General features: G+C 37.0%; 3 protein-coding genes across 3 annotated transcripts; all 3 read left to right on the top strand.

Annotated features, from left to right (window-relative positions):
* The first annotated feature begins 215 nt into the window (after positions 1-215).
* STYK1 (serine/threonine/tyrosine kinase 1) lies at positions 216-14681 on the top strand. Its single transcript, XM_032159616.2, has 9 exons — positions 216-282; positions 728-862; positions 3476-3739; positions 5034-5215; positions 6950-7033; positions 9832-10040; positions 11872-11912; positions 12578-12674; positions 14193-14681. Exons 1-9 carry the CDS (start codon positions 231-233, stop codon positions 14395-14397), a joined length of 1269 nt encoding a protein of 422 aa, XP_032015507.1. The 5' UTR covers positions 216-230; the 3' UTR covers positions 14398-14681.
* Positions 14682-21234: 6553 nt separating this feature from the next.
* Positions 21235-29008, top strand: MAGOHB (mago homolog B, exon junction complex subunit). The gene is made up of 5 exons (XM_032159615.2): positions 21235-21405; positions 24111-24169; positions 24845-24955; positions 26840-26922; positions 28646-29008. Exons 1-5 carry the CDS (start codon positions 21312-21314, stop codon positions 28743-28745), a joined length of 447 nt encoding a protein of 148 aa, XP_032015506.1. The 5' UTR covers positions 21235-21311; the 3' UTR covers positions 28746-29008.
* Positions 29009-33213: 4205 nt separating this feature from the next.
* LOC116472673 (killer cell lectin-like receptor 2) lies at positions 33214-48110 on the top strand. Its single transcript, XM_032159613.2, has 7 exons — positions 33214-35470; positions 36783-36949; positions 38013-38102; positions 39056-39310; positions 41001-41143; positions 43579-43685; positions 46636-48110. The coding sequence occupies exons 2-7, from the start codon at positions 36835-36837 to the stop codon at positions 46796-46798; spliced, it is 873 nt and encodes a 290-aa protein (XP_032015504.1). The 5' UTR covers positions 33214-35470; positions 36783-36834; the 3' UTR covers positions 46799-48110.
* The last annotated feature ends 12838 nt before the right edge of the window (positions 48111-60948 follow it).

Here is a 60948-nt window from a genome sequence, read left to right as displayed (position 1 = left end):
ACCTGAATATGAGCTAGGTAGATAGAGATAAACGGATGACTCAAAGAGGTAGCCATTTACTTAACTAGTGATCTGTAGAGGCAGTTTAAAATTCTCTGTGTACTTCATTTATTTTTTTCATTCATTTTATTTTATTTTTTTCAAAAACCACTCAATCCTTAGGAATTACTCACAGCTGTGCTGTGTGCATTCTCTGTGGGCCTAGCAAGGAAGGGGACAGCCCTGTGGCAATGGGCATGACACGGATGCTCCTGGAATGCAGTCTCAGTGACAAGTTGTGTGGTAAGTACAGATTCCACAGATGTCTATCCCCTGATTTTAGAATTATGAAGGCTAAGGTCCGGATAGATTCTAGAAGGAGGATGATTTGATTTCCAGTAGAAATGAAGACAGTGGTGATAAAAGGATGGGGGCTAGAGGCCACTGTCTTTTTGAGGAGAGGGTAAGTGCTAATCAGTGATCCAGATGCTGCATCTTCAATCTTGGTGAGAAACTTCCAGAAGCAACATCATGCACATTTGATGGGCTAAGAAACAGAGTCACTGGGGTTTCTGATTGGAGAGTTGCTCCTAGCAGTGTTTCTGTTGAATGGAAGTAGAGGAGATGGTAGAAGAGATGACCTTTTCATGTATGATGACTTGAGAGCTGGCGGGTAGGGGAAATTGCATGAACACCAGGTTAGGCTTCTTCTTCATTCTCTTCTCTTCCTGTGTGATCGCCTACCCAGTCATCCAGGAGAAGCAGTATGAAGTGATTATCGTCCCAACTTTGTTGGTTACTATCTTCCTCATCCTTCTTGGGGTCATCCTGTGGCTTTTTATCAGAGAACAAAGAACTCAACAGCAGCGTCCTGGACCTCGAGGTAAAGCTCAAACTTTGGGGCTGGGCAGGGGCTTAAAGAAGATGGAGATTAGGAAAAAGTATGGTCTAAGTTTCAATGAGCCCATGTCTAGAAGTCTAGGTACCTGCAATGAGAGAGGCATGGGTTCCCTCCCATGGAGTTGAGAGGGGGATGATCTCTTTTCTAGGAAGTCCCGAGTTGGAATTCAACACGTGCTTACTGACTGAAAAAAGAGTGTGCAAGAAAAACCTCATATAACCTGTTTCTATTCCCACTGGACTATCAAAACTTTGACTGTATGAGTGCCTAAGGACCTAGGAGAAAGACCTAAGGGGGCAAACTCCAAGGCTTTATTAACATCCTAGGAGGATGACATATCACCCTGTGATACATTCCATTCCTAATCTTTGCCTCCAGGATATATGATGGAAAGGAGGGGCCTTCATATTATAATAGTCTTTGAAGTGCTAAGTGGATGATAACAGTCTGTTCTGGAGTTCCACTGAGCATATAATAAAAGGGAATCAGTTCATAGATGAAACTCAGGTTAAAAAAAAGAAAAAAGAAAACTCTCATAATGATATGAAACTCTATAGTGGCTAATCCTTAGTTTTTCTTTACATTCTATACCAATTGTCTTATACTTCACTTTTATAGAAAACTTCTCAAACAAGTTGTTTAAACTCACTCCTACTACTTCTACTCATCACATTCTTTTTTGAACCCACTAAAATAAGGTTTTTATCTCTACCACTTCGCCAAAACAAGTCTTTCCAAGGTCATCAATGACAGCTGCGTTGACAAGTCCAATGATCAATTCTTAGTCTTCGTCTTACTTGATCTGTCAAAAGCATTTGAAACAATTTTGAACTTTCTCTTTCTTGAAATACTTAAAACAACTAAAGCCACTTCCCAAATGCTATAATTTTTAGTCTTATGGATTCAAATATGTTTTCTATTCCAATGATAGTCCCTTGAACTCGATTCTCATATTAAACCACCTACTGCACAGTTTCAATAGAATACAAATCTCGTATGTAATATGACCAAAACAAAGGTCCTGAAATTCTCTCACAAACGTCCTCCCCAAATAGTTTTGCCTGTCTTAGTAAATGGCAAGTCCTGTCTTCTGTTTTCAGTCTCAAACCTTGAAGATATCCTTAACTCCCTTCTTTCTCTCACAGTCCATATCTAATCCATAAGTAAACACTTTAACCCTATTTTCAAAATAAACCCAAGTTACTCTCACATCTCACAGATCACTGCAACACACCCTTAACATTCCCTGCTTCTGCCCCTACTCCTTTATAGAAAGGCCAGAATGAGTCTTTTAATACAATCAGTCCTGTTAGTTATCTGCTTGAAATCTCTCTTCCACACACACACATGCAGTAGGCTCCCACCTTGCTCAGAATGAAAAATGACAAAATTCTTTCCATGGCCTTACATGATCTGGGCCTCCCTGGCCTTATCTCCTACTACCCTCCAATGATCCCACTTGGTTCCAGCTACACTGGCTTCCTTGCTATTTCTCAACTATTCCAGGTATGCTCCCTGCTTAATGCTTTTGCAATTTTTGCTTCCTTTGCCTACAATACTCTCCCTAACACACCAGCATGGTTTGCTCCCTAGTTGTTTCCAGGCCTTTCTCAAAGGTTATCTCATCAGAAAGGCCTTTCTTGACCTTCATATATAACACCGGTGACTGATTCACTGATGATTCTTCTCCCTACCGCCTTTTTTTTTTTTTTTTAAAGAGATGGAGTCTCGCTATGTTGCTCGGGCTGAATGCTAATTCCTGGGCTCAGGAGATCCTCCTGCCTTGGCCTCCCCAATAGCTGGGATTACAGGCTCATGGCACCACACTCAGCTTTTTCTCCATCTTTTGTTTTCCTCCACAACATTAATTGCTTGATATATTATTACCTGCTTCCTCTCCCCTACCAGTAGAAAGTAATCTTCATGTGAATCTGGACTTTCCCTGTTCCCAACACTTAGAACAGTACCTGGCATGTCATAGGTGATGTTTGTTGAATAAATGAATAAATGTAGATGTAATAAGAAGGATAAACCTCTCTTTTTTGCTGGCCAAGGGAGGGAGAGGGTACCAGAAGACTTTTTTGACCAAGACTCAAGGAAATATGAAATAACTTGACTTTTGGGGTAACTCGAAGGAGGAAGAATAACCATAGCTTAAAGCTGATTAATTATCCATACCTTTCCTCCAACTTCGAAAGCCATTTGTCTGATTTAAATGACAGTTCTCACTGGCAGTTACCTCCACCTTTAGGCATCTGTGGTTTGGATACCGATTCAGGAACTTCCCTAATTGTCTCCATACCACACTCATGGGAAGTACCTAATTGTAACCCAAAGGAAGGAAGGCAGAAAGGAAGTGTCATGACCGCTTTCCTGGGGTCCTTCTTGAGTTGTCCTAAGAGGTAATGGGGATTATTATAAAGGTTCTGCAAACTTGGCATTGATACTGATTTATAGAGAAGCATCAGAAGACAACTCAACATTGGCCAAAGAGAAAACTGCTAAAGGAACCTCCTTGCCAATTTGTTTCAGGGTCTGCTTCCCGGGAATCCCCAGGGCAGGGAAAAACTGGTTGACGTCATCTCTCTGTTCTAGACATTGCCCCTGTCCCTCCACCTAGGGACCTAAGCTGGGAAGCAGGACATGGAGGAAATGTGGCTTTGCCACTTAAGGAGACATCTGTGGAAAACTTTCTGGGAGTTACCACACCTGCCCTGGCTAAGCTGCAGGTGCCACGGGAGCAACTCTCTGAAGTTCTGGAGCAGATTTGCAATGGTAGCTGTGGGCCCATCTTTCGAGCCAATATGAACACTGGGGACCCTTCTAAGCCCAAGAGTGTTATTCTCAAGGCTTTAAAAGGTAAAACAAGAAATGTTTGACTCCCCTTCCCCTAATAGTAAATATTAACAGGATTTGCAAACATTGAGATGTTAACTAACAGATAGTTGTGATCACAACTGTGTACAGAAGAAGGAAATAGAGTGGAAACTTGAGACAGAAATGTTTTTCTTGGTGTCTTTTAATTACACAAATTGTTTATTTGTGAATCCTTACCCAATCTCCAAATAATAACTAAAATGACTACCACAAATAAGTATAACGTTATGATGAGTAAGATGTTAGCTGTGGGTTTTCACACAGCCTTTATTGTGTTGAGGTACATTCCTTCCATACTTAGTTTGTGTAGTGTTTTTATCATGAAACGATATTGGATTTTATCAAATGCCTTTTCTGCATTGATTGAAATGATCATATGATGTTTATCCTTTATTCTGTTAATGGGGTATGTCACTGAATTGATTTGCATATGTTAAAACATCTTTGCATGCTAGGTTCCCTAGCTCTTCTTTGCCTATTGAGGCTGTTAAAACAGATTTTTTCACAATGGATGTTACTTGGACTAGGATTCTGAGGTTGTTTCCTCATTTTACTTTATTCTTTGATACCCTTTCCTGATATTATATTTCTTTTTTTTTTTTGAGACAGAGTGTTGCTGTTGTCACCAGGCTGGAGTGCAATGGTGCCATCTGGGCTCCCTGCAACCTCCGCCTCCAAAGTTTAAGTGATTCTCCTGCCTCAGCCTCCCAAGTAGCTGGGATTACAGCCGTGTGCCACAATGGCCAGCTAATTTTTGTATTATTAGTAGAAACGGGGTTTCACCATATTGGCCAGGCCAGTCTCGAACTCCTGACCTCAGGTGATCTACCAGCCTCAACCTCCCAAAGTGCTGGGATTACAGGTGTGAGCCATCACGCCCAGCTTACATTATATTTCTTTCCCTCACTCTCTCTCTCTCTCTCCTCTTCATGATATGGGCCAGTAATCGTGGATACATAGAACAAGGATAAGACAAGCAAGGATATTAATCCAAAGGACTAGACAGTGATAACTTCTTAATGCAAACAGACTATCTCTCTATTTAGGCAGATGAAAGCCTATCCAGTTCTAATAATTATGATTCTGTGTTACCTTTGATAAAAGATCAGTGACATTAAGCATCATCTTCTTCTAATCGGTCCCCTTTGTGCTTATTTTTGCCTGCATTCACTCCCATGTGGGGAGAATTACCATCTTAAGTTGCCTCCTGCTCCCTGCCTCCCACTCATCAAGGATGCACTGACTGCTCACTGCCTGGCTCTTTCGTCCTCTACAGAACCAGCTGGGCTCCATGAGGTACAAGATTTCTTAGGGCGAATCCAATTCCATCAATACCTGGGGAAACACAAGAACCTGGTGCAGCTGGAAGGCTGCTGCACTGAAGAGCTGCCACTCTATATGGTGTTGGAGGATGTGGCCCACGGGGACCTGCTCAGCTTTCTCTGGACCTGTCGGCGGGTGAGCTGTAGGGCAGAGGTATTAGGAGGTTAAGGCTCGACCTTGTTGCTTAGCTTTTCACATGTCAGTTAGTGTGACAAATGACAAAATGCAGAAACATTATACTAGCATGACAGAATAATGGAGTATGACCATATAACAGAACTTTTTATAATTATAGAAATGTTCTATAACTGCTCCATCCAATATGATAAGCCACTAATCACAGATGGCTTCTAGACACTTGAAGTGTGGCTGATGTGATGGAGAAACTAAATTTTAAATTTTATTTAATTTTAAGTAATATAAGTTTAAATAGCCACATGTGGCTAGTGAGCACAGAGTGGACAGTACACGTTTAGAGCATGGACTTTAGGCTTCACCTCCTACTAGTTATGTGACTTTGAACAAGTCACCTTTCTGATCCTGAGTTTTCTGAATCTGTAAAACAGGAGTAATAATTATTATAAAAAATACAAGAAATTATGTATGTGAAAACATACCAGTGGTTGGTACAGAGTAAGCACTCAAAATGGTAGCTGTTATAAGGATAATTATATAACAACAAGAGTATTTTTGGTAATGATTATAATTTTGTTGTGGTTATTAAGTGTGTTTTCCATTCTGTAACACCACCGTAATATGGTGGGCAAAGTCAGGGAGAAATTTAGCTTGTAAAGCTTTTGTAGCTCAAATTCATGTTTTTTAAAATTAAAACGTTCAGAAATTTTTAGCCTCAAATGGATGTCCTTTTCCTTAAAATTTCCCTTGTTCTATATTCCTCTTTCAGAAGTGCTACCTGTCTCCCTAGTTTCTCACTTGCTGGTGAGCAAGTTTAATATTGTTTGAACCTCCTTCATATGCTGATTATTGTACAACTGAATGTGTATGAGAAAGGGACCCTGTTATTGTCTTCCATCCTGTATTGTCAATAGGACAATTGCAAGTATTTAGGCATTTTAAACTTTTTAAAGAGGTCACTCATCTAAAACTTGTTTTGTCCTCCAACTGCACTAGCTTCTTTCCATTTTTACAAAATACCACGCGTCTCTATTTCAGATTATCTTTGTATGTTTTTCTTGTTCCACCAAACTTCTCTCTTCTCTTCTTTTCATAGTTAATGTCCACTCATCCTTCAGATCTCATCAATTTCCCTGTCCCTGCAACTCAATCAACTCTCTTCTGCCCACCATCACATGCTCTCTTAGCACTTTGTACATTTCCTTTATGGCATTTGCAGATATGTAACCATTTATTTATGTATGATTATCTGATTCTGATTCACATGTGCCTGTCACACAATAAGCTCCAGAAGGCAGCAGCCATGCTATTTTACTCATGCTTGTATTCCAAGTTCCTAACATGGAATAAGGGACATTTCAGGCATTCAATAAAGATGCATTCAGTTCATGTGCTAAATTAATCATGAACACATGTGTGCTCACATGTGCATACACACACAAGCACACACACAGAGCCCTAGAAAAATTGCTGCTTTATTCAGTGGATAGTCTTATTTATACTTGTCTTACCTGCTATTCATCTATGTCTGTCATTGTTTTTCCAGTCCAATGGATCATTTTATTTCTCTGCCTATCTGAAAATCTCCCACATCAGCCTCACTTTGAACACTAGTCCTTATATTTTTCTTAGCTTTGATAACTGCATTTCAGAGTATCTCTGCCCAACTTTATTTCTTTTCCAAATCTGTGAGTGCTATTTTGATGTGATGGCTTTTTTTCCCTGTCTCTTTAGGATGTGATGACCATGGATGGTCTTCTCTATGATCTCACAGAAAAACAAGTATATCACATTGGAAAGCAGGTCCTTTTGGCGCTGGTAAGACGAGGCAAAATGACAACTGATGGTGTGACATTTCCTTGTTAGCCTTGTTTTTGATGCCATATTTCTCATATTAATATTCTCAAGTGGTGTATATGTTTTAAAGAAAATTAGATAGAAGTTGGGGACAGAAACTTAAGCATGGATAAATTGTTTTTAGTCCCTTCTTTAGGGATTTATCTAGATAACTTACTACACTATTGATAATTTCAGGAAGAAAGTAGTCAACTTAGGGTTTATACAAGGAACAGGAAGGATTTTAAAGATTTTTCAGTCTTAAAAGTCAATAGCCAGGGCCAAGAGGTATACGCCTATTTACTTGATACTTTTGCATCCCTGTATGCACTAATAATAGAATTAAAAGAGACAGATAGGGAAGCATGTAGGGAGAAGATACAGAAAGAGAAACTGAATGGGTGAAAGGTGACAGAACCAGAAGGAAGTATGCAATTTTATACCTGAAAAACAAGAAAACTAGTTCAGAACATGTTTGGCTGGAGACTTGCTTTGATACTGAATGTGACAGGGAGTACATATAATTATAAAATGATTAAGGAACAAGTGGAAAAGGATGAAGGAGAAGAGCAACAGTTGGATAATTCCTTTATTTTAAAACAACTTAAATATTTGCTTATTTATTTATTCATTTTTTGAGACGGAATCTTGCTCAGTTGCCCAGGCTGGAGTGCGGTGGCGCTATCTCGGCTCACTGGAAGCTCCACCTCCTGGGTTCACGCCATTCTCCTGCCTCAGCCTCCCGAGTAGATGGGACCACAGGCGTGTGCCAACACGCCCGGCTAATTTTTTTGTATTTTTAGTAGAGAGGGAGTTTCACTGTGTTAGCCAGGATGGTCTCAATCTCCTGACCTCGTGATCTGCCCACCTCGGCCTCCCAAAGTGCTGGGATTACAGGCTTGAGCCACCGTGCCCGGCCTAAAACAACTTAAATAACGAGATAAGAGAAAGAACTCAGGGTTTAAGATAAAAAATTTACCTTTACCAGAATTACCCAGGAAGTTTATATGTCTATTTCTATGAAGTTATTTAAATAGTTGCGTTTAAAATTAACATTTGCTATGGAAAACCGGGGCTCTGTGAAGCTACTGTTTTAAGTATTTGATATATCTTGCTACTTTGAGGTGTGAAATATAGGGATCTAAGTGGAGTCAGGAAAAGGTTAGAAAAAAAGGATTTAGGTGGGTAAAGAGTAATAGTTATGGTTGAAGCTCCCATGGGACAAGGGAGAGTACACATCATATATGTGAATATTGTCTACGGTGTTTGGATGGCCTCGTTGATATGTTCCCTTGATAAAGGGTGTCAGGATACAGCCTACCCTGTATTCAGAACCACAATTGCAGAGGTGCCGTACAGGGATGAATTGGTCAAATTGGTGCATTCATCAGGACCCTATGCTACCTGTTACAAGACAATATCATACTATTTTTTTCTTACTTTTAACAAGCTCAAAGTCAGTTACATTCTTTAATTCTTATCATGGCAGTATAATTTCTTATTTTAAAGCTTCACTGGGCACAGAAAACTGCTAGTTTTCTTTGTCATCAGTGACTGGAAATTATCACCTTTGCCTTTTAATTTTCTATACCATCCTTGTTTAGTAATCACAGCCCTCAATCTCTAGGTCTTCAGTCATGTATAGTTTTGCAACTTTCTTCTTACGCCTTGAATAGTTTGATGCCATTGGAAATGACTCCAAAAATCAATTATCATAGGGTGCCATGACTTTCCGATGCTCTGTTGGCTGTACTAGAATTTGATACTTCTTAACAATGTAGGTTAACAGGTCTTTCTTCCTATATTTTGGTTTAGTAAATCTGGGGTGAAAATCTTATGTTTAAAAAGCTCTCAGTCAACTCTTCCAATATGCAGACTGACTTGAAAATTTTTAGTAGAGTTTATACAGTACATCCTATGAATTATAATACCTGGTTCTGGTCACTACCACTTAATAACTCTGTGGCCTTTTGTAATCATTTGGATTTATCTAAAAGAAAATTTCTGAATTCAACTCATGCAGTTATTTTAGGGGAAAAAGTGAGATATGTATATAAATTTTTCATTATGATACTCAGTTTTGGTATGTATTACATTGTTTTGAGGACCACTGCTAGAAACTTGGAATTAGGCCGGGTGCGGTGGCTCACGCCTGTAATCCCAGCACTTTGGGAGGCCGAAGAGGGTGGATCACGAGGTCAGGAGATCGAGACCATCCTGGCTAACACGGTGAAACGTGTCTCTACTAAAAATACAAAAAATTAGCCAGGCGTGGTGGTGGGTGCCTGTAGTCCCAGCTACTCGGGAGGCTGAGGCAGGAGAATGGCATGAACCCAGGAGGCAGAGCTTGCAGTGAGCTGAGATCCCGCCACTGCACTCCAGCCCGGGCGACAGAGCGAGACTCTGTCTCAAACAAGAAAAAAAAAAAAAAAAAAAGAAAGAAACTTGGAATCTACTCCCTTTTCCAGTGTCTAGCTGGGTCCTTTCTCACTGACCCCCCTTTCTCAAGCAGGGGTCAGTGTTTGACACAGAGGTGATTATGTTTTCAAAATCCAGTATTAATGTCATTTGAATTATTTGCTCAATTTGGTAATCTTAAACACAATGCAGAAATGTGCAATTCATTAGCATGCTTCGGAAGTGACATATCATCATTAGTGAGACTTGTTCAGAGTAGAAAATGTCCTTGTGTTTTTGAAGATTCCTAGGACTGCCTCTCCTTGTCTGTGACCCAAGCTGTCATCTCAGACAGCTGATCATATTTGATTTTATCTTGACAGGAATTCCTACAGGATAAGCATTTGTTCCATGGGGATGTGGCAGCCAGGAATATCCTGATCCAAAGTGATCTCACTGCTAAGCTCTGTGGATTGGGCCTGGCTTATGAAGTTTACACCCAAGGGGCCATCTCCTCTACTCAAACCATACCTCTCAAGTGGCTTGCCCCAGAACGGCTTCTCCTGAGACCTGCTAGCATCAGATCAGATGTGTACGGTTTATTCCTGGAGTTTGGTTTCTTCATGACTTGGGTGTTGTCCCTGAATATGATTTGATCTGTTGCCAATTCTGTCTGCAAATACAATCTCTACTTAGAAATCAGCCATACTCTCAAGCAGAAATGTTATGTGACAGAGTTCATGTTTGTCATCTGTCTGCGATCCTTTTTGGTACTTTTGCAACTTTTTCTTTTCTAAGACAGGATCTCACTGTGTTGCCCAGGCTGAAGTGAAGTGGCATGATCACAGCTCACTGCAGCCTCCACCTCCCAGGCTCCAGCGATCCTCCCACCTCAACCTCCCTAGAAGCTAGGACCACAGGCATGCAGCACCCTGCTTGGCTAATTTTTTTTTTCTTTTTTTTTTTTAGAGACAAGGTTCACCATATTGCCTAGGCTGGTCTAGAACTTCTGGGCTCAAGTGATCCTCTCACCTTGGCCTCCCAAAGTGCTGGGATTACAGGCATGAGCAACCATGCCCAGCCTCAAGTATTTCTTCTGTATTAGATTAGCAGCCTTAATTAGAAAAAAAAAAAAAGTGAAAAGATTATTCACATCAGTAGCTGAGGACTTAATCTAGTAAAGTTTCTTTTATCTGAAGAAGGTAGGTCCACATAACCAAAAGGCCAGTTAACCCATACATTGTTAAAATAAAAAGAAATATACATACCTTCAATAACTTATTTTAACATAAAACTTATAAATGTACATTATCTGTTTTTTTCAAAGAGGGGCAAGGCTTCTTTTTATAAGGATGAGTTTCCCAAATGAAGTTATATGTTGTTCTTTTAGTGTAAATAGTATCTTTTAGTGTAAATAAAAATGATTTCTTTTTGAGTTCCAGTTCAGAATGATTTTAGGTAGCATGAGAAACCTGAAAATAATTGTGAAATTGTTTGACTGTAGACTTTTGATGTTACTTTTCCCAGTTTTCTACAGTTGTCTCCCTCACACAATTTGACAACATTTTCTTTTTCAGCAGTTTATTTTTATAAATAATTTTCAAAACATTCAACTCAGTTTGAAGGAAGATAACACTTTTTTGCATTTAATCAGTATATAAAATATCTAATTGATTATATAACTACATATAATTGCAATTACATGTAAAATTGGCATTAACAGGATCATAAAGAATCACAATTGACTTTTGGTAGCCATATAACTCAATTGCTTGGAGAAGTGCATAGATGTAATGTAGAATATCCTGCTAGCCGTGAATGCCATGAGCAGCAGAGGAACTTAACTGTAAAATATTAATCATTCAATAATGATATTACACAATAGTGAACTATACACCTCTCAAGTCCTATTGCTTAGGCAAATACCTATTTCAACTATGTATAAAGCTTGCTCTGCTACTATTTTTCCTAGGTTTGGGCAATTAAATCTACTGAGAAAATAGAGACTAAATGATAAAACTTGGTTGGATTTGCGCTAAGAATAAAGGGTAGAATTTCAGCAGAGAGGGATGGAAAGGAAGAAGGAGACACAGGGAATATTTTTAGGTAAATGTGCTTTTGTGATTGAGGTAAATGTGTTTGTGTGATTACATGCACACACATTTGCAAATAATAGACATCTATTAATTTAAAATACAGGAGAGTAAATAGAGATATAGCTTCAATCCTAAAAGAGATTCAAACCTATGGAAATTGAGCAGAAATGCTTTCTAATGGCCGTTATTTTGTTTTTCAGACACTCATCCTTGATTCTCCTTCATTGCCTTTTTTATGGGGCTCTTACTAAAGGCTTCTGACACTTAAATGAGCTCTTTAGAGAAACAGAAATAGAAATAAAGTAGATGGCTTTGTTTCTTTTACAGCTGGTCTTTTGGGATCCTGCTCTATGAGATGGTGACTCTAGGTAAGGATGAGCCCCAAAATAGCGTGTGCCTGTATGCAAATATGCAAGCATGTTTATTTAAGGGGTGGATGACGTATGCTTTCTGAAAGGGTTTCAGTACCGTGCGGAAGCTTGAAATGGACTGACATGTTATCTAAGCCTGATTCCCGTGATAGTCATATAAAGTGATTATTTTCTCCTTGCCCCAGTCCCTTCTTCCCTGTCCTTTTTTACTTTTCTTTTGCTCTCTTCCTCTTCGTTTTCCCCAAAATATTACCAAATCCAAGGGATGTTTTCAAATCCCAAGGATAATTCCCAGAGTGGTCTTGCATAAACATAAAAATGTTTACTCCAGATTTATTAATTCATTTGATTGAGAAACTGCACGCTTTCCCATGTATGGAGAGTAGAGGACAGGTCTTATGTCTTACCTTGTCTTATTTGATCACTTTCTTAGAGATTCAAGATTCTCCTAACTTATCGGGTTTTTTTTTCCAAAACACCTTTCCCCCCAGTTCACTAAATTATATCCATATTTGATCACCAGGGAGCAACTGAATTGTATGTAGTATTTTTCCTATGGCTATGTCTTTTGCAAGCAACCAACCTAAGTGGATGAAGAATAGTGTTAGTTACAGTTCATATTTTAGAGGACCCTAAAGTTCTCATTATTTTCATAATGACAGGGGCACCACCGTATCCTGAAGTCCCTCCTACCAGCATCCTAGAGCATCTCCAAAGAAGGAAAATCATGAAGAGACCCAGTAGCTGCACACATACCATGTAAGTGGTTTTTAAAGGCCTGCTCTTCTCTCATTCCAAATGTTGTTTAGCCCTCTATCAATCATGTCCTTTTCAAAGTGCTCAGATGATCCTCACCTGTGTGTATGTACCAAAGTACAGCTTTTAACCAAAGCCATGCAGTAAAATATACCTATCTCATATATTACATATGCATATATATTATATATTCATATACATACACACACACTCACACACATACACACACATACCCCACCACACACTGAGAACTATATTAGGAACCTAATTTTGTTATAGTTTAGTTCCATGGGGAGCTTCTAAAATAGGTAACAAGTAAACTAAACCCAATGCAAGTATAGTTGTGTTTAGTCTAAATGTCAGTCTTCTGCCAGCCACAGTTCAGACAGCTGTCGTAAAACCCATTGCACTGGAGTTACTCAATCAGAGTATACCAGTTCTTATTTAGTATTTAACTTTTAAATGATTGTCTCCCTGTTTTTCCAACTCTCAGTGTGATAGAAGCCAACCAGAGGAAGGGGAGATAAGAAGAAATTAGAAAGGCAGAAGGAGGATCCAGTGTTGTCAGCAGATAGGGACAGTTAGTGAACCAACCTAGAGGCAGGAAATGGAAAAATAAAAAATTACACAGACTGTTATTATCAATGAAGTTGAAAAAGGAACTGCTATAGAATGTAAGAAAAGGTTAAATTGTGTATAAGTAGGCAGCAGAGAATATATTAATGTTTTTATTAGAATTGTTGGTATTTTGTAAGTTTTTCATCATTGAATGGGTAAATTTACAGCACTTGGTTTTCCTTATGATAAATAATTACTGCATCAAGCAGATTAAATTTAAGTATCTTAATTATATATGAGTATACACACACACACACACGCACAGAATACAGTGATGGAGCTAGGTACAATAGAAAGAAATTGATGACAAACATTTCTATGTGTTAAAGGCTGGTCTTAATACTGGGAGAGACACCTAACTGACAAAATACCTGACCTGGTACCACAACCTCTGGTACTTGTAACACAGCCTTGTCATCTGCAATTCCAGCAGCAGCTTCTAGGCACAAGTATTAAAGAACATAACATTTTGATGAGGAGATATCTGAAACATGAAAATCAACCTAAAGTATGCAGCAGTATATATGATTAAAAGCTCTGTCTCATATCAGAGTAAAACTGACATGTGTTCAGTTCTACTCAGCCCTGTTACTTTACTGCACATTGCTTACAATGTTACAGCGAACAATGTCTAGTGATAAAACTGTCCTGTCATACCCTAGTTTGGAAAATATTAAGTCATTCCTATTATACAAGAGCACTTGTTGAGAAAGTGCTATTAAGAGACTCGATATAAAAAGGTTGAGAAGGAATATCACTCTCTGGGAAGAAAATGAGTAACAGGGCAAACAGAAGACAATTAAAGAATTGCAGAGTTGTTTGTTAAAGTTTGTGAGGAGAGGAGACATGCTCCCCATACATTTGCCTTGTCAAGAAAGTCAGTTTCTCTTATTTCCCTCTCAGGTACAGTATTATGAAGTCCTGCTGGCGCTGGCGTGAGGCTGGCCGCCCCTCACCTAGAGAGCTGCGCTTGCGCCTAGAAGCTGCCATTAAAACTGCAGATGACAAGGCTGTGTTACAAGTACCAGAGTTGGTGGTACCTGAACTGTATGCAGCTGTGGCCGGCATCAGAGTGGAGAGCCTCTTCTACAACTATAGCATGCTTTGAAGAGTCCCGGGCAAGAAACATTCATGCATGATTATATGTTCTTGGAATCAATTCCTCTAAGAACAGAGAATGGTCTTTCCAAGGGACACAAAGGAAGAAATGGGACATGGATTCTTGATCTTCCTTTACACATTTCTCGGGAAATCTGAAATGATGCTGGATGAGACTCTACACATCCTGAGCTAAGACATACTGTCAGTCTCACTTCTGCTGTCCCAGTCCTAGAAATCCTGGGTAGAAGTGGTGGACGTGTGCAAAGGAGGTTTTAGAACTCTGCAGTATTTGTTGGGGCATGGCACAAATAAGCTCATCCCTCCTTCCTAGGCTAGTTTCCTCTGGAACCACATTTTTATCTAGATGAAAATTTGGAATGAAATGAAGGAATAGAAATCCAATAAAAGAGTTGAAGGGAAAGAAAATTTAAGGTTCTTCTTGCTCAGGATTACAGATGTGGACCAACACCTCCTTCAAGAAAAGGTGGTAGGACACAAAGTTCTTCAGTCCTGAGCCCTACAGGTAGGGTTGGAGGAGAACTATAACGGAAAAACCTCTGAGTTTCACCTTAGGTATAGATAAAAGAAAGATGGTCCCTTTTTATCTGATTCTGAGACAGGTAAATTCTGTCTGTTACTATGTTTAATTAGAAGGTGGAGGAGTCATTTCATGATTAAGAACATTCAACATGTATTGTTCATTAAGCTAGCTTCCTAGTTCCGATTAGACTAAGGAGACTGAGCCTAGAGAGTCAGTGTTAGAACAGTGATAAGAATGCTGTGTGTGTGTGTGTGTGTACAATAAACAGGAAATGTAGAAACCAAGCAAGCAGGCTTAGTAGCTCAGTCTTTAACAAGGGCTAGAAAAGAATGTAATCTGATATGGAAGGATAGCAGCTTCTAATTTTCAATCATCTGTTGATATACTGTGAAACTTATTTTATTAAATTAATATTTATTAAATGGAAATATGCTTTTCTGGTTTATAACTGCTAAAAATATCATAGGGAGGATAAAAGTAAATAAATGAAAGTTAATGTCAATAGAAAAATTCAAGAGATAATGTACAATGTCAGAAAAGGGATTCTTTATGTGTAAATGGGGATAATACCTATTTCACAAGGTTGTTCTGAGGATTGATACATTTTGAGTACGTATTTGTACACTATCTGGCACGTATGTGCTCAATAAATGTGTTTCTCCTTTTCTTTTGCCCTTCCTAACCCAGGACCTTTCATATATTTTTCATTTAAAATCTACTGTGGCCAAGAAGAGAACCTCAGTCTGTAACACTGAGGCAGGACATGCCTAAAGATGATGATATGGCACAAGTAATGATATTATATATGTGCAATGACGAAGTCATCATTTTTGTACGCTTTTGAATGATGATAGTGAACTCATACTATTTCAAAATATTGAAAACATCATCATGAGGGCAATTCTGTTGAACATGGTGGTCTGCAATTTTAAAAAACACTTTGGGTACCCTGGAAGGGACATCTAAGGCTGCCATAAGAAAGATGACTGGCAGCTAAAAATGTTGTAGAAGTTGGAATCCTGGTGGAATCATAATGAGTCAGCTAAAGGAATAATGATTCTTGCCGCTGTGAGAATACCACAGTGACTAGTCAGGATTTAAATGGGTAGCAAGTTGCAGTAGGGAGAAGGGCGGAAAAGTGGCTTCACACAAAATTACAAAGTCCTATGGAATCCCATTGTTGCCTCTCAGCTGTTCATTTAAGTCAATATTACAAATATTTACTTATTTATCTGATCACTTAAAAATATTGAGTGTTAAGGCTTGCTGTGCCAGACACTTGGCTAGATGTAGGATAAAAGAAATAGGGAGCTTTTGATTACATTCTAGAAGGTGAAACACATTATACATTTATTTGTGTGGGTATCTGGTAAGTGCAAAGTGTTAAGCGCTATGAAGAAAAAGCATAGGGTAGTAGAAGGGAGTTTGAAAGGAACACTTCCCTGAACAGAAATGGGCTATAAACTGAGACCTTAGGGATGGGTAAGTAACCCAGGCCGAATAAGAAGAGTCTCCCAAGGAGGACATGTGTGTGTGAAAATTCTGAGGCAAGGAACTGCAAGAAAGCATATGGGTTGCAGCACGGTGAGCTAAGGGAAAGTGGAACACAGTGAAATGGAAGGTTGCTTTGTTGTACTGTCATATTTGTTTTAGTAGGAGGGAAAGAAGCAGACAATTGATATTTAAATTTTTTAACCCCCAATTTTATTTGTTTCTCCGGCCCGGAAAACTGGATACAGTAATTTTTACTCTAAGAAAACTGGGTCTTTCTCTCACTCGGCCAGGCTTCTTCCAGAAGGAGGATGATATTTCTGGCATCATTGACCTTTCAGCCAAACTAGGTGTTTCCAAGCTAATGAATGAAAAAAAGAATCAAAATAGTTATCATTTAATCGGGTTGACTCTAGATAGATTTTGTTGTATTGTTTTGATTGCCTTCTCTTCCAGTCTTGCTTTTCCAATCTATGCTTTATTGTTTTTTTTTTTTTTTTTTTTTTGAGACAGAGTCTCGCTCTTTCACCCAGGCTGGAGTGCAGTGGCGCGATCTCGGCTCACTGCAGGCTCCGCCCCCCGGGGTTCACGCCATTCTCCTGCCTCAGCCTCCCGCGTAGGTGGGACTACAGGCGCCTGCCACCTCGCCCGGCTAATTTTTTGTATTTTTAGTAGAGACGGGGTTTCACCGTGTTAGCCAGGATGGTCTCGATCTCCTGACCTCGTGATCCGCCCGCCTCGGCCTCCCAAAGTGCTGGGATTACAGGCGTGAGCCACCGCGCCCGGCCTGCTTTATTGTTAAAAAAAATTCCAACACTTAGGAACAAAGCAAACACCCACCTAGATACAGTGTCTAAGGGAAACGTGGCAATGTCATTTAAAATAGAATAGTCTGAACCAGTAGTTCTTAAATTATGCTCATGGAGCACACTATGTTTTTTATGCCAGATTTAGGTATTCTGTTATTAAAATCAAATAATAGTAGTGGGGTTTTTTTTAGCATTTTAAAACAAAAAAGTAAGTTAATTAAGATTTCTTAATCTTAACTTTGTTGCAATAATTTTTTTTAATTTTGCTTTAACACTCTCATTGAAATAAATAAACAAGTAGCAAATACGGTGGAAGACTGGAAGATATCCTATTACCCTTAATTTGGCATACTGTGTTTACCCGTTTTGGGCAAAAGAATTAGAGATTATGCTATGTGTTTGAAGCTATAATATTGTCATATGCTGGAAAAAATTTTAGATTGACCAATCAAATCAAATATATCATGTCATGATAATCTTGAAGTAGCTCCAAGTGCTCGCCATATATGAACATATGTGATAACGAATGGTGTGGAAAGTTTGGTGTTTCTGCGTGATCGTGATTCTCTTATTTAAAAAGTTAATACCACTAAGTGGTAAAAAGACACGTAAGGCTAAAGTCCACAGGGAAGTCTATTATGGAAAAGAGAAGAGCAAGGTGGGTGGATGAATTAAAAATTAAAATACTACCTCATTCTGAGTATTTTTTAAAATTTAAACCACATTATGCACTTACTCTTGACTTACTACTCTGATCCATTTATTAATAACTGAATGAGATAGCCCTGACATCTTTTGTTCTGTAAATACAAAATCAAATGAATCAGACGTTATTCATAAATTAAAAACATGAGACTATAATATCTAGTGCTTATCACAATAAACATGGAACATGTCTCTGAAAATTGGAAGTCAGAATGGAAATAAAACCTTTATTTCTTACCTACTTCACTTTGTGCTTTGAAATTTACCGCTGTGTTAGCAAAGGTGGAAACAGTATTTTGGCTTCACTTAAGCAGCTCAAACATTTATTTTCATAAGTAAACTGTGTTGATATCAGTAAGTATGTCCTAATTTGGAGCCTACAACAAGCGATTTGAAAATGTTCACAATTTTTTTTTTTTTTTTTTTTTTTTTTTGCTATTTCTAGCCCAGCTAAACGTGTATGAAAAGATTCTAACTGTGCTGACCAACACAGTAGCTTCTAGCCACACGTGTTTATTTAAATGTTAATCTAAATTAATCACAATTAAGAATTCAGTTTGAAGTCACACTAGTCACATTTCAAGTGCTCAGCAGCCATACAGAAGAACATTTCCACATCACTGTTGTGTACCATCCAAGAATACAACACAACGCAAATGCTTTATCACTTTGTAATTCTTGCTTCAATACAAAAGGTTCAAATTTTGGCTTAAAATATAAAGAGTTAAGTAAATATAGTTTCATATTTTATCTTACAAACAGGTAGGATTATAGTCTTGAACCCCTATGTAATTTTTGGAGATCAAGACAGTAACTGGCCCACTTAACAAAGATGTTAATACTTTGTGCATTCTGCAACCTCTATTTGCATAGTTACACATTCTGGTATCCATAGTTCTACTTAGGTAAACATGAAGATGAACATTGGCACATGTGCCAAAAACCTGAAGGAGAGACATTAGGGAATCTAAGATATTGAATGAGGCTTTCCATATAATTCAACAAAATGGATTACAGCTGATATTTCCAGAGATACTACGGAATAGAGTGCTCAAATTTCTGTGAATCATTCTCGTGGTAAGTGTGGTGACCAACCCATCTCAGTTTGCCTGGGTGTTTCCAGGTATGGAAAGTCCCATTTCCCAGTAAACTCCACAGTCCGGGTCAAACTGGAATGGCTAGTCACCCTAGGGATAAAACATGGTGCTTCCTGTTTCTTACGTACTTTCCAAAATGGTGGCCTATTGTGGGGACTGATTTATTTTTCTATATTAATAGTTATATAACTACTAATATGGACTCAAGGAAACGTCGCCCAATTTGCCTTTTTAGTCATTCTACTTGAACCTTATGCTCTAGCTATACCAAATTTCTTAGTGTTCCCCAAACATGCATTTTCACACCACTGTCTTTGCTCGGGTCGTTTTCTGCCTGGAATGCTTTTTCATCCCACTGAACATACATAGAACTTACTTCTCAAGGTCCAATTGAAATACTTCCGTTGACAGGCCTTTTCCAATACTCTTTTTTCAAATTTCCCTACTCTGCAATAGAACGCTCTTGCTTCCTCTGCTGTACTACCAGCATGTTCTGCACACTATTTCTTTTTTTGGCGAAGTTTCACTCTTGTCACCCAGGCTGGAGTGCAACGGCGCGATCTCCGCCTCCCGGGTTCAAGCGATTCTCCTGCCTCAGCCTCCTGAGTAGCTAGGATTACAGGCATGTGCCACCAAACCTGGCGATTTTTTGTATTTTTAGTAAAGACAGGGTTTTGCCATGTTGGCCAGGCTGGTCTTGAACTCCTGACCTCGGGTGATTTGCCCCCTTTGGCCTCCCGCAAAGTGCTGGGATTACAGGCAGGGGCCACCGCGCCTGGCCACATATATTCTTTTTTTTTTTTTTTGAGACAGAGTTTCGCTCTTGTTGCCCAGGCTGGAGTGCAGTGGCACGATCTCAGCTCACCGCACTCTCTGCCTCCCGGGTTCAAGCGATTCTCCCGCCTCAGCCGCCAGCGTATCTGGTACTACAGGCACGCACCACCACGCCCAGCTAATTTTTTTGTATTTTTAGTAGAGACGGGGTTTCACCATGTTGGCCAGGATGGCACATATATTCTTAATTATAGCAATTGCTCCTCTGTGCTGATATTTGCCTTACATGTTTGCTTTCTTTTCTAGACTACCAGTGCAAACGGCTTTTTATTTCTAGTTTCAAACTGTCACATAGGAAATGTTTGTTAAAACTAATGTTTTATAAAATTTAAAACTTATTTTACATATTATCTCATTTGATCTCTCAAGAATTCTGTGAGCTTGGCAACGTAGATTGCTGTATATGCATTAGGCTGATGAACAAACAGGCTTAGAGATAGTCACCTGCCCAAGGTTAGGTAGCTGTTAAGTGTTGGGAATGAATCCCAGGTCTTCTTACCACCACTTTCTACTAGACATCACTGAAGGTTGTCAACCGATAGACAGGACTACTCTGTGTGTTAATAACAAAAGAGTGATCAATAATATTTAAAAAGCAGACTTTGTGTAAAAGTCTTTCCCTTACCTTAAAAACTACGCCACACTGGAGCATTCTTACATTCCCCCAATTTAATTCTATCTGGAGAGAAAGAATAACGGGCTAAACCATTATTGTATCTTAAGTCAAATTGCCAAAACTTCACAGGCTACTAAAAGTTAACCCTTATTGAATGAATTAAGAACCTTAGAAGTTCTGCTGTTAAAAAAGAGCACGGTGACTGTCAGGATTTTTCAGGTGTGGGGGTGTGTGTGTGTGTGTGTTTTAAGACTTCAGTTCTTTCCTGTGATGGATTCCTTTGACTTTGTCTCTATTATTATAGGCTTATAGGTCCCGGGTAACTACCAATCGTTATCCAAAAGGGAAAGCACCCTGTTAGAAATTAAGTAAGAAAAATGGTTTATATTCCCGGTCTGCCATTTCGATTCTAAGCTTTATCTTTATGTAGCTCACAGTTAAAGGGGGCACAGAGCCACACCCACCTCACAAACGCCGTGAGGATTGGGAGACCAGAAAAGTAAAAGCGACTTGCAAACCTTTAGCTCTAAGTCCATAAAAAAGACTATCATAGGCTCACATTTCTAATCTTTGCTAATATAATGTAATCTTTATTTTGAAAATAATGTGCCTCCATTCCTAGTGAAGCGAAAGTCACGGCGCTGCGACCCTCCCGTCAGCGCCTCCGGGACTCTCACGCGATACTCAGCTTTCACGCTTTAGTCTAGCGCTGCACGGCAGGCGGAAGAGAAGCGCCTGTGGTGACGCACTTATTCCGCGCGATGACGTCACTGCAAGGCGCCGGGGGACACGTTGGCTGCGTTTTCGGCGGGCTTCTCGGGGACAAAAATGGCTATGGCTAGCGATTTCTACCTGCGCTACTACGTAGGGCACAAGGGCAAGTTTGGGCACGAGTTTCTGGAGTTCGAATTTCGGCCGGACGGTGAGAAGAGGTCCACGGCACGCGGTGCTGGGAAAGGGGAGCGAGACCGAGAGGCCGGGTGGTGTGGAGGGTACAGGGGGCGGAGGCCACTGCTTCCCTCGAAGGAAATAGGAGCTTAAGAATAGAGGAGGCATAAGTTGGTTTTATAAATGAAAGAGAATTAATTGCAATAAATTAAAGCTAATCCTGTAACAAACTGAAAAGTTGAACCTACAGTAATCAGAATTCTGTAACAGTGCACCAGAAGGGACTCTGTAGATTGTCGCCCTGATTAAAAATGCTAGCACTTCTTTGAAAACACCCCCACCAGCGGGTGGTCCAATGGATGAATAAAATCTTGTGGTGACCAGTACCTTTTCTTCATTCAGCCTGTGTGTTTTCTTTGACGGGGAGGAGCCCGACGTGTTAACAAATGAGAATAATAATATGTTTTAGGTGTTTACGTGTAATTGTTCACGATAGGACGCACGAAGAGTACCAAAAAAGAGGGGAGAGGTAAAGTTCCACAGGAAGGAGTCAGGAAAATCTTCCTAGAGAACGACACTCTTGAGATGAGTCTGGAAATGGGAGACTTGGCCTTTGAGAGAAAAAAACAGACTTCCAGAGCAGTATGAGCAGATGAGGTGAAACTGCTACCCAAGTAGTGTGCAACAATTCGTTTTCTGACAGCGCTATCCTTACAGAATGTTACATTGATCTTGCCTACCTGCAACAAGAAAGTTCATTTGGATATATATTTTTTGGGTTTTTTTGAATGCACGTTTTGTGCTGGACAACAAGCAAATACAAAATTTGAAGGTACACTAATGAGTAAGACAAATTTAACTGAAGGAGATTTGTCTTGGTGGGAGACACATTTAACTGTAAAGCAGTATGCATATTAAGTCCTATAAGCAGGCTTTGGACAATGTTCTGTGAGAGCAAGAATAAAAAATTAGAGAAGGAACGTATATTAGGAAAGAAGAGTATCAAGCATTTCAGGCAGAACTCACGTTAACTACAGTACTGCAATTATTATTATTATTATTTTGAAACAAGGTCTCACTCTGTCACCCAGATCTGAGTGCAGTGGCACGATCTCAGCTCACTGCAACCTCCGCCTCCCTAGTGCAAGTGATCCCTCACCTCAGCCTCCTGAGGTGCTGGGAATACAGGCCCGTGCCACCTCGTCCTGCTAATTTTTAAATTTAATTTAATTTAATTTTATGTTATTTTTTGTAGAGATGGGTTTCCCCATGTTGCCCAGGCTGGCCTCAAACCCCTGAGGTCAAGGGATCCACCCGCGTCAGCCGCCCACACTCCTGGGATTACAAGCCTGAGCCACCGGGCCAGCCCTGCAATTGTTTAGAAACTTTAATCACTGTATTTAACCTTACTCTCCCCATAAATTCACTAAATTTACCTGAATCCATCTATTCTTTATGTAGTAGCATTTTCAGTTCCTCTGCCTGTGAACACTATCAAGCTTGTCCCTATCGCTTTTAGCAGGTCACATGAATTAAGTACCTGAATATTATCAGGGAAGTTTTATGCTAGAACAGTGGTTCTAATCAGTGTATCTGCCACTACACTGTTCCACATACTTCCATGGGTAATATTGAGCCTCCCGAGGACTGGCATTTCTTTTCCTTCTTTTTTCTTTTTTGAGACGGAGTCTTGCTCTGTCGTCCAGGCCGCAGTGCAGTGGTGCGATCTCGGCTCACTGCAGCCTCTGCCTCCTGGATTGAAGCGATTCTCCTGCTTCAGCCTCCCGAGTAGCTTGGATTGCAGGCATGTGCCACCACGCCCGGCTAATTTTTCGTATTTTTAGTTGAGACGGGATTTCTCCATGTTGGCCAGCTGGTCTCAAACTGCTGACCTCAGGTGATCCACCCATCTCAGTCTCCGAAATTGCTGGGATTACAGGCGTGAGCCACTGCGCCTGGCGCCAAGCCATCGAAGACTGGTATTTCTATCATTTTAGAGTACCTGCTGCACATTATAGCTGTGCCTGGGCAAATGACTAGCCATAAGGGGAAGCATACATCAGAATACAAAAATCATGATGGATTAAAATTAAATATAAACTAACAAACTCATCAACTTTGATCCAGAAGCATCCTTTGTATGCTACTTAGTCACAATTCTAAAATATCTGCATTATAATTGTATGCATACATTTGAAGGAAAAAAATTTTTTAAAGAACATTTTGGTGTAGTGGGGAAAGCCTGAGTATTGAAATAAAGTAGATCTAGGTCTGAATCTTGTGTGACCCTGGTTAAATTACTTAACTTTGTTTTCTCTCCTATAAATAGGTGAGAGAATAAAACCCGATTTTTAGGGTTGTTTTACAGATTAGATTAAATGCTCTGGGTGAGGCACTTAGCACCAATACGGACATATAGCAAACTTGAAAGGAATGTTAGTGCCTTTTGCAGATTCTCTTTCTAGTTCATGATGTAACTTAAAAAAATAGGCCTTAAAAATGACCCAATATATATTGTAGGCATGGGCTATTTAAATATTTGGCTAACTTCAACTTCAGCAAACGTGACCAGCAAACATTTATTGTCTACATGTCTAGCAATGATTTTACACAAGGAGGGAGGAAATATTAATAAAAGTAGTAGTATAAAATGGTCTTTACCTTCAAAATTGTATATGATGTTGTTAATTTTTTTAGCAGCTTTTGCTATTATAAATTGATTTTTTCCACTTCCCACAGGAAAGCTTAGATATGCCAACAACAGCAATTACAAAAATGATGTCATGATCAGAAAAGAGGTAAGTGCTATTTGAATGTCTTTTTTTTTTTTTTTTTTTTTTGCATTTAGCCTGTTTTCTTCAAGTCTGTGTTGAATTTAAAACACTTCATCTAAGGCTATATTGTAAAGAAGAAGGCAATTTATAGATTGAAAAGAGTTTCCGTTTAAATTAGATACAATGGTTGCATCCATAGGAATGAGAAAGTTCAGAGAACTAACCTTGATGTGAACTACACTTGCATTTATTGATTTATTGATTTAGAGACAGAGTCTCGCTCTGTTACCCAAGCTGGAGTGCAGTGGCTTGATCTCAGCTCACTGCAACCTCTGCCTCCCAGGCTCAAGCAATGCTCCTGCTTCAGTGTACTTTTATTTATTATAGTTCACCTTATAGATCTTGTGATGACACAAGTTAACCACTTGTGGGTATTTGGATCTCAGTGTTGCAAAGGCAGAATACAGTGTTTCAAAGATGGGTAATGACGAGAAGAGGGAAAAAGTGTATGTGAAAGGAAAGGGCAAGAGATGAAGAAAAGTAATATAACAAGGATGATTCTGTCTCCTCTACTTTTGGAATCAATTAAATTTTTCTATATTCCTCTATTTGAATATTCAGGGTTTGTAACTCATTTCTTTCTGAGTTGAGGGGTAACATAGGTAGGCATTATCACATTTTATTGTGATTAATTTTTAGGCTTATGTGCACAAGAGTGTAATGGAAGAACTGAAGAGAATTATTGATGACAGTGAAATTACAAAAGAAGATGATGCTTTGTGGCCTCCCCCTGATAGGGTTGGCCGACAGGTTTGTATTTAGTGATTCTTTAAGTGCATAAATATTAAAAATTGATAATACTATTATGTTTCCCCTTATTTATTTGGAATGAGTCTAAGTTGATTCTTTGGCTTTCTATTTAATAGGCACCTGGTAAATTCTCTTTAATTTTATCTCTTAGTTCCGTTTTTCTAAGCTACCTCCTAGTAGTGAAGGAGTCAGTGCATAGCTCTAAATTTAGACATCTTTCTCTGTAGTCACCCCAGCCAGCGTTAGGATGTTTTCACAGTGCGGTGTTATGAATAATTTCTGTTGTGTGTTAATCACTTTTATTAAGAATATGACTATGTAAAATTTACTTTCGCCAAATCATAACTTTTAAAATTCTTATTTGCATCTCTATACCCTAGAGAGAGACTTGATTGGTGGTTTCTTTGTTAAAACTGATGATTGCATTTGCTTCTCATATTCCTTTAGAATAATTGATGTTTCTCAAAAGGCTTCTGAAGAACTCTGAAGGCCTAATTTCACTCTGTAAAAAGAAAGTTTGGTTTCTGAATTGGGTCTTTTCAACTCTTGGAGAAATGAGATACAACCCCTGGAAGAAGAAACATTTAATTTCACTTTTGTATATCCCTGAGGATTGTACTTTATATCACCTTCTTTGAATAGAAGAAAATGTGGAGAAATCTAACACATGCTGACACTCTGTAGGAGTAGCTTAACTCTTCTGTTTAAAGAAACATTTAGAAAAGCAAAGGTAATAGTTAACAGTATTTATTTTAAGCATCGTATCACTTTTAAAAAGTAAATTTAGGCCTCAGTTTGTTTTATGCAGATATACATATGTACTAAAAAGCAAACCACAGCAGCTAACCTTTTATATCATTTAGACTCAGGGAGAGCCTGGTATTTTATCTACTCGCTTAAGGATGCGTTCATGGGTTTTGGTTAGTGGGGAAGAGTAGGCATGCTTCAGAAATTGCCTTTTGTATCAAGTCAAAGGTTTTATGGCTGTTAGAGCATCTTAGCTAATTCTCCATTTCGTGTGTGTCATAAACTGCATAATTAGGCTTCTGGTTAAATAAATAGCTAGGATTGTCTTCAATAGTGTCTGTTAACTTGAAAATTCGTTACAGATATATAGCTTTTTAATTATTGGTTTTAGGCCTGCAGATAAACAATATAGGGAAAATCTATACAGTAATTACAGCACACTAGGAACATCTACATTATGTTGTATTTTTTTTTTACTAGTTCTTAATTTTGGTTATTTTGTGGAGTATTAGTTTTGAAGTCTTACAGTCTTGAGATCAGATATAAGTACCATCATTGTTAGTGGTTATAAATATCAACAAGTGTTTTCCTCTGCTTTATGAGTTTTGGATTACACATTTGTTAAATAAGTTAATAAGGTTATTTTCAAGATTACAGAGAGTATAAAGTCCCTAGCACTAGGGCCTGACATATAGTAGGTGCTAAATTGGTGGTGGTTATTAATATTATTCATTTTATTTGTAGAATCTCCCAGAAAGAAAAAATGTGTATTTATCATATTAAAAATGGCCTTATACTCCTATCATTTTTACAACATGTGCTTCAAAGTGTTGTCTTTAGTTTTTATTGACATTGTAAGAAATATTTCTTTGTCACTTTGTTTCATAGTGTCTTCTTTATGTCTCTGGAAAGCAATTGTTTATTGGTCCTAAACTTGGGGGTAGTGCTTGTGAGCAGTTTTTATTTTAAGGATATAGTTTATATCTAATAAACCACGTTTCTTCCCCCCACGCCCCCACTCCCTCTGTTGGCTGCTAGAAAACTTGCAATTAAAATTGGGATCTGTTTGTAGCAAGAATACAGATACCTCTGGGATAGATTTTTATATTAACTACATTTTTCTGCTATATTTTTTAGGAGCTTGAAATTGTAATTGGAGATGAGCACATATCTTTTACCACATCAAAAATAGGTTCTCTTATTGATGTAAATCAGTCAAAGTAAGTATGTTAAAGCATTTTGGCTAAGTTGTCATTATTACAGAGGCTCATTTTAGAACTATAGTCAGTTTGTTAGCCAAGATAATTTCAGTGGCATCCTATCAGTTTATTATGCAGATGTAATTCTGATTTTTATGTCATTAAAGGCTTATTATCTTGTCTCTCAGTAGAAATTAGCAGAGTATTTCATTGATTGTCCAAAAAATTTTAATCCAACAGATGTATATAATAATGCCCAAGTTGTATTAGCTATTTTGTATAAAAATGTGGATATAGTATCAGATAATTCAGACAAAAGAAATCCTTATTGGATTATATCAGCCTCATTAGGCCTGTATCATCTCACTTTCCTCCTTGGGCTCAGTACTTGGGAAAAAGATAGAAAAAATCCAGTATGGCCTAAGTATCCTTTAGCTACCGATGTCTTCCCAAGATCTGTCTCTCCTCTGCCGCAGGGTTTTGTAGCACATCCCATTTTCTTGGTCTGATCCTAGCCACTTATTTTTGTTTGTGCCCATTCCCCTCAAAGTGTCCCCATAGTGCTCTTACTTTTTTCTGTCACCCTAAATTGTAATAACCTATTTGTCTGCTTTACTGGTTTGAATGTAAGCTCCATGAGAACCTTGCTGTATCCAAAAAGTTAGCATAGTGCCCTGCACATAATAGACGCTTTCAATAATTATTTGTTAGAGGAAAAGAGAAAGGAATGAATGCATAATAACTATTGGACACAAAAATCTGTGTTCACAAAGACCATCCAAATGCTTTTAAACTATCAAATTTCTTTTCCTACATTTGGTAAGGATGTGGCATTGATACCCTGTTGGGATTATAAATTGGTAGTGGTTTTTGGAAAGCAATTTGGTAATATGCATCAAAAACTGTTGACATTTTTCATTCACCTTTGGCCTAGTTTCATTTCTGAGCATCTCTTCTATGGAACTATTCCTAAATATTGGAAAAGCTTTATTATGCATGAAGATGCTTATTGAAGTATTATTTATAATAGGAAATTAACCCCAGTGTCTAACAAGGAGATAATTATTAAATTAATTAAAAATTACTAGGGAATTTTTTTTTTTTTTTTTTTTGAGACGGAGTTTTGCTCTGTCGCCCAGGCTGGAGTGCAGTGGCGCGATCTCGGCTCACTGGAAGCTCTGCCTCCTGGGTTCACGCCATCATCCTGCCTCAGCCTCCCAAGTAGCTGGGACTACAGGTGCCCGCCACCACACCTGGCTAATTTTTGTATTTTTAGTAGAGATGGGGTTTCACCGTGTTAGCCAGGATGGTCTCGATCTCCTGACCTCATGATCCGCCCGCCTCGGCCTCCCAAAGTGCTGGGATTACAGGCTTGAGCCACTGTGCCTGGCCCCTTTAGTTATTAAAAAATAGAGAAACATCAAAATGTTTATAGTTATTCTGTGAAATGGTGGCATTACAGTATTATTTTTTCTGCCTTATTAGACATTTTTATGATGCAGTATTACATTCATAAGGAGATGAACTCTTTAAATACTAAAATGAATACTGATGAAGAAACTATTTTTTTCTTATAGAAAAGATATTCATTGTATGTTCATTTTAGTTGTCAGCAAAATCTTTCCTTTCTCCTAAATTTTGTTAACTTAATTGTTACAAGATTTTGATTTTGTTTTGTTTTAGGAATTTAAAGAATTGTTGTATCCTAGGAAGAAAAAGTAACTTTTACCTTTTTAAATTTTAGGGATCCTGAAGGCCTTCGAGTATTTTACTATTTGGTACAAGACTTGAAATGTTTAGTTTTCAGTCTTATTGGATTACACTTCAAGATTAAACCAATTTAAATTGGATGCATTCAAGCTGTTTGTATATTTAATTAAGGGATGGGAGGGGTTATTTGTCATTTACAATATTGGGGTTTTTATGAATGTGAAGCAAACAAAAAAAAATTTGTATGTAAACTGAAAATAAGAAAATACATTAGCAAGCTTAATGGTTATCCTTACTTGAGTCCTCATGGGTTGGACAGTACCCACACACATTAAATTCTGTAAATAAAAGCCACCTTTTGTTAAAAATTTGCTCTAATAAAACATACCAAATCCTGGTTGCAGAGTAGTTTTTTGTTTTTCCCAGGAGGCTGTGTCTCTAATTCACTTTAGAGATAATAAGAAATTGTTCTGGTAGATATATCCTGTGACAGAAGATACTTTAGGTGGAAATATGTAGCCACTTCCCACCCATGAAAGGCAAGTGTAGATCTTCCCTTATTTCCTTCATACATGATTGGATTTAATTTTGGGGGCTTACACAAGTTCTAGTTTTTTTTACAGTTATCAAACCCCTCAGGGATTATTCACATTTAAATATTTTCGATTATAAGCGGTGAGGTCCTAAAGTGTTACAGGAGTAAAGTCTACGCCATGTTAGGCATATCTTTGATTATGTCCTTGTTCCTTATTTCACAATGTATTTGGTGTGTAGGGGAGGGGGGAGAACTAAATGAGTTTTCAGCTTTATAAATTATTAAACATTTAGACAAACGCACGTATGAATGTACATAAATATGTTTAACTCCTGTTGACCATGGGTGTCACTTAAGTTTCCCAGTTCCTTTCAACCTCTTTCTGAATAGATTTCCTCTTTCATTACTTTTAGTAACCATGTCCCTTGTTTCCTTTTATTCTCCCATCTGAACCCCCACTCTTAAGAAGTTGTGTTATTCCAGTAGTTACAATCCATTTGCCCTAGGAACAAGTTAGCACTGAATTTTGGGTGGAATAATTAGTTTCTGAAGGCTTGCCAGGACTTCTGAGCAGCTGGGCTCTAGAGTTGGGCTGTCCAATAACTTTTTTGCAATAACGGAAATGTTCTATGTTCAGTCCAATAGGGTAGCCACTGGCCAAATGAGGCCTAGTGATTACTTGAGGTGTGCCTCGTATAACTGAATTTATGGTGCTATTTAAACAATTTTTTTCTAATGTGAAAAGGATAAAACATACAAAACTCTTGAGAACTATAAAGTGAACACCTATATGCCAACCTAGATTCTATACTTAACATCTTTTTTACTGTAATATCTCTATTATAATAAATCTTGGTTTTTCACTTAAATGGTGTAATTGGTGCCAGTAAACTATGTTTTTTTTGTAGTGCTATTTAATTTTGATTAAATTTAGATAGCCAGATGTGTCTAGTGGCTACCCTTTGGACAGTATAGCTCTAGAGCATGGCTTGGTAACCTGTTTGCCATGGAGCACTAGATGGTCCTTTTCACTGTTCAAAATACATGCCCATTGTCTTCAGGTTTGCCATGGAAAGTCAGATGATTTCCACTTCATTATGCAAGTACACTATCATCTTCAGGTCTTTTGTATGTAAAATGTTTCTGTTCCAGTTGTAGACCTTGATGATTGTGCAGTACGAAATCGTATTATAATTTTCTTGCATTTAGATGTCACCCTCAAGCAGAAACAGGAACAATTGCCATTTGAACTTCCAGTGGGCCCACAGTTTTTGGTTGTTCCTCAAAATAACCATTCTGTGGCTCCTGTTGAAGAAGATGATCCGTTAAAAACTGAACAAGGTTGAGGAGAAATAGTGCTTACGTTGAAAAATCTTTTAAGTCTGTCCCCATTCTCTAACTTCCTTATGTTTTGGTTATTTAGCTCTGTCCCCACTATCTACTAGAATTTCTCGTATTTAAACCAAGATGGGAGACTAGGTCTTTAAGAAAATATTATCGTCTACCATTTTCTTGTACTTTGATCTGTCTTTTATTTGATTGTAAGCTGCTGATGGACAGTGATCATTAGAAACTGAATTTTGTATAGTACTAGTTTTATATGAAACTAGACTTGTATTGCACTCAGGTTATGTTCCTTTTACCTCCTTCCTTAATAAAGAGACCACTTGAAATAATCAAACATTTTCCAAGTACTGTTTCTGCACCTCATCCCACCTCTTCCCCATTCATGAGATAGTGCAGAACCCTAGCACAGTCTTTTCCATACAGCAGGTGTTTTTTAAGTTTGTTGAATTGGTTGCTGTCTTGCTCTGTCCTTAGATTATTTGCCTTTAGATTATTTATCTTTGGTATTTCATTGGTATCAGGCTGAGTCTATTTGTATGGATATTTTTAATGTAAATATAAATGTAACTCAGATGATTTATATATTCTATTGTTAGACTGTTTTGATTTGAAATGTGTGAACCTGTGAGCATGAACTGTGCTGTAAGTTTAACCACTGACCCCTTTAATTAATAACTGGATTCCTAGCATGAATGGATAATGAAGTAGAATAGAAAATTTTAAAATTTTAATAAAGATAAACAACAAAGATAAATGAAGGATTTGAGGGTGAGTTCAGAATCTGCCTTGGCTGACTTCCATGTGATGAATTGTAAAGGTGGATAACTACCACTCAAAATCTCTGGCATCTACCTTGTCCTAATTGGAACTGTGTGATGTGGTGGAGAGAATACTAATTTAAGAATCAGAAGTCTTAATTACAGATCAGCTTAACTATTTTCCCTTAAATCGCCATCGGGAATCCTTTTTTTGCCATTATGTCATCATAGTTAACTTAGTTCCTGAGGTGGCCCTCTTGTTTGGTTTCTCAGAAAAAAGAGGAAGGATAGTTACTGTTTGATCGATTACTAGAGGTTCAGTTGGGACAATGTATTTTAAACTCAGAGCATTTGAATATATTTTACTGTAAAGACAAGAAGGACAAAAAGGGTGATTAGGGAAACAGAAAATCTCAAGCTAGAGATTTTTTTTTTTTTATTTGAGATGGAGTCTCGCTCTGTCACCCAGGCTGGAGTGCAGTGGCGCGACCTCGGCTCACTGCAAGCTCTGCCTCCGGGGTTCACGCTATTTCCTTGCCTCAGCCTCCCGAGTAGCTGGGACTACAGGCGCCCGGCTAATTTTTTGTATTTTTTTGGTAGAGACAGGGTTTCACTGTGTTAACCAGGATGGTCTCTATCTCCTGACCTCGTGATCCGCCTGCTTTGGCCTCTTTTTATCTTTTTCTTTACTGTAAGAGCCAGGAAATTCAGTGTCATGCAGTGGGATAAAAGTTAGGCATTAGAACAAATAAAAAAGGAGATGGGAACTTGTCTGGGTGAAGTTAGTCCTCCCAATGAAGTGATTCAGACCACCTTCCCTGCATGCTAGGGGTTTTGCCAGACATCCTTCATTTTGGTCTGGGGCAGGAAGAACAGTGTGCTGCTGTGAAATGTTAAACCATTGAGGTTTGACAGTGTGACCCGAAGGTTTGAAGGTGTGACTAGAAGCTGTGTGCTAAGTTTCTAGCTAACAGTATGGTCAGAAAGGAGTGAGTAAAATGTGTGGTTTCCCAAATAAAAAAGGCTTTTGCAGGAAGGGAGCCAGAAAATAAGCAAATTAATACTTCATATATTCATATTTGTGTGTTATGTGCATGTTTTGCACAAAAGTGAATTTGGAAGACAAAGTACCAGAGCATTCAAAACTCTTTGTATTTCTCTTCTGTCTGTTTTATTAACTGGTTGTGATAAAGTTTAATACTTCCAACTTTGTGCCTCTTTAATCAAAAGGCCAAGGAGGAAGTTTCAATCTCATTTGAAGTTACTGTTATCTTCTGGTGCTGGTTGTGTTATCCTTTAAAGGAGAAATTTGCCTTTTCCAGCAATTCAGAGCTTGGTAATAAAGAGAAAACAGAAGGAGCAGCTAGAAAATTTGGCTTTCCCATCGTCAGTTTCATTCTGCCTCTTTTCAAAACTATGAACAAATCTAGATTTTATAGTCAGTTCCTTTTAACTTGATCCACTTTGTTCATCAAGCGCACTTGGAGGCATCATGCCTCTTACGTGTGCTGCAGTTTCAATAATGAATAAGACAGACTTGTGGACTTTATATTATGATAGAGGAGACAATATGTAAAAGGTATAAAAAATTGTGCTCTGCACTTGTCTAGTCTCCATCCTGAGAACTATTCACCTTCTCCCCAGCTATGTGGATGTAAATCAAAACAGAAAAATGCCTCAATGTAACCAGTATCTATCTGAATGGGGCAGTAAGATATGCAGCCACGGAATGGTTTCTCTAGAGTGATGGTGGCACTGGCACTCCAAGCCTCATGGCAGGATAGAGAACCTGGCTCAGTATGATGTCAGGATTTCTGCACTGCAGTCCTGGTGTTTCCCCATTAGAACCTTAGGGGAAGAAAAACAAACAAGAAAACAGTTACTTATTTTGAAGTGTAAGAAATCCTGTCTGTAGTGCTAACATTTAATTAGTCCTAGCCTATGAAGCGTGTGATACTTTTATTGAACCTATGAGAAAAGTGAGGCTTGAGGATTTGGTTGACTTGTTCAAATTTTTGTAGATAAGAACGATTTGAATCTTGGACTTCAAGTAACAATTTTTAACATTTTATGAGAGCCCACCATATATATGCCAGGTTGTAGTTAGGCACTTTGAGATGGATCTTATCTCATTTAACCCTCATAGCAACCTTGGATGGCAAAAAATATCACTATTTTACCGTGGTGTATACAAGACTTAGAGAATTAACTTGCCTGAAGTCACACATGGGAGCTAGGGGCTAGCATTTCAAGCCAGATTTGCCTGGTTCCAGGATTCATGCTTTGTGGCAAGAGCCTTGTTGGAAGCCTGGGTCCTTCTGAATTCACGGTTCATTGGGCTCTGTCTTCAGTCAGGCCTGATTTTAAACAGGAATGAAGAATTAGCAATAATGTTTCCTTATGCAAGTCAATGAACTTCTTCACTATAGTTTCCTCATTTGTAAAATGGGGACAATAATAAATACTTGTCAATGTTGGGAGGTTTTAATATGTTTATATGCACAAGAGGTACTCCAATACGTGACAGTATCTCTGTCACCTTTTCAACATCTGCTATTACTACACCCCAGCTCCTGCCCCCGTCACCCACTTCCTATCTTCTCTTACAGAACTAACTAACTTTATTATTTTGACATTGAGATAAAGGGACCATCTTTACTCTGATTTGGTATTGACAAAGCCAATCCAGGATGGAGGGAAAGAAGAAAATGCCCAGCAGCAAGTATTCCTGAAGTGTCCAGGCTCCACGCATGAAACTTTGCCTACATTATTGAGTAAAATTAGCCTCTGGGAGATGTTTCATCTGACAGCCTGCGCATGATGATGTGGCCGACCTCACAGACTACATGTCCCTGTATCAGCAATTTCCCCTGCTGTTCTTTGCCTCTATCCCACACTCCTTATTAACCACTATCACCTAATTTGAAGAACAATTTAAATTGGTTTCCTAGAACTGTAATCAGAAGATTGAAAAAGACTGAATCCAATAAAAGTGAAAGTCAATGAGAGATCTGAGTACATTCTGGCAGGGTCTGCCTCATGGTAGAGTGATAAAAATGAATTTTTTTGTCTTCAATATAGGTGAAAATGTGAGGCCTTGCTGGAAGGTTTTAGGGGCAGATTTATGAAGTGAGAGTTCGTGGACAAAACTCAAGTAGAGAGATAATTTGCCAGCATCTTTTTCTTAAAAAATCAAATGTGAACATTTTCACACAACTGATGGAACATCAATGGGGACATCTTTTCTGGAGGGCATTTGGTGATATAGATTAGAGTTCTTTAAATACATATACCCTTTGACATATAATTTTATGCTTAAAAAGTTTCCCTAACAAAATATTCAAAAGTACAGACCAAATACATTTTACAGTGGCAAAAAATTGAAAACAATTTAAGTATCCAACAGTAGGGGATTGCCTAAATAAATGGTGGCTTATCCCCATGAGTAATATTTTTAAAATAACATTTCAGATGAATTTCTTTAAAATAATGGAATACATATTATTTATTAGAAAATAATAAATCAAAAATACTGTGTAAGGAATGATACCAACCTTGATAGTAAACACAACATTCAGAGAAAAAAAACTGGAAGAATATATGCCACAATTTTATAGTGGAATTACAGATGTTTTAAAGTAATTAAAAAAATACATTTACCTGAAATATAGATAGAAAAAGGAACTTTTAAAAAATAGTGACATATAGGAGAACATTTCTAACAGACACTATTATTTAAACTAAGAGCTAAATAGTTTAATCATTACACTTCTTTTATATGTCTATATTTTTATACATAGACATTTTAGTCATCTCTTTTATCAGCAGTTTCTCTAAAGTATGTTAGTTTTTTGTTAATGATATTAGTTTTATTTTCTCCAAAGATGTGTACAAAATTTTATCTTTTCAGCCCTCAAATACTGATTTTGAACATTATTTTGCAAAGAGTACTAAGTGGTTAGTTAGTTGAGATAGAGGAATATACAGCTCTTGACCATCTTTCCTTTCCCGTCAGTACCAGCTTTCATCATACAATTTCCTCTTATCACTTTGGTCAAGAGGTGGGGCAGAAAATTTAGAGTTAGAGTATCATTCGAAGACAATTTATTTCTGCCTTTCATGTTATAGCCCCTAAGGGATCCAGGACTGGAAAGGCCAGCTTCTCCCTCATTTTGAAATCAGTTTTATCCACCTGCACCACTGCATAGCACAGATACAGGTAATATCGGCTTTTATTTTCTCAGATCTTTCTACCAGATTATCCTTAGTCTTACTAATTCTAGAAATATGGCATTTAATTACAAATGACTTAGCATTATAACAGGAATGATAGGAAAGCATTCACTACGGATTGTATTAGAGCTGCATTACTCTGAAGGATATTGTAGTTCAGTATTAACAAAAAGTTACGTTATCTTTCTCAATATGCTACGATTTTTGCTTTGTTATCAAAATAAAGAATAGAGATTTGAGGGGTTAATTACTTTTTACTTAAGTCTAATGATTTACATATTTTATCCACCTTGGATGACTCTATAATAGAAAATACTTCTTTTTCTTAGGAAATTAGGGAAAATGTGACTAGGTTAGAAAATTTTGTAAATTAAAAAAATTTAGAAAAGAATATCGTTACATGTGCAATTTGTTTTTTCATATTTCTCATTTCTTGGATATCATCTTTTTATATTGACTAACATAAGAAGTAAATTTTAGGTATTTACTATTTAATTATTCTTTTCTATAATGACATTCATTAATAAATTGAATCTTTTATGGACATTAATGACTGCCTGTTGACAACTTTTATTTTCACATAGGCTTCTCTGGCAATATATTGGAAGATTATTTCTAAAGTTTTAATGTACATGGAATCATTTGAGATTATAAGTACATTTATCTGGTCTCCAACCGAAGTGATTTTTATTTAGTACATCTTGCAAAAGGCACTGAATCTGGAATGTTAACCAATTTGCAGTATTAACCCTCAAGTAATTCTTTTGTAGAGGGTATATGTGATACATTTTGGAAAGCACTCTGGTAGAGTCAAGTATAGTTGAAAAGAATGCAAGAACTTTGTTGTATTTATATGTGTATTAGAATACATGTAAGTTTTTAAAAGCCAAGGTATTTTTATTTTTTTAAAATTTAGATTTTTTGTTTGTTGAACTGATAGTTTTAAAGTGTTTCAGTGATTTACGGTGGTATCAATTTTACCTAACATTTGTATATGTATGTTGAATATTTTGAGCAAAATTGGCTGGATGAATAGAACAATAATCTACTGGTAGATTTTTGTTCTCATCATTTCTGTATTTTCTAATTATCATGGCTGTGATCACTAGAAGTATAAATGACTTTAATAAAAATATTGAAAGATTTTTCGTGTCTTCTATAAGTGAGGCTCACTCTACATGCTTTAGGCACTTAGTTAAACACACACCAACAGACACACACACAGACACACATACATCTCTCAGCATCAAATCCTGGTGTGTTCCTATTGGCTGACATTTTAATTTTTCTTTCAACAGAAACCATCCTATTGCAGGATTTGAATGCAAAACTTATCTTCTTACTCTAAAGATGAATGATCAGGGAGAGACTTATGCAACCCTGAGATTTTCGCAGTCTCCTTCAGAGTCACAGAATAGATTAAGGCCTGATGATACTCAAAGGCCTGGGAAAACTGATGACAAAGGTATGCGTTTTAAGCATCTACATTCACCTTTTTCTTATGGATTGTCAAACTTTTGACATTTGAAAAAAGATTCCTATCTGTACTTCTGGTTCTTGGCTGGTAATAAGAAACTATAATGGAGTAGAGTAGTAGAAGTATTTTTGTTTTAAGCTGTGAGAATGGAGAAATGAGTGAATTCTTTTTAATTTGAGAAACTGGTAGAATGTTTTTATTTAAATGTGGTCAAGAAGAATTTGTGAGGCCTTGATAACAAAGGACAGACAAGATCTGAAGAAAACTTGACATTTCCTAGAGAAACAAAAGTATGAGAGAATGTGTAAGAAATGAAAAATCAATGTTAAAAACAACATTTTTATGCAGATAGAAGATATTTTATGTGCCTTAAGTGTTTACCAAATCATAATGGCAATGATGCAGTAACAATGTTTGAATCAAAAGGGGCATTTTAAATTTTCTATGCTCTCTCTCTCTCTCCCTTCAAATGTGGTCATTGTTAAACTCTGCATTGAGAAAAACATTTGCTGCTTTAATATAGAGATAATCAGAGAGACAACTTTCAGACACTGAGGATCTCAAAAGCTAAAGGATAAATATAGCATTGTTTAGAGAAAAATAGAATTGATGAAAAAGAAAGAAAAGTTGGTTTCTAGAAACTCCCTCAAAGATGGACCCATCCACATTTGTGGCTTCAGAATATCTGCTATTGACTACTAATTTCTTAGCATTATTGACTGCTTTTTCCTTTCTCTTCATGATTAGTTGTGATCACAGGCAGGAGCACACATGTTAGCTTAGATTTTGCTACATGTTTTGTGTCTACTGCTATTGGTGTTTTTATGTGGGATGGACTTTTTAAATCCTATAGAACTATTGCTGTGTGTGGGATTTCTACAATGTATGCATGTAATTTCCAGATTACAAATTTAAATATACTTGTGTGATATATTTTTGTCAAAGTTTTAGAGAAGATTGTCTCTTTGTTTCAAATGGTTTCTCAGGTCAAGGTTAGTAGTGAGCCGAGCTCTTCCTCTGGTGATTATTTTCCTTATTTTTGTATTTAAAGAATTTTCAGTGCCCTGGCGTCTCATTGCAGTGACTCTTGGGATCCTCTGTTTACTTCTTCTGATGATAGTCACAGTGTTGGTGACAAAAAGTGAGTAATACAATACAGCTTTCTTGTCCGAGTAGCAGCAGTAACCACTGATTGTACAGATAATAACCATGCTCCATCCATTGTTCCCCGTCTGTAATCACAGAATGTCCCAGGTGGCTCTGGCCTTTGTTGGTAATTTTTTTCTGGGCATATCACAGTGTCATTTTTAATTTACTTAACCTTGACTCTGAATCTGTGATGAGCTGTCTCACTGTGTATAATACATAGTAATATTCCTTCTCATAGAGGATTTAGTAATACACGTATTCTGCCATTTGGGTTTGATTATTGTGAATCTGAGATAAACATTCTTTGAGAGACAACTGTTCAAAAGAAATTATGGCTTTCTCTTGACGTTTCTCAAAGTATGTAATGACGAAATGGTTTAGTAAAAGAAAGAATCTACACATGCTGTTATATAATATTAAATTCAAGCCTTATCTTTTGTTTGAATTCCTTCGTATCTTTCAAAAAATCACTGATATTTTATATTCAGATAAAATTACATATCTGGATCTTACTCTCTTTTCTGCTGTGGATAGTCTATCTGCCCCAATAATAATTGTGCTATCACTTCATGTTTCTTAGTTCAGATTTTTATATGCAGAAGATATGTGGTTAAATGTTGGCAAACTGACTTTTTAGTGCTTATTTGTAAACGATGAGTTATTAAAAATGAACTAAACTGAGAAGTAGGGTGTCACCTTCATAATTTTATTCAGATATTTTATTTATCCTACACTTAAATTGCTAATGGTGAGAAATTTATGTTTCTATTTTTATGGTCAGTTCGTTGAGGTGTTACTTTCTAAATGTCAAATTACTAATCAAAGAATGACTAATTAAAGTAATGATTAATGGTTGTCAGAGTGAAATTTTTTCTTTTGTCTTAAATTTCAATATTTAATTATTATGAGTACTTATTTGTATTATATCTGTGCTATTAATTTTAGTCTTTCAGTGTGTTCAAGAAAAACATCAACAGCAGGAAATTCTAAGAAACTGTAGTGAAAAGTACATCATGCAAAATGACAACTACTTAAAAGAGCAGCTTTTGACAAATAAGACTTTAAACTATGACATTCTCAAAAATGACAGCTTTCAGCAGAAAAAGGAACTGGATTCACTCCTTATACAAAAGAACAGATGTCGTAGAGAAAATGAGATCATTTTTAATGAGATCCTTTTAAAAGTTTTGCAAAATACAGGTACGAAGGAAATCTTGAATGAAAGATTGCATTATTTTGCATTATTTCTTCCCCTCCATAATCCTTGAAGCCTAATAAACAGGCTTATGATATGTATTAGTGACCTCTGAGGTCTACTGGGCAACTTTTAATCTGTGCCTCTTAGATATAGTGTGGGTATCTTGGAGGCTTGCTTGTTTCAAATATGGGATTGGGACCCCAGGACCCATGTGTGGATTAGTAAAAGCCTACAATTCCCAAAATTCATTGGCACATCTTACGTTATTAATGCTCCCAAAAGGTGAACTAGTATGTAAACTCCCCTGAAAATTCTGATCATTTTGGTCCTGTGAGCAAATTAAAGACTTCTACTTTTTGCTGACATAGAATATGGAGGTTTTCAGTAAAAATATATTTGTGCTAAAATGGGCACAAGGGCTTTTATGTGGATGCTGTTATAAAGATAATTGTGTGTGTCATGCACGTATGTGTATTTCCATTCTGCCTTGATTTCACATATTTGGTCTATTTGTGACCAGTATGTACTCCTTGCAGCACATCTGCAAGATTTGCCATAGTGTTAATGTTTGTGTGACTCTGTGTGATGATACCATTGAAAGCACCTAAGATATAAAAATATTAAATCTCATACAGTAAACTCTATTATCTTGCATAATGACGGAATTAATTGACCTGGTTAATCAACAACTACTAAATATTTGTTTAGGATTTAGAGTTTACAAAGAGTTTTTGTATATTTAATCTCATTTAGGTATGGTAATTAGTAGAAATTTACCATCTCTATTTTTAAAGGCTGAGTACTATTTTAAAATTTTAATACAGTATAAAATATAGGAGGAAAAGAAAAAGTTTATAAAAATTTCTTTTATTTAGAAAACATTCTAGAATCATTTTTAAAAACTTAATTCAATTTTATTATTTTTAGACAATTTTATTGAGGTATTATTGATATACAAAAATGCATATTTTTAATGTTTTCGATTTGACGAATTTGGACAGAAATGAAACCATCACCACGATCAGAGTAATAGATATATCCATCATCTCCAAAAGTTTCCTCATGTCCTTTCATTTTTTTATGTATTTGCGGTAACAACACAACATGAGATCTACCATCTTAATAAGTTTTTAAGTGTACAATACAGTATCATTAACTATTGGCACTATGCTGTACAGCAGATCTCTAGAACCTAGTTATCTTGCATGACTGAAACTTTATACCACTGAACTTCCCTCCAACCCTGGGCAACCACCATTCTATGCCTCTGTGAGTTTAACTATTTTAGATCCCTCAGATAATTGGAATAATAAAGTATTTGTTCTTCTGTGACTGGCTTATTTCACTGAGCATTATGTCCTCAAGGTTCATCCATGTTGTCATATATAGCAGGATTTACTTCTTTTAGAAGCTGAATAATATTCCGTTTTGTGTATATAACACATTTTCTTTAGCCATTCGTCCATCAGTGGACATTTAGGTTGTTTCCATAGCTTGGCTATTGTGAATAATGCTGCGTTGGACATGGGAGTGAAGGTATCTCTTGTATTCCAGAATCTTGATGAACCTTGTATTATAATTATTGACTGCTATTGGGATTTTATTTAGTTATGGTGGGCTGATAAACATATTGCGGTGGTTAACAGAATACCAGATGACAAGAAGTTTGATGATTCACCTTATATATTGTAGGCAAATTCTCTGAAGACCACTGGTCCTGTTGTGGAGTAAACTGTTATTATTTTACCATGCAGAAGAAAGACTGGAAGGGATGTAAACAGATTTGTCAACATTGTAGATCATCCCTTTTGAAGATAGATGACACAGATGAACTGGTATTTTACATTCACTTTTATTCTCTTGGACTCTGTCTCTCAATGTTGGACCTAAGATATTGAAGACAGGCTGGAGTCCAGAATGAGAGACTTCAACTGTTCTTTGTGTGTGTCTGTCGTGTGAGCAAAAATGGTATAGTTAAGAGGCTCCCAGGAAACAATGCCTGCTAATGGTCATATAATTCTACTACTTACTAAATATTCAATACATTATCTATTATGATGACCATTATTATTAAGGATGCTGTTTGGGTCTTTGCAAATCATCTCCCTGTGAGCGGTTATACAGCAGACTCCTTAGAAAGGGAGATGGATGACCTCTAGTATTTATTTAACCTCTCTGAGCCTATCTTCAAAACGGAGATAATAATGAGGAACATAAAAGTGATAACAGCTTTACAAATTAGCCTCAATAGTGATTTTCATTGCATTCATAGGTAACTTCACTTAACATTCTTTCTTTTTTTTGAGATCTTTTTCTTTTTTTTTTAACATTCTTATATATTATCTCAAGATGTGTATCTTTAAAACAGAGTTGTAAAAAGAGAAAATGTAGTGATATAGTTTAACAATACGGAATAATAGTATAACAATATTGAATTTAACAATATTGAATTTTAAAACAATTATGTTTAAAATTTTTAAAAAGTGTTACTAATAAAAGTTATCCAAATACTCAAAATATGTTTTTATAGAGATATGTTTGCAAAGATTAGCCTGAAACTTTTATTTATTGTTTAGGAAAACAACACAAAATATATATGCAAATCTAATGAATGTTTAAAAAATCATAGCGTAAAAGAATTCATGATATCAAGTTATGAAATAATTTCATATGATACAGTAAAACAGTTACATTTAAACCTATATTTTAAACTATCTTTAGTCATTTAATCAGACATTATGTAATATGTCACTTTGATATATTACATTTTAGACATAGTAAATACTTCCAAATACTTCACCCATTCATTCCAACTATGGAATTATAGCAAGGCTTCCTCTTATGGGGCTTAAGATTTTGCTGTGCCCCTATCATATACACACCTTTTTATTTTAATAGATTTGTTTTGAGGATTCCTTTTTTCACTTAAGATTAAGTGATGATCAATTTTCTACATCCTAAATATCCTTCTGGAGTGTGATTTTGGATAGTTTCTTAAAGCATTATAAAATATTTAACAACTTTCCTATTGGTAGATATTTGGATTTTAAACTTTTCCATGTTTTAAATAGTGATACTGACAGTCATTTTTCAACGTAAGTGAATAATATATTAATATGAGGGGAAAATTACTTTGGGAAATGGAAAGGCAGTGATCTAGGGAAGAGAGGTTTTTCTTTTTTTTTTCTTTTTTTATTTTTTATTATTATACTTTAGGTTTTAGGGTACATGTGCACAATGTGCAGGTTTGTTACATATGTATCCATGTGCCATATTGTTTTGCTGCACCCATTAACTCGTCATTTAGCATTAGGTATATCTCCTAATGCTGTCGCTCCCCCCTCCCCCCACCCCACAACAGTCCCCCGAGTGTGGTGTTCCCCTTCCTGTGTCCATGAGTTCTCATTGTTCAATTCCCACCTATGAGTGAGAACATGCGGTGTTTGGTTTTTTTGTCCTTGCGATAGTTTACTGAGAATGATGTTTTCCAGTTTCATCCATGTCCCTACAAAGGACACGAACTCATCATTTTCTATGGCTGCATAGTATTCCATGGTGTATATGTGCCACATTTTCTTAATCCAGTCTATCATTGTTGGACATTTGGGTTGGTTCCAACTCTTTGCTATTGTGAATAGTGCCGCAATAAACATACGTGTGCATGTGTCTTTATAGCAGCATGATTCATAGTCCTTTGGGTATATACCCAGTAATGGGATGGCTGGGTCAAATGGTATTTCTAGTTCTAGATCCCTGAGGAATCACCGCACTGACTTCCACAATGGTTGAACTAGCTTACAGTCCCACCAACAGTGTAAAAGTGTTCCTATTTCTCCATATCCTCTCCAGCACCTGTTGTTTCCTGACTTTTTAAACACAAAGGGCTAATATCCAGAATCTACAATGAACTCAAACAAATTTACAAGAAAAAAACAAACAACCCCATCAAAAAGTGGGCAAAGGACATGAACAGACACTTCTCAAAAGAAGACATTTATGCAGCCAAAAAACACATGAAAAAATGCTCATCATCATTGGCCATCAGAGAAATGCAAATCAAAACCACAGTGAGATACCATCTCACACCAGTTAGAATGGCCATCATTAAAAAGTCGGGAAGAGAGGTTTTTCCAGGGAAAAGGGATGAAGGATGATGTGGAGAGTAGCAGAGTACTGGTCGTAGAAACAGCCGGCCCCTTGACCTGTCCTTGTTCTCACTCATCGAACAGATGGGAATTTAGTCACTTAATATGTTTTGTTTCTATTATAGGCCTTCATTCAATCTCAGATTTATGAAAATAATTACTGGATTGGATTATCATATGATGAAAGGGAAAGTAAGTGGAAATGGATTGATAATGGCACATCTCCTGGAATGTAAGTGTCTGGAATGCATTCAAACTGTAACATTGGTGTGAGGCGGGGGGTGAAATGATTGTGTCTAAAGAGAATTTTTTCTCATTTCACACAGTTTAACTCATTTTTAAGCAGGAGTCTTTAGTAACAATTAGAACAATGGGTAAGAGTGTTTTAGGAAGTATAGGTAGAAAAGGAAGAGAAGAGCCATAAAGAGTTATTAATAATAATTTTAAAAGTATCATGCTAAACACATGCTCAGAAATATGTATTATGAGGTACATAAAATGAAACAAAATCATAAAGGAAGGTGGGTGGTGTGAAGTGATTGGACCATCCTAAGTCAGCCATAATGATCCCTCCCACAACCACAAATGAGTATCCTGAGTATCCAAAAAATTTATTTTGAGTTACTTTATATAATTAGTTTATACATACATAGCATATAAAACATATGTATTACATATATATACACACACACACACACTCCTTCACTATAGACCTTCTATTTTGAAGTACATTATTAGTAAACTCTTGGGTTTACATTTAGTTCTAATCTGGTTAAACTATTCATTGACTTTTTAAAAAATCTCAATTATTATAATTTTAAGTGTGGGTTCTGCAAGTATTGTAGTCCTGGGCTGCAAACCTGCAAAAGATGTCATGCAGAGGGAATTACCTTGATTTAATCATACCCTTCAAGCACACTCTCAGGCAAACTATTCCAGAGGTCACAGAACAGAAAGGCTCACAGGCCAAATAAAGATGATCAAATCACAGTTGGTTAAACCAATGTAAAACCCATAGCACAGTTCAAAGGGAAAGAGATAGGATAATTGTTGCACTTGGGATAAGGTGCAGGGTGAAAGGATCACCTGAATCTTGGGTTATGCAGTCTTCATACGACCTGACTCTCTCTGCTGCATAATCCTCCCCAATGATGATATGGGGCCATCTTGTGGTGTGAGTAAGGGGTCCCAACAGACACGAAGTGTTTTTGGCCAGCACACACGTTTTTCTACAGGGAAGATTCTCTCTTAAAGGAATGTGTAAGCCTGGCCACAGCTGTAAGTTTCCAGTTAACATGATGAGCAGCTGTGGATTTAATTTGTGTTTCTTGGGCAGAGGCCAGAATGGGTATCACCAATGGGTGGTGAATTTAAGACCTCATGAATGTTGAGTGTGTATGAGCCTCATGTATATTTTGTGTATGTTTAGTGTCTATTTGGTCCCTTCTTTTTTTGTCTATGTTCAATGCACACATACTTTACTGTATCTATATGTAACATCTCATATGTTACTAATTTTACCTGTTCACACCTAACACATCTTGTGAGTTCTACCTATGCCTCACAAGCTACTTGGTTTCATTTATCTTCCTTACCTGTTTCTTTTTTTTTTTTTTTTTGAGACGGAGTCTCGCTCTGTCGCCCAGGCTGGAGTGCAGTGGCGCCATCTCGGCTCACTGCAAGCTCCGCCTCCCGGGTTCACGCCATTCTCCTGCCTCAGCCTCTCCGAGTAGCTGGGACTACAGGCGCCCACCACCACGCCCGGCTAGTTTTTTGTATTTTTAGTAGAGACCGGGTTTCACCGTGGTCTCGATCTCCCGACCTCGTGATCTGCCCGCCTCGGCCTCCCAAAGTGCTGGGATTACAAGCGTGAGTCACCGCGCCCGGCCTTCCTTACCTGTTTCTTTATTTTCCTGTAGCAGATTTGAACTTTCTCAAGTAATACAGCAAATGCAAACATATGAGAGATGCTTTTTGATTTTGAGTTCTTAAGTGGGATTATCATTTTTCTTTTCTGCTTAGATCCAAGGTTCAAGACAATTCTAGGTGGTTTATACCGAATGCACCTCCCTTTGGGTTCTCAGTCCTATGTAGCTTATCTTCTACTTAGACTCTCCATCTTGAGTGGAATTCATTTCAGCCTACTACATCCATTAAGGGAAAAACGATCTTCAGTGCTTCACTTGCCCTTCTGCAATCCCACCTTTACTTAATATTCAGCCTGAGTATGAATCTGCTTCTTATCAGTTTATGAAGTTATTCAAGAAGGCTTAACATATTTTTTATTCAGTATTTTAAATTGTTTTTAATAGGAAGGTCGTTCTGGCACTTAACCATTTTGCTGAAATAGAAGTCATGCTTTAGATATTTTTCAAAGAATTGTCATTAGCTAATAACTCTTAGCTATAGGGTGGGGGAGGAAAGGAGACAAAACACGATCAAACAATCTCACCTCTGACTATATTCCAATTCTTCCCTTTTCTTCTTACAATATATATACATGAGCCCTGGTTATCTATGTTACAGATATTCAATTCCTCTCTCTCTCTCTCTTTTTTTTAAATTGTTTTAGAGGCAGGATTTCACTTTGTCACCAGGCTGGAGTGCAGTGACATGATCTCAGCTCACTGTAGCCCCGACCTCCTGGGCTCAAGTGATCCTCCTGCCTCAGTCTCCTGAGTAGCTGGGACTACAGGCGTGTGCCACCACACCCTGATAATCTGGTAATTTTTGTATTTTTTGGTAGAGATGGGATCTCACTATGTTGCCCAGGCTGGTCTTGAACTCCTGGGCTCCAGTGATCAGCCCGTTTCAGCCTTCCAAAGTGCTGGGGCTACAGGTATGTACCTGGCCACCTTCTTTTTTTTTTAATCTCTCACTTTTATTGAAAAAATTAGCACAAGAAAGCAATATATCATAATTTCATTGCAATATTGCAAGGTACTTTTGCCTTCTGACCAAAAATTGTCAGTGTGGAATAAAATGGGAGATTGTGGGTGTGATTAAGAGGTCATGATTCTATTTAATGGACTAAGAGCAAAAGAAAATATTTTAGTGATGAAGTTATGATAAACATTTCCATATTCTAGACATTTCGGCAGCAGAATTTTTAAAAATCATGATTTATGTAATTGTAAGCTTTGGAATTAAACAGTTGACTACATATGTTTTCTGTTCTGCAGTAATTCTACAATAATGCATTTTTCTTCTGGGAGAGGAGAATGTGCATTTTTGACCTCAACAAGAATGGCAACTATTGATTGCATTCAAACGTACAATTGTATCTGTGAGAAGAGAACTGACTCTATTTTCTCTGATTCAGTGTGCACCAAGAAGAAAAGGTGAAAAAGGAATGTTTTCTTTCTTTGTTTCCTATAATAATTTGTGATTATAAATCATTGCTTTTAACTGCAGGACTTAGTTAATTCTTCAAACAATAAAGATGAACAGGAAAAAAAAAGAAAATTATTTTGAACTATGACTTTAAAGATCAGATGCCATCTTTCTTCCTGGAGAAGAGGAGATTTTCTCTTTTGAGAGTGGTTGCTCCTTCCTTTAATGTCCCTGAAGAATTATTCATTCTTTCTAATTCTCGGAACTACCTATACAACCAGTTAGAGAACTCTGATATTATATCCTGGGTCTTTTTCTTATCAATAGGATAAATCATTCCAGCATCTTCTGGTTTTGATAGCAGTTGTGAACTAGAATGTAGTCATTTTCTTCCCATGTAGAAGTTACCTCATTTTTTTAAACATTTGTTTTGCTTCAAAATATAACTTCAAACTTACTGAAAGTTGCAAGCATAGTACAAGGAACTTCTATATAACCTTTACTCATACTTACTAGTTGTTTATATTTTGCTCTGCTCTATATTTCTCTCTCTCTTTCTATCTTCCACTTAATAATAAATTGAGGACTTCATGTCCCTTTGTCTAAATATTTTTCAAGATCAAGGGCTTTGTTTTATATAATCACAGTGCAATTATCAAACTCAGGAAATTTAGCATTAGTACAGTACTATGATCTAATCTGTAATCCATGTTCAAATTTTGTCAATTGTCCCAATAATGCGTATTTCTTAAAAATCCATGTTCAGGATAATGCAATGCATTTGATTGTAATGTCTCTTTAGTCTCCTTTAATCTGAAACACTTCTTTAGGCTTTTTCTTGACCTTGACATTTTAAAAATTAACTTTATTGAGTTATACTTTTCATGCAATAAAATGCACTCACTTTAAGTCATGAGGAATATGGGTTTTAACATATATATGTATACACACACACACACACATATATATATATCTTACACAGTATGAAATCGAGATATAGAATACTTTCATCATCTCTAAAAGTTCCTTTCTGCCCTTCGCCACCCACTTTGCCCCAGGCAACCAGTGATATGCTTTCTATCTGCAAATTAGTTTACCCTAGTCTAGAATTTAATGCATCATGTACTCTTCTGTATCTGGCTTATTTTTACTCAGCATGTTTTTGAATTTTATCTATACTTTTGTGTATCAGTATTTCGTTCTTTTTCTTACTGGTAGTATTCTATTGTACACATATACCACAGTTTATTTCTTCATTCACCTGTGGACATTTGATGTGTTTCCAGTTTTTGGCTATTGTGAATAAAGGTGCCATGAACATTTGTGTGCAAGTATCTGTGTGGACATGTTTTAATTTCTTTTTAGTAAATACCTGGGAGTCCGATTGCTGGGCCCTCTGGTAAGTGTATGTTTACTTTTATTTATTTATTTCTTTATAAATGGGGTTTCCCTATGTTGCCCAGGCTGGTCTCAAACTCCTGGCCTCAAGCAATATTCTAACCTTGGCCTCCCAAAGTGTTGTCATTACAGGCATAAGACACCTTACCTGGCCTACTTTTATAAAAAAACTTCTAAACTATTTTCCAATGTGGTTGCATCATTTTACTTTCTCAGTTGCAACATATGAAGATTACATTTGCTCCTCATCATTTTCAACACTTGATATTGTGTCTTCTTAATTGTAGCCATTATAGTAGCTATCTAGTGGTATCTCATTGTCATTTTTAATTTGCATTTCCTTGAAGACTAATGATACTGAGCATCTTTTTATGGGTTTATTGGCCATATGTGTATTTGTAAAACATTCATATGCCCACTTAAAAAAAATGGGTTCATCTGTCTTCTGATAATAGAGTTGTAAGAGTTCCTTATATAATTTGGATACAAATCCTTTGTTAGATGTAGATAATGTGAATATTTTCTCCCAGGCTATGTCTTGTCTTTTTATTTTCTTAATGGTGTCTTTCAAGAAGCAGAAGTGTTAAAATTTTAGCTCAGGAGATGGCTGCATCAAAACCTCACAAATCATCACTGAAGAACTTACTCATGTAACCAAACACCACCTGTTCCCCAATAACCTATGGAAAAATAAATAAATAAAAATTTAATGAAGCCTAACATCATTTTTTCCTTATTCATGCTTTTTAATTTCTAGCTAAGAAATCTTTGCCTATATTAAGAGCACAGAGATTTTCTCATATAATTGCTCTAGAAGCTTGATAGTTTTATGTTTAGCTTCTATCCATTTCAAGTTAATTTTCCTATATAAGTGAGAAAAAGTTGAGGTTCACTATTATTCCATATGGATATCCAGGTGTTTTTGCACTAGCTGTTAAAAAGACTTTCCTTTTCTTCATGAACTACTTTGGTGCCTTTGTAGAAAATTAATTTACCTACCTGTGTGGGTCAATTTCTGGATTCTCTATTTGGTCTCAGCATTCTATATACCTATTCTTATAATGGTACCATAATGTCTCAATTACTGTAGCTTTATAGTAGCCCTTGAAATCAAATGTTCCAATTCTCCAAATCCATTCTCTTTCAAAAGTATACTGGCTATTCCAGGTTCTTGCATTTTCTCAAAATTTCTTCAAAAATGCCTAATGGGATTTTGGCCGGGATTGCGTTGACTCTATAGATTAATCTGAGAGAATTGACCTCTTAATAATATTGAGTGTTAGAATTAGTGAACATGATTTATCTCTCATTTAGTTCTCATTTCTTTAATTTCTCTGAGCAATGTGGTACTTTTTGGAATATATTACACAGTTTTTTTTTGTCTTTTTGGGATGGAGTCTTACTCTGTCACCCAGGCTGGAGTAGAGTGGCACCATCTCGTCTCACTGCAACCTCCAACTCTCAAGTTCAAGCGATTCTCCTGCCTCAGCCTCGCGAGTAGTTGGGATTACAGGCACGCACCACCATGCCCAGCTAAATGTTTTTTTTTTGAATTTTTAGTAAAGATGGGGTTTCACCATGTTGGCCAGGCTGGTCTCAAACTTCTGACCTCCTGTGATCCACCTGGCTTGGCCTCCCAAAGTGCAGGGATTACAGGTGTCAGCCACCGCACCTGGCTAGAATACATTACACATATTTTGTAAAATTTATTTTTCGGTCATATTTTAAATGGAATTTAAAATATTTTTCAAAGTATTTGTTGTTAGTTTATAGAAATAAAATTGAGTTTGTAAATTAACCTCGTATCTTATCACTTTGCTAAGTGTACTTCTTATTTCTAGCAATTTTTTTTGTAGATTCCTTAAGAGTTTTCTTTCTATGTTCACAATCATGTCCTATAAGAATATGGAAGGTTTTGCTTTTCCTTTCCTTCTTTTCTTTCTCTTGTTTCATTGTACTGGCTAGGACCTCCACGACCAAGTTAAAGAGAATTGATTCTAGTAGGCTTTCATTCCTTGTTCCCAGTCTTATAGAGAAAAGTATTTAGTTTTTCACTGTGATATATGAGGTCAGCTGTTGGTTTTTCATAGATTCTCTAGATCATTTTGAGGCAGTTTTTTTCTGTTCTTAGTATATTGTTTTATCATGAATGAGAGTTGATTTTTTATACATTTTTTCTGTATCTATTGAGATAATTACGTAGCCTTTCTCATTTTGTCACTTAATATGGTGAATTGCATTGATTGATTTCTGCATGTTAAACAAAACTTGCACTTCTCGGATAAATCTCATGTGGTTGCAGGATATTATATTCGTTATATGTTGCTGGACTTAACTGGGTAATTTTTAAAGGACTTTTGTGTTTATATTCATAAGAGATATTGGTCTAATTTTTTTTTTTTTTTTTGAGACCGAGTTTCGCTCTTGTTGCCCAGGCTGGAGTGCAGTGGTGCAATCTTGGCTCACCGCAATCTCCACCTCCCGGGTTCAAGTGATTCTCCTGCCCAGCCTCCCAAAGTAGCTGGGATTACAAGCACCACCATGCCCGGCTAATTTTTTTGTATTTTTTGTAGAGACAGGGTTTCTCCATGTTGGTCAGGCTGGTCTTGAACTCCCAACCTCAGGTGATCCGCCCGCCTCAGCCTCTCAAAATGCTGGGATTACAGGCGTGAGCCACCACGCCCGGCCCGAGATATTGGTCTATTTTTAAAAAAATTTTAATGTTTACAGTATAGGGAAGACACTGGTCTTATATATTCATTTGGGATATTTTTGAATATGCTTCTATTTTTGAAATTTTTTTTTCAGAATTTGTATTTTTCTTTCCTTATATGTTTGATCTAATTTATCAGTGAGATAATCTAGGCCTGAGGTTTTCTCTGGGAGAATGTATTTAATTAGGAATACTATTTCTTTAATAGGGCTATTTAGACATTCTGTCTCTTCTGCCAATTTTGTTAATCTTTGTCTTTTAAGAAACTTGTTTCATTTGTCTAAATTGTCACATTTATTGGCATATTGTTTTTCATAGTCATATTAGTTTCCTAGGGCTACTGTAAAAAAGTACCAGAAATTTGGTGGCTTAAAACAATAGAGATTTATTCTCTCACTGTTCTGGAGGGCAGGAGTCCAAAATTAAGGTGTTAATAGGAACATGCTCTCTCTGAGACTCTGGATGGAATTTTCCTTGTCTCTTCCTAGCATCCAGTGGTGGCTGTCAGTACCTGGTGTTACTGCACTTTCAGCTTCTTCCTCAATTTCTGACTCTGTCATCACATGAATTTCTCCCTGTGTATCTCTGGCTTCACATGTGGTTTTCTCTTTTTATAAGGACACTAGTCATATTGGATTAGGGCCCACCCTAATGATCTCATGTTAACATGATTACATCTGCAAAACAACCCTGTTACCAAATAAGGTCACGTTCACAAGTATGGGGGTTATGATTTAAACATATACTTTTGGAGGACATAGTTCAACCCATAAAAATAATACTCCTTTATTATCTATGTATTTACTGTCTGCAAGACCTGTAGTTATATTCTTTCTTTTCTGATATTGTTGTATTTATTTGTCTTCCTTGATCAGTCTAGCTAGAGATTTGTATCCATTTTATTAACCTTTTCAATGAACAATTTTTTTAGTTCTTGTTTTTTGTTCATTTTCTTATATATTCTTTTATTATTTCCTTTCTTCTACTATTTTGAGTTTAACTGCTTTTATTATGTTGACTTCGTAAGTGAAAGCCTCTTTTCATATATAACTATTTGAAGCTATAAATTTCCCTTCAAGTGCTATTTTCCTGCATACCACAAATTTTGTTAGGTAAATGTTTTTGGCTCATGTCTTAAAAGCATGTTGTTTAGGCGGGGTGCAGTGGCTCACACCTGTAATCCCAGCACTTTGGGAGGCTGAGGTTGGTGGATCACTTGAGGCCAGGAGTTGGAGACCAGCCTGGCCAACATGGTGAAACCCCGTCTCTACTAAAATAAAAAAAGCCAGACAACAGAGCGAGACTGTCTCAAAAAAAAAAAAAAAAAAAAAAAAAAGTTGCTTAATTTCCAAATATTTCAGGATTTTCCAGATACAATTTTGTTACTGATTTCTAATTTAATTTCTGTGTGGCCAGAAAATATACTATATCATTATAGTACTTTAAAATATGTCAATACTTGTTATATGTCCTAGTATATGGTCCCATCATGATAAATGTTCCATATATACTTGAAAACAATGTGCGTTTTGCTCTATTGGAATGGAGTGTTCTATAAATGTCAGTTGGGTGAAGGTGATTGGTAGCTTTGTTCAGATCTTCTATTGTCCTAATGATTTTTTGGTCTAATTATCAATTATTGAAAGAATGGCTTTTAAATGTTTAAATATTATTTTTACTTGTCTACTTATCTGTTTAGTAATTTTTTTTTTTTTTGCTTCACGTATTTTAAAGTTTTGTTCTGTCTCATCCACTAGTCTGTATGTTCTACTAAACCTTAAAATTGATCTTTGTTTTTTATATGTTGTATCCACAGTGCATTAAAGGGTCTTTTCCTCAGTAGTTACTAAATAAATATTTGATGAATGAATGAATTATACCCATAGCATGGTCCTGGGAACTAAAATATCAATTTCTTGGTACCTAGTTGTTTTAGTCTGTTTGGGATGCTATAACAAAATACCATAAACTGGGTAGCTTATGAACAACAGAAATTTATTTCTTACAGTTCTGGAGGCTGGGAAGTCCAAGATCAAAGTGCTAACAAATTCAGTACCTGGTGAGGGCCTGCTTTGTGCTTCACATATGGCCATCTTTGCTGTGTTCTCTAGTGGAGGAAGAGGCAAGGGAGCTCTCTAGAATCTCTTTTATAAGGACACTAATCCCATTCATGAGGGCATGACCCCCATGACCTAATCACCTCCCAAAGTCTCTATCTCCAAATAGCATCACACTGGGGATAAGCTTTCAATAAATGAATTTTTGAGGGACATAAATATTCAGTATATAGCAGTAGAGAAGAGTTTTTCAGTGTCCATAGAAATGAGATTCTATCATTAAAGAATTTTAATAAATTTGTAACTCAAGATTAGATTTTCTTATTTGAATAGAGTAGGATGTGGTGATGATCTCATCTCAGCATGAAACAGGAAAGGGTGAAGCATCGAAAATGGATTAAAAAATACACAGTGGTAATGTTTCATTTTCATCTTTGATTTTATTCATTTCAATCTTCTCTTTTTTCTTAGTCTAGCAAGAAGTTTGTTCATTTTATCTTTTCAGAAAACTAACACTTTGTTTTGTTGATCTTTTGTATTTTTTAGTCTCTTTTTTCACTTCTGCTTTAATGTTTATATTTCTTTTTTTAAAAAAAGTATTAAGTTCTGGGATACGTGTGCAGAACGTGCAGGTTTGTTACATAGGTATACATGTGCCATGGTGGTTTGCTGCACCCATCAACCCGTCATCTAGGTTTTAAGCCCTGTGTACATTAGGTATTTGTCCTAAGGCTCTCCCTCCCCTTGCCCTCCACCCCCCGACAGGCCCCATTGTGTGATGTTCCCCTCCCTGGGTCCATGTATTCTCATTGTTCAACTCCCACTTATGAGTGAGAACACGGAATATTTGGTTTTCTGTTCCTGTGTTAGTTTGCTGAGAATGATGGTTTCCAGCTTCATCCATGCCCCTGCAAAGGACATGAACTCATTCCTTTTTATGGCTGCATAGTATTCCATGGTGTGTATGTGCCACATTTTTTTGATCTTTATATGTCGTTCCTTTTAATTTTGGATTTAGTTCTTGTTTATTCTGATTACTTGAGGTGCAATGTTTGGTTTATTTGAGATCTAATTTTTTGATGTAGGCTATAAATTTCCTTCTTAGAACTCCTTTTATTGTATCCCATAGGTTTTGATATATTGTGTTTCCATTTTTGTTTGTCCCAATATATTTTTAATTTCCTTTTAAATATATTTATTGACCCATTTGTTCTTCAAGTTCCTCTTGTTACTAATTTCTACTTTATTCCATTGTGGTCAGAAAAGACACTTGATATGATTTTGATATTTAAAAGAAATTGTTGAGACCTGTTTTGTGTTCTAACATATAATACATCTTGGAGAAAGTTCCAAGTGCTAGTGAGAAGAATGTGTATTCTGCAGCTGTTGGTTGGACTGTTTTGTACATATCTGTTAGGTCCATTTGATCTAGAGTACAGTTTAAACCTGATGGGTTTATTTTGGTTGATTTTCTGCATGGATGATCTGTCCGTTTTAGGAAGTGGGATGTTGAAGTCTGCTACTATTATTGTTTTGCAGTCTATCTCTCCCATTAGATCTAATAATATTTGCTTTATATATTTAGGTGTTCCATTGTTGAGTGCATATATATAGTTGTTTCTCAGTATCACTAGGGAATTGTTTCCAGAAATCCTTATGTGTCTGGAATTGGTAACTTCCGGTGGGTTCTTGGTCTCGCTGACTTCAAGAATGAAGCCGTGGACCCTCGTGGTGAGTGTAACAGTTCTTAAAGATGGTGTGTCTGGAGTTTGTTCCTTCAGATGTTCAGATGTGTCTGGAGTTTCTTCCTTCTGGTGGGTTCGTGGTCTCGCTTGACTTTGCAGTTAGTGTTACAGCTCTTAAAGGTGGCCTGTCCAGAGTTGTTTGTTCCTCCCGGTGGGTTCGTGGTCTCGCTGACTCCATGAGCCAAGCTGCAGACCTTTGCAGCTCATAAAGGTAATGCGGACCCAAAGAGTGAGCAGCAGCAAGATTTATTGTGAAGAGCAAAAGAACAAAGCTTCCACAGCGTGGAAGGGGACCTGACCTGGTTGCTGCTGCTGGCTACTATGGCAAGCTTTTATTCCCTTATTTGGCCCCGCCCATGTCCTGCTGATTGGTCCATTTTACAGAGCACTGTTTGGTCCATTTTACAGAGTGCTGATTGGTCTGTTTTTACAGATTGCTGATTGGTGTGTTTACAAACCTTTAGCTAGACACAGAGCACTGATTGGTGCATTTTTACACAGTACTGATTGGTGCGTTTACAAACCTTTAGCTAGACACAGAGCGCTGATTGGTGCGTTTTTACAGAGTGATGATTGGTGCGTTTACAAACCTTTAGCTAGACACAGAGAGCTGATTGGTGCGTTTTTACAGAGTGCTGATTGGTGCGTTTACAAACCTTTAGCTAGACACAGAGCACTGATTGGTGCGTTTTTACAGAGTGCTGATTGGTGTGTTTACAAACCTTTAGATAGACACAGAGCACTGATTGGTGCATTTTTACAGAGTGCTGATTGGTGCGTTTACAAACCTTTAGCTAGACAGAGAGCACTGATTGGTGCCAGACAGAAAAGTTCTCCAAGTCCCCATGCCACCCAGGAAGTCCAGCTGGCTTCACCTCTTACTTGCATCTACCAAAATTCATTGATGCTCAAGTACCTGAAATAAAATGGCATAGAATTTGTATAAACTTATGTACATCCTTTCTGTATGCATTAAATCATCTCTAGATTACTTATAAACATAATACAATGTAAAATATTTGGTATACTTTATTGTTTAGGGAATAATGACAATAATAAAAACTCTATATATATTCAGTACAGATTGGATTTTTTAAAAAAATATTTTCTGTAGTTCATTGAGTCTATGGATGTAGAACTCATGAATACAGAGGGCCAGCTGTATTTATATAATTGTTATATCCTCTTGCTGAATTGACCTTTTTATAATTACATAATGACCATTTTTGTCTCTTTTTATAGTTTTTCAATTATAGCCTAGTTAACTGATATAAATATAGCTGCTCCTGTCTTCATTTGGTCTCCATTTGGGATATCATTCTCATCCTTTTACTTTCAGTATATTGTGTCCTTACAGGTGAAGTGCTTCTCTTACAGGTGAAGTACTTCTTTTGCAGGAAGCATAAAGTTAGGTCATTCTTTAAAAAATCAATTTAGCACTCTATATCTTTTAATTGGAGAATTTAATATATTTGCATTCAGGGTTATTATTGATAGATGAGGATTTAGTCCTGACATTCTATTATTCTTTTTATTTTCTAAGTTCTGGGGTACATGTGCAGGATGTGCAGGTTTGTTACATGGGTAAACATGTGTCATGGTGGTTTGCTGCACCTATCTACCCATGACCTAGGTGTTAAGCCCACCATGTATTAGCATTCTATTATTCCTTTCTGGTTGTTTTATAGATTAGTTGGTCCTTTCTTTGTCTCTTGTTTACCTTGTGATTGGATAGTTTTCCGTGGTGACTCTGATTCCCATCTCCCTAATGTTCAGTGATGCTGAGCCTCCCTCTATGTGCCCACTGGTCACCTGCCCATAGTAGAAATCTTGAGCAAAAAGACATTACCTAACTTCAAATTATACCACAAAGTTATAGTAAGCAAAACAGCATGGTAGCATAAAAATAGACACACAGACCAATGGAACAGAATGAAGAACACAGAAATAAATCCACAAACTTACAGCCAACTGATCTTCAACAAAGGCACTGAGAGCACACATTGGGGAAGGGACTGTATCCTCAATAAATGGTGCTGGGAAAATTTTATATCCACATGTACAATGAAAGTAGATCCTCACCTTTCATCATATACTTAAATCAACTCAAAATGGATTAAAGTCTAAAAGGTAAGACCAAACGACTAGAAGAAAACATAGTGGAAATGCATCATAATATTGGTCTGGGCAATGATTTTTTGGTTAAGACTTTGAAAGCACAGGCAGCAAAAGCAAAAGTAGACAAGTGGGAATACATTAGAAAAGCTGCACAGGAAATCAAATAATCAAGAGTGAAGAGACAACATGCAGAATGGGAGAAAATACTTACAAACTATGCATCTGAGAAGGGGTTAATATCCAAATATATAAGAAACTCAAGCAACTCAATTAAAAAATGGACGAAAGATCTGAATAGGCATCTCTTAAAAAGACAATGGGAATAGGTATATGCATAAATACTCAACATTACTAATCATCAGGGAAATGCAAATCAAAACCACAATGAGTTATCACTTCATGCCTATTAGAATAATTATTATGAAAAAGAGAAAAAAAATGCTGCCTTGGCATGGATGTAGAAAAGTGGGAACTCTTAAACACTGTTGGTGGAGATGCAAATTAGTTCAGTCACTATGGAAAACAATATGGAGGTGCCTCAAAAAATTAAAAATGATCCTACAACCCCACTACTGGGTATTTATCCAAAGGAAATGAAATCAGTATGTCAAAGAGATATCTGCAGCACTATTCACAATAGCCAAAATATGGGATCAACATAAGTGCTCATCAGTGAATTAATGGATTAAAAAATGTGGCATATAGGCCAGGCGTGGTGGTTCATGCCTGGAATCCCAGCACTTTGGGATGCCGAGGTAGGCGGATCATTTGAGGTCAGGAGTTCAAGAGCAACCTACCAACATAGCAAAACCCCATCTCTACTAAAAATACAAAAATTAGCTGGGCATGGTGGTGCACGCCTGTAATCCCAGCTACTTGGGAGGCTGAGGTGGGAGAATCGCCTGAACCTGGGAGGCAGAGATTGCAGTGAGTTGAGATCGCATCACTGCACTCTAGCCTGTGTGACAGAGCGAAACTCCACCTTAAAAAAAAAAAAAAAAAACGGTATATATAGACAATGAAAAGCATTCAGTCATAAAAAAAGTAAAATCCTGTCATTTGCATTAATTTAGATGAACCTGGAGAACATTATGTTAAGTGAAATGAACCAGGCACAGAAACAAATACTACATGGTTTCACTCTTTTGTGGACTTTTAAAAGGTTGGTATCATGGGAGTACAGAGTAGAATAGTGGTTACCAGAATCTGGGGAGGGCAGAGGGAGGAAGGAATGGAGAGAGATTGGTCAACAGGTACAAAATTACAGATAGAAGGAATAAGTTCTGGTGTTCTATTGCAAAGTAGGATGACTATCGTTAATGATATTGTAGAGTCTATTTTAAAATAACTAGAAGAGAGAATTTGGAATGTCCTCACCACAAAGCAATGATAAATAGAATATGCACCATGTGGTAGGTACTCAAAAAACTCAGGTTGAAGAGATGAATTAATGAGCATTGTTTGAGTTTGTAATCTTCATTTTATATGGCTCATGATAACTTTTAGAAATCCAAACAGCAAGAATGCTTTCTGAAAATGTGTAAGACTTGTGCTATTTGCCATCACCTTATAAATTTAATTTTGCTCATTACAGTTTTCAAAAGGCTTTTCACTTCTGATTCTGTAATTTTGTACTATGGCCACCAGATGGCATCACCACATAAACCAAGCTCTAAAATCAAGGCTTATTTGAAAATTAGTCTTGCTGGTCAGAATGAAGTAATAACTATATTCTCATAGACTGCTGTAGCAAATGTTAGTAGATAAATACTGCACACAAATTTAGCAAAATATATTGATAACCTTAAAAAATGGTAGTACTTTTTGCGCCAATGAGTCTACTAGAAATCTATCTTCAGAAAAGAACGTGGACAAAATGGTACACACTCAAGATTTTACCTTAGCATTATTGGAATTGTCAAATACCAGGTAAAATCTTGTGTCCAGCAATAATGAAAGGGTTAGTATATATGATACAATCATACAATTAAAAAACATGCAGACTTTCAAATGACTTTTATGAAGTATTCAATGACATGAGAAATGCTTCTGGCATAATGCTAATTTATGAACTGGATTGCAAAATAATGTATGATTCCCAGTATGTTGCATACAAATTATAGAAAGGAAACATATTAATGTAATTTTATAAGGAAGTGTTTTTTCTCTTCATATTTCTCCTTGTTACTCCAATTTTCAACAATGACTCATTAGAACATCATATGTTAATAAGAAAAAATCAAGTTAACAATAACATAACATTAGTTTTTTATGGCTGGGCGCGGTGGCTCACGCCTGTAATCCCAGCCCTTTGGGAGGCTGAGGCAGGTGGATCACTTGATATCAGGAGTTCGAGACCAGCCTGGCCAACATGATGAAACCCCATCTCTACCAAAAAATACAAAAATTAGCTGTGTGTGGTGGCACACACCTGTAGTCCCAGCTTACTCAGGAGGCTGAGGCAGCAGAATCCCTTCAACTTGGGAGGCTGAGATTGCAGTGAGCCAAGAAGGCACCACTGCACTCCAGCCTGGGCCACAGAGCAAGACTCTGTGTCAAATAAATTAAAAGCTTTTTAGTACTTATAATTAAAAATTTTTTGTCTTCTACTATTTTAAACCATAAAAATATGCATTCGTTCAGCCAGGCATGGTGGTTCATGCCTATAATTTCAGCACTTTGAGAGGCCAACATGGGAAGATCGTTTGAGGCTAGGAGTTTGAGTCCAGCCTGGGCGACAAAGCAAGACCCTGTCTCTACGAAAAGGGAAAAATTTTAAAAATTAGCTGGGCATGGTGGCACATGCCCATAGTTCTTGCTACTCGGGGAGCTGAGATGGGAGGATTGCCTGAGCCCCAGAGACAATTCAAAGTAGAGGCTGCAGTGCGCTATGATCGGGCCACTACACTGTGGCCTGGGCAACAGAGTGAAACCCTGTCCCAAACAAAAAACAAAAATCAAAGAAAAAGCGTTCATTCAGTAATTATTTATCTAGTGGTTTTTGTATGCCAGACATTGCACTGTATGTTGATGGTTCAAAAGTGAGTAACACAATTTCTGCCTTCCCCGAATGTATGATCAACTTGGATTGAAAGCTATATAAACAGATATTTTGTAAAATAACAAGTACAATGCTAAAGACTAATGATGGCACAATAAATTTTCTTCATCCAATTTAATAGTTGCAACTCTTCCAATTTGAATTATTCTACAATATTTGGTTTATGTGACATACTGAACTTTGTACATATTTTTCATTGTATAACGATTTCCAACAGCAAATATGGCACATGAGTAAAAAATATTTGCATTGGTTACGAGTATTTCACTGTTGGAAAAGATATCATCTACGTGTGAGAAAAGGATTATTGGTGCTGTTATTAAGGTAGATTATGGTAGAATATACTGTTAATAAAATATCTTGGTTGTTTGATTTTTCCAACATTTGAATTGTGAGGCTGAGATGATTTTTTAAATAATACGGGTTTCCACAAGATCCCCCTCTTCTCTAGAACTCAGCGTTTTAACACAACAGAATTTATATGTGAAGAGGGAGAACATGTATAGGCAGCTCTGTTTGGAGAGGAGGAGTTATCTCTGGAAAGCGGCCTTTTAAAGATGGTTTTCCCCAACACCATCTGTACTAAAATACAAAAATTAGCCAGGAGTGGTGGTGTGTGCCTCTAGTCCCAGCTACTCAGGAGGCTGAGGCAGGAGAATCACTTGAACCCGGGAGGTAGAGATTGCAGTGAGCCGAGATGGCACCACTGACTCCAGCCTGGGCGACAGAGCGAGACTTCATCTCAAAAAACAAAACAAAACAAAACAAAAAAACCACAAAAACCAACACTTGTGTGTGATATTCCTTGAATGTAAAAAACAAAGTGATTTTTTGGAAAGGCCTTTTTAAAAAAAATTTGACAAACATTTTCTGTAATTAATTACAGAAAAGTAGGGTGAGAATGATCACATAATTTATCCTCTTCTTCCTACCTATGTAAGCATAAGCGAGGATTAAAATAGACTACATAAAATATAGATGTACATTTGTCAGTCGAATGTCTTTTTGTGAGTCATCTAATGCCCCTAATTTTTCATCTCTAAAACATGGATATCATTTTGGAGAATTAG

Source organism: Hylobates moloch, unplaced genomic scaffold (assembly GCF_009828535.3).
Source record: "Hylobates moloch isolate HMO894 unplaced genomic scaffold, HMol_V3 SCAFFOLD_8, whole genome shotgun sequence".
In the NCBI taxonomy this organism is placed as follows: domain Eukaryota; kingdom Metazoa; phylum Chordata; class Mammalia; order Primates; family Hylobatidae; genus Hylobates; species Hylobates moloch.
The sequence above is the reverse complement of the archived record's forward strand: the minus strand, read 5'-3'. Positions and strand labels throughout refer to the sequence as shown.

Excerpts from the sequence above, each read along its gene's own strand:
- STYK1 (XM_032159616.2), top strand. The coding sequence starts at position 231 with ATGGGCATGACACGGATGCTCCTGGAATGCAGTCTCAGTGACAAGTTG. Across the intron at positions 863-3,475 it reads GCAGCGTCCTGGACCTCGAG|ACATTGCCCCTGTCCCTCCA; the intron begins GTAAAGCTCAAA and ends TCTCTGTTCTAG. Across the intron at positions 3,740-5,033 it reads TATTCTCAAGGCTTTAAAAG|AACCAGCTGGGCTCCATGAG; the intron begins GTAAAACAAGAA and ends CGTCCTCTACAG.
- MAGOHB (XM_032159615.2), top strand. The coding sequence starts at position 21,312 with ATGGCTATGGCTAGCGATTTCTACCTGCGCTACTACGTAGGGCACAAG. Across the intron at positions 24,170-24,844 it reads ATGTCATGATCAGAAAAGAG|GCTTATGTGCACAAGAGTGT; the intron begins GTAAGTGCTATT and ends ATTAATTTTTAG. Across the intron at positions 26,923-28,645 it reads ATTGATGTAAATCAGTCAAA|GGATCCTGAAGGCCTTCGAG; the intron begins GTAAGTATGTTA and ends TTTAAATTTTAG.
- LOC116472673 (XM_032159613.2), top strand. The coding sequence starts at position 36,835 with ATGAATGATCAGGGAGAGACTTATGCAACCCTGAGATTTTCGCAGTCT. Across the intron at positions 38,103-39,055 it reads CACAGTGTTGGTGACAAAAA|TCTTTCAGTGTGTTCAAGAA; the intron begins GTGAGTAATACA and ends TATTAATTTTAG. Across the intron at positions 41,144-43,578 it reads TAGATGACACAGATGAACTG|GCCTTCATTCAATCTCAGAT; the intron begins GTATTTTACATT and ends TTTCTATTATAG.